This window comes from Borostomias antarcticus (genome assembly GCF_949987555.1).
Source record: "Borostomias antarcticus genome assembly, chromosome: 6".
NCBI lineage: Eukaryota > Metazoa > Chordata > Actinopteri > Stomiiformes > Stomiidae > Borostomias > Borostomias antarcticus.
Genome location: NC_140239.1, coordinates 19,385,213 through 19,457,301, shown reverse-complemented (window position 1 = coordinate 19,457,301; position 72,089 = coordinate 19,385,213). Strand labels below are relative to the sequence as shown.

The window sequence follows — 72,089 nt, the reverse complement described above, 5'->3', positions numbered from 1 at the left end:
AAAAAATCACTCGCAGCGCGGCACCGCCAGTTGCCATGACGACTCAGGGTTGTGTTGCTGTCCGGGAAAATACATTCTCCAAACCAAACCCAGATAGCTGGGCCATTGTCTGTCTGTCTGTCTGTCTGTCTGTCTGTCTGTCTGTCTGTCTGTCTGTCAGCCTGTCTGTCCTCCTGCCAGTCTATATGTCAGCCTGCCTCCCCGTCTGTTTGTCTGTCTGTTTGCCTTTCAGTCTCCTTCCCTCCCTGCCTCCCTGTGAAAAAGGGAAATGCCTGTCGAAATAAAACAAACAGACCCAGATCAAACCCTGCTTTCTTTCTTTCACTCTTTCTCTCCCTCCCTCCCTCCCTCCCTCCCTCCACCAGTGAGCGTGGCAGCAGGCCTAGCCTGCCGAGGGCGAGAGGAAACCCAGACTGATCTATACCCTGATTCATGACCCTCCATGCTTTTTTTAAGGCCAATCCGATACCGATTTTGGGGATCGTTGCAGTAGCCGATACCGATACGACACCGATATTTTGGGCCGATATTTGTGGCCGATATCCCAATATTTGGTGGCCGATATTCTGGTGGTGGAGGACAATATTAAATTCACTCGCATCCCTCATAGCCAAACGTTGTATATTGCTACATTGGAAAAGTCCTAACCCCCCTGGCACAACTTCTTGGTTGAAAGATTTAATGTATTTTCTGCATCTAGAACAAATCAAACACAGTCAGAGGATCTTTACAAAGATTCCACAGAACTTGGGACCCCTTTCTCTCCTATGTTACCTCTCTAACTTCAATAGACACTTAATTCTGACCAATACCTCTATTTATTTCTCTGTCCTTTAGCTATTTACTTAGTTATTGTAAATTTATTTCGTTTTTGTTATTTTTGTCATTTAAGGAAAAGTGCTTTGTACCTCCTGGGACATGCGGGTGGGTGGGTTAGTTTAGCGCGGTTCATTGAGCGCTGTTCATGTTTGTTTTTGCTTTCGTCTTATTGATATGCTAAAACTGTCAAACTTCCAATTTACTGCTGACTTGTACTGTTTGTTACATGTCTTGGAGTTTGCACAATAAATACGTAAAAAAAAAATATATATATATTTATTTATTTATTTATTTTTACCGATAGCCAATATATGTAAAAGTGTGAATATCGGCCCGATATATCGGTTAACCGATTAATCGGTCGGACTCTATACAATCTATACCCTGATCCATGCCCCTCCCTGGGACTGCCACTAGACTGATCTATACCCTGATCCATGCCCCTCCCTGGGACTGCCACTAGACTGATCTATACCCTGATCAATGCCCCTCCCTGGGACTGCCACTAGACTGATCTATACCCTGATCCATGCCCCTCCCTGGGACTGCCACTAAACTGCAACACCCCCAATTCCAACTGCCTACTACACCGCTGCTCTGGCATGAAGGTGAAGGCCAATACATTTGCTAAATAGCTAAAAAGGCTACTAGAGATCACCCCTCCAGTTTGCAGATGTTTGTATTGTTTTGTGAGCTAGATTAGATTTCTCCGCTAGACCCAACGTTAGCCGGTTAGGCAAACATCACTCAGACAAGATGACTTAACTGCTGTTATTCAACGATCACTCAACACTCGCACACTTGCTAAGAAATTGAATGATCCTACCTTAAGAAATTGAATGATCCTACCTTATCAATGCATCAGCTGTTATCTGCTCTAATGGGATGACAATATCATATGATATTGTAGACTTAACTCCTGCTTAAGACTACATCTGTCCCTGATCACCAGGAAGCCGTTCTAAGCCACTCATAACTATCAACCAATTTCTATTCTACCATGTTTTTTTTAATCCTAGAAAAGCTGGTATACAAAAGAATGTCTCATTTCAAAAATGGCTAGCTAGTTATCAAGAACAATTTATCATGTGGTGTCCCTCAATGATCTATACTTGGACCGCTGTTATTTCTCATTTATATTAATGACCTTGCTACTGTGTCATCTACCTTACTTTCAATTATTTTTGCTGATGATACCAATTTGATTCTAACTCACGAAACTTTGATTCGCTAATTAATGTCAAGCCAATACTGGCATAACCAAAACTTCAGAATGGGTTCCAGACAAAGAAGTTATCGTTAAATATTTTTAAATGGAATTGTATTGTGTTCACAGGTAAAAACAAAAACTATTTTAGATCTAACGCTAATTTCTCAATTGGTGAGAAGGACATGATCTAGGTTTCATCCACTATTTTTTTTCCCGGAAATCGCAGAAAAACTTCAAATGGCAAACATTTCCAGTGACATGTTTTCCCTTTGAAGTTGTTCTGCGATTCCATCTTCCGTGTAGGGAAACACTACACGCTACATTGACAGTGATTTTAAAAAGGCCTACACCCAGAATTTATGAGTAAGAGTAACTTAAGAGAGAGAACGAGCTCCCGGAGCTTTAGAGCCTTCCATGTCTGAATCTGTAACACGTGTTACTGAATCTGTCACTGTGCATAGTTACAGGCTCAATGCTTCGGTACAGAGCAAGGCCAAAGCAAATTAATCAAATTGCTTTCAAAGAGTTGTCAATAGAGGCCTATACTTCATAACAGGTGGTTTATCATTACACAATAGAATGGCTATAGTCCACAACAGCAGCTTGATCAGGACTTGATTAATAGAAACCATTTGCTTGGACATGGAGGACTTCAAAACACTTTAGAGTCACTGTACGCTAAAAGCAACACGTATACCTTTGTTTACTTAGAAACACACACACACACACACACACACACACACACACACCGCCAGTCTCTCCCAGATTTACCCAGGGATCGGGAGTTTCATCTGTCTTACGGCGGGGCTATGCTCATTGTGACACAGCACACCTCCTTTAACACACTCGTTCAGACAAAGACCTTACAGTGAGCTATATGACTTTGCTATCAAAATATACCAGCAGGGCCCAAAACAGCAATGGTTGCTATGGAAAGGTGTGGCGCAGGCCTGTTTGTAATGCCTCAAACACGACTCTCCAGCCGGCTGCTGCTGACTGGCTCACTTTGTCTCCAGGGGGGTTCACAAGAGCTCTCACAGGGCTGCAATGTTCGCCCATATTTGAGTGAGACAACGTGTCACGCACCCAGGAGAGAAGGAACGAGTGTTTCTAATGTAGAAACCCAATTGCTCACATAGAAACACACACTGTGTACTAAGGCCTATCAGTGCAACTGGAAAAACATGAGCAGGGCCAGCTAATTCACAGCCAGACTGGTTTGGGCCAAATCCTTATGCTTATCAGTCAGATCTCTGGCTGCCTGCAGTCTCTTCAGGGCCACTTACTACGGAAACTCCACACTGTCAACTGGGCTCACTCTCAGCTGAGGCAGCAACACTGGCTGTCAATACTCACACTGCTGGGCCTCTGTCAGTGGTTCCATGCGTGCGTGCGTGCGTGCGTGCGTGCGTGTGAGCGTGTGCGTGCGTGTCTATGTGTGCATATTATGTGCGATCACGACAAGTTGCACCTCAAAATGTGCACTACATGTGTGTGTATATTTGTTTTAGCCTCGCTACTTGAAACAGAAACGAGTAGAGAGGGAGGGGGAGAGAGAGAGGGAAGGGAGAGACAGAGAAAGAGAGAGAGCGTGAGAGAGAGAGAGAGAGAGAAAGCAGAGAGAATCCCAGTCTCTACGTCTCCCATCCCACACATCCCTCCAGCACCAGCAGCCGTGTAGTAGCGGAGTAGCAGCAGAGTAGCGTCAGAGTAGCAGCGGAGTAGCAGAGGGCCGGGGACATCTGGAAGCCATAACAGGGATGATTTACCACCACAGTGAGGTAACGACACAAAAATGCCGCTTAGAGAGAAGAGGAGAGGAGGAGGGGATGAGAGGAGAAGAGAGGAGGGAAGGAGAGGAGGGCAGGAGAGGAGGGGAGAGGAGTAGAGTAGGAGGGCAGAGGGGAGAAGAGCAGAGGAGGGGAAGAGAGGAGAAGAGAGAGGAGGAGAGGAGAAGGGGGGAGAGGAGTTGACGAGGAGGGGAGGAAAGAAGGGGAGAGGAGATGAGAGGAGGGAGGATGAGAGAAGAGGTGGGGAGAGGAGGGGAGTCTGAGTGAGTCAGTAGTGGGCTAGCCCTGAGCGACCCACCCTCTGGGAAAGGTCTCCCTTTCATTGGACAGTCATTATATCCCTGGGACATCCTGGTTAAATAGAGACTAGATAAATACAAGCTAATGGTGGAAGGGAAACCTACAGCAAAGCTCTGCGTTATCAACCAAAAAACATTGGAAAATTCTGTTAAAAAAATGTTTAGGAAGATAGTGACCGAACAGTGTCGTGAACAACACGTTCAGAAATACTCTTTTAGCATTTAATTGCAAGTAGCTTAAAAGATCCAGTAAATTACCCAAATTACAGATAGAAATGGAACCAGGCGCTTCCAGTGCAGGGGCTTGACAACCCTGACGTCTGGGAGACTTGGCCGACACTCAGACATGGAGCTACAGCTAGGACGGATGTTTCCCCTGAGGGCATGCCAAGCGGAGTAACATAGCGTGTATTTTGTCATGTGTGATGTATGCGAGACATCGAGGAGAGGAGGGTACACGTTAAATCATTAATAACTACCGAAATGTACCAGAAGCATTCTGGGAATCACTTACATACCAAGTAAACATGCATCAGAGCATTAAATTGAGTTTAACGCTACACTGCACACAACAGTGACACCAGAATTCCCTCAGAAATGTTGGTCCTTATCCGACCCTCAACAAACACACACGCACGCACACATACACACACGGTGCAGTAATAAGAGGGCAAAGCTGGTCCGTCTCTAAACTAGATGATCTGTGCCTTAGTGTGGTAAACACACAAACAGGATGTTCCCAAAATATTAGTAAACCACAAGGAGGGAGAGAGAAAATGGACTAGACAAACAATAGATTAGATCTGGACTGTGTCGTGACTGGACTACTGTGAGAAAAGGCTACGCATCCGTAGAAAAATGCAAACATGGAAAAAACTCCACTAACTGCCGTTTCTTCTGTTGCAGACAAATTCCAGAAGTGTTTACGGACAAACTAATAGACATTAAACATTTATTTACAGTTTCACAAAACCCTTGAATCCAACAACTGCTCTCATAAGTATAACGTGTGTGTGTGTGTGTTGCAGTCCGATGTGAGCACCAACGCAGTAAGGAATGTGCCTCCACAGGTGTCTTTGCCCCCAGGACACCTCACATACCAGAAAGATGACGGCCTATCGCAACACCTCCATCACATGCAACTACCAATCACCACATAACAGTGGTGATCATGGTAAGTTCACGTTGGGGGGGGGGGTTCTCAGTCTGAAGAGGATCTCCGCCCCCCAGCAGACCAAACATGGGTCAAATAGGCCTGAACATAGCTCAAACCCCTGGAAGTAGCTGGAATTACCTCAGAGATCTTGTACTTTGTGGACATGGACTCTTCCATTGGTTTCACCAGACAGGGCTGCGGAATGGGCGGACAAATCAAATGCACCCCAATTATCTGACCCCTGGTCTGCTGTGGACCTGTAGACCAGGCCATCTCGGGCAAGAAACAACAGCTGTGTTCACCTGCTGGTTTAACTGTTCCCAACAGATGGAGAAACTAATGACTTTATTGGTCTCAGACGCCTCCAGAGCCAGGCTTCACATTTCAGAGAGCACTGGAGGGTGAGGGGCTGAGTCTTCACAACAGCCATCACAACAAGCCCCTCAACAGTAAGGAGAACTGGATCACACAAGAGACTTAGAACTGAGCCAGGAGAGGGCGATTCTGACCGTCTCTTGGGACTGACGGTTGATTTTGCTGTTCTAAACATTGATTACTTCAAGGCTTTTAACTTAATGACTTGCCTTAAAAGTATTCTCAAAGGTGTGTTCAGGTTGTTCAAAGGACAATGATATAACCGAGGGACTGCCTGTAAACCTGGAAAAGCAGGTGAGGCAACTCTATTCCTCATCAGAGGTTGGGACACAATAAGAGGCTAGGCTAGGCTAGGCTTGGTTAGCATCTAACACACCCTTCAGATCCCTCTGTCCAGTACAATGTCAGTAGAGGAGAGGAGACGAGGGAGTTATTAGAGACTATTGAGACACACCCTTCCATACTGTCTCAGTTTAGGATGACGGCTAGCAATCGAGAGCCTTGAGAGAGACACTCTCCAAATCACATATCCCCCTTACACACACACACACACACACACACACACACACACACACACACACACACACACACACACACAACCCCACCACTCCCTTCTTAAGCCGACCCTGTCACTGCGGAAAAATAGAGTGCCATTTGCTTAACAGATTATCCAGGTTCTCATTCAGCATTAAAATGTCCGTCCTTCCCCCCCTGTGGCGGCGTGGTGTCATGGTGGAGGTAACTCTAGAAGCTCTGGTTGCCTGGGAAACGGGAGTGCTGAGGTGTTCTCAGTCGGGGCCTCTCTGTCCGGGCTGACAGGAAGACCCAGAGGGACTGGAGGAGGCCGCGGCCATGTCTCAATACTGTGTCATACGCATCCCCCCCCCTCAACTCCTCCTTTTATGGTATGACATGACTTGACAGGTCAGAGCAAATGCACTGCAGCAGTACCAGTACATTGTATTGGAGTGCTTTCATGCGATAGGCCTAGCTTGTCCTACCTGTGTGTACAATGGGCTGTTGGGTTTCCTCCAGCAGGTGTTGGCCTCTGAGTGAGGATGCTATAATAGTATACACAGTGTCCTGCTGGATGATGAGAGGAAAGATCTGGCAGATCTGAGGAAAACCACCAAATTGCCGCTTTGTGCAGAAGATGAGAACAAATGGAGGGGGACGCAAAAGCTATTTATATATACTGCTCCTGCAGTCCTACAGAGCAGAGACACTTTCTAGGCCACAACCCATCCCCACACGACTGCACACACCGCTAATTATAACCTGGAGAAGAGAGGTAGGTGTCGATGCTGGGGCTTGTAACCTTAAGCATCTCGAAAATATGCATCTGGCTACAGAGGAACGTGTGCTGACGTGCAGGCCTAGTTCCTCCTTCAGAGGGAGGGAGAGAAGACGACACACATACTGTATACATGCAAGGAGCAGAGAGATGAATTACGCTTCAAAGGAAGATATTGCAAAATCGTTCTACGTTGGATGAAGGCCAGCGAGACAGAGTCCTTCCTTGTTCTGGGATTGGGGATGCCAGGTCCCTAGGGTTTGTTCTTTTTCAACTAAAAACAACATAGCTGCCAATCGAATAACATGCCCAGGTCAGGACTTGATGCATAATGGTGATGGTATTATAGCTACACACGAGAGGGAGCTCAACAGTTCTCTGTTCATTCACATCTGTCTGACAGTAGAACAGCTGTCGACCGTAGAACAACTAAGTAATACCAGGATCTATTTAAGTACAACCAGGATCGTACCCCATTGTATTATTTATATTTTGCCACTCATGCACTTTGGCTTTAGCACTAGACTATGCTCTTAGTCACTTGTTTAGAAAGGAGATGCACTTGTTAGCTCTGGCGAGTAGTAGACTAGTACACTGACTACCTACGTTAAATGCAATTATTGTAAGTCACTGTGAATAGAAGTGTCTGCTAAATTACGGTAATGTAATGGATCTACTTTATTGATGGTTTCCCTATCAAAGATCTAGATCTGCTAATCTTTGTGTTTAACAGCAACACAAGAATCAAGCCTATTGGGTTCAGGCTAAATGCTAGCCTACAACATTAGTCTACTGGCTAACTATAAAACACTAACAGGCTAAGTAAAGAAATTCTAACTGGCAACTGGCTAACTAAAGAAATGCTAACTGGCTGTGGGCTAACTAAATAAAGGCTAACTGGCTATTGGCTAACTAAAGACATGCTAACTGGCAACTGGCAAACTAAAAAAATGATAACTGGTTACTGGCTAACTAAAGAAACGCTGACAGGCAACTGGCTAACTAAAGAAACACTAACTGGCTATTAACTAACTAAAGAAATGCTAACTAGCTACTGGTTAAGTAAGGAGACGTTAGCAACTGCAACCAGATGTCCAGATAGGGGTCAGAGTGTGACCTCGTTGATAAGCAGATTTAAATGGCCGTGTACATGTGATTGTTTTGACTACTGCCGCAACATCTGTGTGATAGTCTAGACAGGTCCGCTCCAACCATCTACCTGGCTATTCAGAAACTCAAAATGATTCATTACAAGAGCATGACAAAGATAGGCCTATCTAGAATGAGTGATGTGCTATGATGAGTTAATACACTGTTTTTTTTTTTGTTTTTTTTTGTTTTAAATCACTGGTCCTCATCTTGTGCCCCAGTGTCCATCCCTATGGGCACAATTAAGAGAAAATGAGCATTTAAACAGATGGATATTTAGTAAAGCAATTAATGTAGCTAAAGGGGCTAAACCATCTTGAGCATAAAGGAAGGTAATTATCATAAAATATCTAAGTATTTATGGTTTGAAACACCCACACATTTTCAGCCACGACCTAAGGTTAACATTACAATTTTATTGAAGTGTGAAGCAATGTTCCAATCTGTAGCCAGAAGGGTTAGGGGCTTTAAGTGGGAATGGGGGGGGGGGGTTGTCCAGCAGTGCTTGGCTAATGGGGAAAACACACACTAGCCCAACGGCAGATGAGCAGTGTCACTCACACACACACACACTCTCTCTCTCTCTCTCTCTCTCTCTCTCTCTCTCTCTCTCTCAGACACACACACGCACACACGTCACACACTCTGCGTTCCAATTTTCGTTCCTTTCCCCTGCGGTGTGCAATTGGTGCTTAGTTACCCCACATGGATTCAAAGGTATTGTTCAGATATTTTGGATTTCAATACTGCTTCCTGAAAAGCGTTGCATCGGTATACGCTTGTCACAAGATGGAGAGTTGCTGTCAATTATTTTTCTTTCACCAATCCCAGGCTTTTTAAATCCATCCTGGGGAGTGAATGAGAGAAAGCACTTGAGGGAGAAAAACCGAGAATCGGATCTCAGACTGACAGTCCTCCTGAGACACTAATATATGATATATTGGGGCTGGGTAATCGCAAGGAAGGACCACATGATTCGATACGTATCACAAGTCACAAAGAGCGTTTCCCCCTGACAAGGCGTTGGGCCCGGTGGCCTCCTGCCGGGAGGTTCCTCGGTGTCTGCCAGCTCCAGAAGGGCTCAGGAGGCCTGAGTAATGATACAGTACATCTGTGCACAGTGATGAGCAGGGAAAATCTGTCTAGCTTACATATGAGATCCTTTTTCCCAGAATTAAATTCAATCATCACACTGTTGTACTATTAAATTAATGTAATGACATTCTTAATGATAAAATAACTTGCATTTAAGTTAAGGGAATCCTATCTAAATAATATGTAGTTAACGTTAATATCTGTGAGGGAATCTGTCAGCTGTCTTTGAGATTAACAGCTTCTGCGTCACAGTGGCCCTTGTGCATAGAAGAAAACAGTCATGTGGAATACCTAGTATCTTTGCAGCGAGATGGATCTTCCAAATGTTGTTTATTTCACAGATAAGAGTTTTGTTGCGTACTGCTATCAAATGATTGCATTTGCTGTGATGTTACTGTGCGATACCCATGTGAAGTTGCAGGCAAATAATAATCCTGAATCCATGATCAGCCATTGCTTGCTTGATTTTTGATCTACAGTGTACCTCGTTGCTTGTTGTTACCTCCACCCAGAGCGCGAACTATCAGAAAAAAATACCAGACCGATTTTCATTAAACTCGTTGGAGGGATGTAGCACGGGCCAAGGAAGAACCATAAAATGGTCCCTGAATGGGCAGTTAGGCGCTTTGTTCGATAATTGATAAGTTGATATGCTGCATAGCAAATACTTTTTTTCCCTGAATGATTTTTGTAACTTCTTTATTTTTCCTTGCGAGTACATAGGTGTTATAATACTGTACTGCCCAACGACTGACCTCCACTGCTCACAGATGTACAGTATGTTGTTGACACAAATAATAGTGTATTTACCTGCATCCACATGGGATATATCAATTTATTACAATTGGGCGAGAAGAGATCAGAGCTGAGATCAACAGAAAGTATAGCTCCTTCGGTTGGGTGAGTGCCTTCAAACCAGCAGGTTTGGAGTTCGAGGTCAGGGAACAGTTGAAATAAATTAATTTTCTTGTATAATATTATAGTGCTAATGTTTTTTTTGTATTTTGTAAATTATGCATATAGATTAATACAAGTGTCAATGTATATATGTCATTGAGGTGTTATTGTACCCTAGACCTACTGAATGGACTCTGATAGCCTAGGGAAAAAGAGAGCTCTCTCCAGTTAGGACAGGGAGATGGAGGAGGATGAGTCAACAGAGATGTACCACAGACAATTGAGATGACAATCAGAGACCACAGGATTTCCCCATGTCGTGTCACAAGAGGCAGCAACACTGTATAGCTCTAGACATCACTTCCTGTATGGCTCTAGACATCACTTCCTGTATGGCTCTAGACATCACTTCCTGTGACCCCTCACTGAGGAAGAGGTGAGGGGAGCACCACCACATCAGGATCCTTAAACACACGCTCACACACACACACACACACACAAACCTAAGAAAGTAAAACCACTGAAAACCTGTGCTTAACCCACAAACTATCACTATTTTCTATCTCTAGTCTGGTTTACCACTGAGTGGAGAGAGAGAGAGAGAGAGAGAGAGAGAGAGAGAGAGAGAGAGAGAGAGAGAGAGAGAGAGAGAAGGAGAGAGGGGGGATGGAGAGGCAGAGGGAGGGAGGAGGAGGGAGGGGAGAGAGAATGTGAGAAAGGAGAGAGAAGGAGAGAGAGAGAGAGAGAGAGAGAGAGAAAGAGAGAGAGAGAGACAAGGAGAGAAACATGCAGACAAACAGGTAATCAGATTAGCCGGCACAGGACAGACGAACAGCTTCATTTTAGTAGTGAAAAAATCAGGCCTGACAACCTGGTGATTCGGCTCTGAGGGGCTCCGGCTTCCCCACCACAGGCCCATGTGAGGCCTGTGAGCTGGGACAGCAGCCTGGACGAAAGGCTGTCATTTACTGCTCCATATATCAGACAGGAGGCAGGGGGACCAGCCCAGCTAGCGGTTGTTATTAGAGTCTGGGGAAAAAATGAGCCACGCACCCCGGGAACACTGCGCACACCAGGAACACCACACACAGTCAGTCAGTCAGCCAGCAGCACCGGCCTAAAAATAGCCCATCAGGAGTCGAGGGCACACAGCCACTCTCTCTCACTCTCTCTGTCTCTCTCTCTCTTTCTCACACACACACATACACACACTCTCTCTCTGTCTCTCTTTCTCACTGTCTCTCTCTCTCTCTCTCTCTCTCTCTCTCACATATCCTTAGATGGACTCCCTGATCCTAGACTCTAGACTAGTACACTGTCTCCCTGGTTCTAGACTGGGTCTAGTACACTGTCTCCCTGGTCCTAGACTGGGTCTAGTACACTGTCTCCCTGGTCCTAGACTGGGTCTAGTACACTGTCTCCCTGGTCCTAGACCGGGTCTAGTACACTGTCTCCCTGGTTCTAGACTGGGTCTAGTACACTGTCTCCCTGGTCCTAGACTCTAGACTAGTACACTGTCTCCCTGGTCCTAGACTGGGTCTAGTACACTGTCTCCCTGGTCCTAGACTGGGTCTAGTACACTGTCTCCCTGGTCCTAGACTGGGTCTAGTACACTGGCTCCCCGGTCCTAGACTGGGTCTAGTAAGCTGGCTCCCGGGTCCTAGATTGGGGCTAGTAAGCTGTCTCCCTGGTCCTAGACTGGGGCTAGTAAGCTGTCTCCCTGGTCCTAGACTGGGTCTAGTATACTGGCTCCCTGGTCCTAGACTAGGTCTAGTACACTGTCTCCCTGGTCCTAGACTGGGGCTAGTACACTGTCTCCCTGGTCCTAGACATGACTGTATAGGGATGAAGCAGAGATGCAACTCAGCAGCTCTACCATAGAGGACACATCGTGCTGCTGGCCCCACCACCCTGTCACACTACCTCAGTCTCTGTCATCACACACGGCCACTAGCAACACACACACTGTCAATAGCCAAACACCCTGCACACACACACACACTGGCATCAGAATAACACACACACTGTAACGAAATGAACACACACACTGTCCCTGGGCAGACAGAAAGAGAGAGAAAGAGAGAGAGAGAAAGAGAGAGAGAAAGAGAGAGAGAGAGAAAGAGAGAGAGAGAGAGAGAGAGAGAGAGAGAGAGAGAGAGAGAGGGTGTGGACAAAGAATGTGGCCTTAACAGCTGCTGTAGTCCTAACATTGCACCTCCACTCCAAATTCCACAGCAGAGCACTGAGGGCCTGAATCAGCGCTTTCACACACAGCTGAGCCCCAACAAAATGCAGAGATGCTCAGGCTACGGCAAGCACGCGGGGCCAAAAAGCACTTGCTCTTACTCTGAATAATTTACTGCAGGCTTACGCCACCTCTGCTGGGCCTCCTGTTCAAACCACCTTGTTTTCACCCATCACACCTTCCAGTAAACCATATGTAAATTGAACAGAGACAGAGATAGAAGGAGTATGAGAGAGAGAAGACGAGAGAGTGATGGGGAGAGACAGAGATAGATAGACAAAGACAGATAGAGAGAAAGAGAGAGAGAGAGAGAGAGAGAGAGAGAGAGAGAGAGAGAGAGAAAGAGATGTCCTAGTGTTTCTTCATATCACTGATAAACACCTGGCCTGGCTGCTCGGTCGTATTTTAAGAGCAGCTAATCATCAAGAGGTCAAGAGCAGCCCGTCTGGACACAGGCTCGCAGAGTGCTCTCTGACAGACAGTACGCTCTGTTTACACTACACCGATTGTTCCACAACACAGAACCACCATTCATCCAGGCGGCGGATGGCCGGGATCTGCCACTGCGGGATAAAATTGCCTCATTCAATTTGACAACCCCTGGATGCTAAATGACTGGATGCTGGATAGCTTTTAAACAGCTGAAGGAAATACCTGTACACACACACTGTCTCTCTCTCTCTCTCTCTCTCTCTCTCTCTCTCCATCCTGCAGGGAGCAGTGTGGATCCTCTCTCTGGCTTGGCGACCACAGAAACCCCAGTTCAGTCGCCCCAGTGAGGGGAGAGACCGAAATATGCACACCAGTGTCTCTGCCAGATGGCAGCGGAGGCATTTCAACCAAACAGGCAGCCCAGGCAGGCTGCAGCAATTCACATACTAAACTCATCTGAGGACACAGCGCTGCTCTGTCTGTCCGTCCGATTGGTCCAGAGAAGACTGGCGGGCAGGGAAAGGGAAGACGAAGAGTGGTTGATTACTCCTCCTGGTTTTACTCACTGAGGAGGAGGAGGAGGACATTCCTTTTCCGATCTGAGAGAGAGAGCTTAGCTAGACACCATCACATTAGTCTCAGTGTTTTCCTCCCGCCATGCCAAGTAGTATAAGAGCAGAGCGAGACTCTCTTGGCTAGAACCGCCTATGGATTATAATAATGAAACCTGTGACTGTTCTAGGCCTAGAGTTGACAATACAATGTGCAGGGGTAGCTAACAAGCCTATATAATAACTATATAACTGGTGTATTATTATAACTGATAAAGTGGAATTGATGTGCTCCCCTCAAATGATTCATTATAGGCTAACTATACAATTGATTTATTATTACAACTAGGCCTATACAGTATAACTGAATTATTACTGTAACTATGGATTTCATGTATTACTGTCTGTCTTGTTTTTATAAGATATCAGGGACTATGTTGGAAACAAGTGTTTACACTTTTACATGTTATCCCTTGGATTCAATATCCATAAAATCAATCAATTAATAAATCAATCAATCAACTATAACTGCCATTATGATAGCAAGTAGGGAAACACACAATCAAGTAATTAGACGTTTATTAAAGGCCTAAAACACTCACTGTATTTACCATAGCAGGTAAGAGCTGGTCTATGTAAGGCAACCTATTCCTTTCTAACTGCAGTGTTCACATCCTGGTCTGTTGACAGGGGTCACCCAGGGAGAGAACCCGGGGCCCTGGGAGAGGAGAGAAGAGGAGAGGCGAGAAGAGGAGAGGCGAGAAGAGGAGAGGAGAGAAGAGGAGAGGCGAGAAGAGAAGCCATTTGCAGGATCCCTCGTTCCTGAGCTCTGGCTATTAAACAGTTTTTTGTGGTGCATCTGTGGACTAAGCAGACTCCAGATGTAAACTGGGTTATCTATACTCTCTCTTTCCTGCTCTGCTGGATGGGGAACCCCTGGCTACTCGCTATATCATCTCATCCATTGTTTTTCATTCGTACTGTATGTTAAGGCCTGTTTCCAGGTTTATCAAGGGTGCAGTGCCATTTTACGGTCTGGGTCAATACTGCACACACCACTTCTGTTCTGTGTCCTGTATGTCACCTGCCAAGCATGGAGGCAGGCCAATTTCCGATGGTAGATAACATGTACTGTATCCCAGCCACACTCCCAGGGCTGAGCTGAGAGCTGGAGATATGCAACTCATAAAAATGTGACTGAATGATGGTCCACTGCATTTATGGCACTTAGCTGTCTGATGGGAAGAGAGGAGAGGACAGGGTAAGAGAGGTGAGGAGGGGAAAGGAGAGTGGATGGCAGGGGAGGAGAGAAGAGGGGAGACGAAACAAAAGGAGAGGAAAGAGATGGGAATGAGTGGGTGAGTTCTGAGTGAGTGAGTGAGTGAGTGAGTGAGTGAGTGAGTGAGTGAGTGAGTGAGTGAGTGAGTGAGTGAGTGAGTGAGTGAGTGGGTTCTGAGTGAGTGAGTGAGTGAGTGAGTGAGTGAGTGAGTGAGTGAGTGAGTGAGTGAGTGAGTGAGTGAGTGAGTGAGTGAGTGGTTCTGAGCACAAGAACTGTTTATTTATCTGAGTATCTTGATTAAAAGTAGCTGACCTCGTCACTGATTATGTGTCCTTATATAGACTAGTCAGCTGCACACAGGAGTGACCAACCAAGTACACAACACAAAGAGCAGCACTTCCTGGTATGACATCATGTGCCCAAAAGCGCCCCCACCCTCCCAATTCTCTCCTGCTCTTCCTGTCCCTGCCCTGCGGAATCTCCAGACAGGAAACAGTATAACATAACAGCGTCATGACAAGGATGTCCTGACCCTACTGCAGTACAATCAAACCCAGTCGCCATCATCACCGTCCAGTAGTCCTGCTATCCGTGTCGCCGGTCCGAGCCATGCCCAGCTGCACCTGGTCAGGCCTCGCAGTCACTACGAACTCAAACACATCCTGGTTCTACCTCGCCACAATAATCACTGAACAACAGAGGCTGAAGTGGGCCAATAGCAGCCCAGGCAGGGTGGGGTATATCAGAGGCTGGAGTGGGCCAATAGCAGCCCAGGCAGGGTGGGGTATATCAGAGGCTGGAGTGGGCCAATAGCAGCCCAGGCAGGGTGGGGTATATCAGAGGCTGGAGTGGGCCAATAGCAGCCCAGGCAGGGTGGGGTATATGAACTTAGCTGCTGAGCAGCTGGCCACCGCAGACTGACTTCATACAGGACTGATGAAGGCCTCAAGCTCATTGGTGGTTCACCTTTGATGTGAGGGACTGGTCTTTATTTCAGAATGACAGAAGACAAAGCAGGCTAACAGCGATATAAAGCACTGGCTTGCTATGGCCAGTTGAGACTTCCAGACCGTGTGAAAGAGCCGTTCGCTGGGTTAATTCTGATATGTGCTGAGCCAGCAGTCGGCCTCAGAGAGAATAGTTTTTCCATCTTGCTTGTGTCTGGGATAGATAGATAGAGGGATATATAGGGTTGGCCCTCATATCATGCGTTAAAGATGACATGGTTATGATTAATAAACATCACAATATAATAAATGATATGGGCTGGCAAGTAAATCAGGTAGGCTATACTAGACCAGTACAGGATGAACCAGACCTCATGGCTGCAGGTCATGCAGGGGTCTCCATTTCAACTGGAATGAGGTCACCAAACAAGAAGAAAAGCAAACTCCACACTAATGTTTGTCTCCCGGTGAGGGGCACAGCATGGAGGAGGTAGACTAGGCTATTACAAGTCAGATCAAATAGCCAACTCATTATAACATAGCTAGCTAGCTAGCTAGTACACGAGCTTATGTTACATTAAACAAAATAAGCCTGTACTTGGGCGTGCTTTTTGGTGTATGAGCATTACATTTCTGATCAAATGCGATAGCTACAAATATAGGTGTTCGTCCATATTTAAGCATGGTGTTGGGCAGGTGTATAAACTGTTTATTACCCCTACATGAAATGGGAATGACTCCAGGATAAATAAATAAAAAGCACTCGCATGTTTTTCGACTGTGCTTGCCGATTGCAGTGTTTGAGCTCGATTCCCATCAAGTTTTTCTGTCTGTAGTGTCCCGTGTCAACACGGGAAATGTCAAAATGAAGTCACACTTGGCAGCGAGTCCCGACGGGGCACCACTATCCGAAAAGACAGGCAGCTAGGACAGACATGCCCCGGCCCGGCTACAGTGCTCGCCACCAGATAAAAAGGTGAGTTGTTCGCATTCCACGTTCATGCACGAACCAAACCCCAGAATGTCGTCACAGTTCGGCTTTTCCATAGATGATGGAGTTGTTTGTGTGTGGTCCTGTTTGCTTTCTCTGGGAGGAGTGGGGAGGAGGTTACAAAATTGCAAACGTTCCATAACATTTTAGCGGCCTGCCCTTCACTCGCTACCACGTCTACAACAAATGGCACAATATAAATAACAGCAGCGTTCTTGTTCTTGTTGTGGTGACCAATCAACCTGCATTGAACGTATCTCAAAAGCAATCGTGTGTCAATACAAAAACACAATGGCATAGGCCTACTAACTAGCTTGTTGTTAAGAACTGAAGTGTACTAAGGTGGCCTTGCTCGGGAGAGGGCCTAGTGTGAGAGAAGGCCACTGCACCAACATTATCGTTTTACAAATAAGAGAAATCATATCTTACCCCAATCCAGAAACTCCAAAATGTTTTTTTCTCTCCTTAGGGGCGAGTTGTTGCACTCGTCGTAAAGACAGATCAGGATATCCAATAGCGTTTCCACACTAAGGCATTGGCCATTCGACTGAGCTGGGCCGTCCAGCACCAATTTCTCCAGTTTCTTCAAACGAACCTCTCCCGACATGATTCAAACTTATCTTTGAGGTGATGTTTGGAGGAAATAGGGACTAAAAATTCCCTTTGCTGGATAATACGACCCGCCTATTCAGATAGATAGTGGGCTATGTAGTCGACAGAAGTTATTCTCACCTTGTTGAGAGGAAAAAAACTTGAATGCTCTCAAGTAGCCTAAGCAAAAGCTATTGGCGGTTTAAGATAAATCTATCATGATCCCCCTCTCAGAAATGTATCGATACTGTATCTGGGAGGTTGGTTAAATGTGGAAAGTGTCTTCATATTCAACCTATTCCCCAAACACACAGGAGGGAGAACTCAAACCCTGCCCAGGCCGGCAGATTTTGACGTAGCTAATGAAAGCCCTGGGACTATTTTAACAAAATTCTTCTCCAGCAAATCCTTCTTCAAAGAAGATAATGCCCGTGTTCATGCAGTTACAGCAATCCCGAGTTGTTGATATTTGTGATTATCCATTATGCAGCAACAAAAATGCATCAACACACTCACTAGCTAGCCAGATCTGCAATGCTACAAAGCCCCAATGCCCCTCCTCTGATGGTCTGTGAGAATGGAAGGGCGAACGGCTTAGCTAGGAGTCTACTAGCTAGCTAGTTTTTTCCCCCATTAATTCCCATTCTACTTAAAACACGTTGAAGGTCTCTTCACAGTTTAAAGCGATGGTTTGAATAAAAGTCCATATCCGTAAACCGTCGAAAATGCGGGTTCGTCTTGAAGGGGTAGGGCTCGTCTCTCGTCAAGAAGAATGCTGTATTCTCTGCTCTATACCAATCCGGGACGCAGCCTCCCCCCTCGCCTCGCCTGCCTCCCCGGTCGCTCGGCGTCTCTCCGCTAGCTGGAGCTGGAGCTGGCCTCGCTGCTGCTGCAGGCACAATCCCAGATCATCATGGCGCCCGTCACAGCGCCGTCACGGCATCTGCTGCGGGGACTACCGACAGAGAGGGGACACTGGACAGGATAGTCAATATTGTGAATTGAAACTGCAGGCGGCGGTATGGAATCACAATGAATGAAGAGCTGGCCCTTTAATGGTCCCAGGACGTTATTATTTTGTAATGAGCAGAGGGGCCTATAGTTTATGAACATGGACATATTTCCAAATAGTCAAATGCCTATCTAATTTTCCCACTGACAAATAGGTTTGACATGACTGACAGTCTCATACATTTCTCAATGATATTTTACTCATAGGTTATTAGATTACAGTGAATGTAATTTGAAACATATTTTATCATCCCCAGAAAATAAGATATACACTGAAATGTACTTCAGCCTATCTTTGTAGCCTGAAGGCTTTTTGGTCTGTTTAGGGGTAAATAAATCACAAGCGCTGGGCCTCAGCTTTCTGTTCACATTACGTCGAGCCAGCATTAATAACATTGAACACGTGAGCTCTAAGAAATCTGTACAAAAGAGCTATGGGTTTCAAAGTGAGAATCATCTTTGTCTGAAAATGCCACACCGCCCATTTGATCAAGATCAAATAACATTATATTCATCTGTTCTTATATGTCGTAAAACAAACATCAGGTAGGTAATTAATGACAAATGACGCAAAAGAACGCAATGACGCAAAAAACTGTAATAACTCAAACATTAGGCCGAGTGGTGCAAAGTGCCATATCATTACAGCTAGAGTGGTCCAGCGTAGCACAACTCTGCCCCCTAGTGAATTAGACTGCTTACTACAACCCAGATGTGGAATCTACCGTTCCCAACAGCATTGTACCTACTATTCTATTTTCTGGAAACCATCCGCGTCAGCTGCAATGACTGTCAAACAATCGTCTTAGTCTGTTTTAGTCATGTAGATATAAATTAATGGCTTAGGACGTGAGAGAGTTCTCTTCTTTTCACAGATATATGGTGATTGTTTCGTGTAGCTTTATTTCCAATAAACTTTTATTTTTAGCCCACATTTGATTCAATTAGCCTAGAGCTTCACGATAACAGTCGGAAATAAAGGATGAAACACCGTCTGATCTTGATGATCAGGTATTATTGGTTCCTAAAGAAATTCAACTAGGCTATGCTTAAATTCAATGACATTCGATTGAACCGTACTTGTCCTTGCACATGTCTAGCGCTCCTTAAAGCGCTACAGATTTTCTCAATGATCGTTGTCCTCGGCGCCCCTGAGAATAGACCATTGCCATTAAGGCACAAAGCTGGTGCCATTAAGGCACAAAGCATTCCATGTCTACAAATATTGGATGTTAAGATAAGGCAAGGCAGGATCTAGCATAATTAGGAAGTTTGTGACAATATAATACAACATGTAAATAATTGGTTGGCTACAGCTTCAATATTTACTTTTTAACAGATTCCTGTGTCTAAGATAAGCCCTCTGCCCAGCAGCTGTTGAAATGTACAGACCACGTGCAAAACGTGTACCCCACGATTTCGTGACAAGACAAAATGTATTGTAGTGTATTTTAGAAATAAGGCTCATTCTCGCAATATTTGTGTAGGCTACATTTTTGTTGATCATATTATTATATTGTATTGCATCAGTTCGTTCTTTATTTATTTAGGCTATTTATTTTTCACTGTCCAGTCTTGTTCTTGCACTAGCCTATGTTGTCATGCACCAACAGAACAAGGACAATTCCTCGCAGTGTAGCCTATGCCTTCTTGGCGAAAAAAAATCTGATTCTGATTCTGGTTATAAATGTAGTCTACTGGCCCATTTCATCTCATGAGAACAAAGACTGAGTTATCCATTCTGTGCATCACTGCACCATCTTTTGAATGTTTGGGTCAAGAGGGATTTCATGTTTCACAAATGGGAGGGAATGGCCTATAAATTGTGCCCGCTTTCTAATGCAAATAGTGCATGTTAATTAACACCTGTGTTGTTGATTGTAGGAGCTTGTCAGCCTTTGATTGAAAAGAAATGGCACCTGTGAGAATCAAATGTACCTTTGAACTGAACCCACTATCTTTGATAGGCATGGGAAGAGGGAAAGACTGAGAAATATCACACAAAGAGTATCTTCATTTACCACATTAGGAGGCTATAATGAGGATAAGTTTAATGTGTATTTTAGTCTGTGACTAAACAGGCTAGACTGGACAATGGGTTTGGTCTGGATCTACATAAACATACCAACTCTCTCATCTCCTTTGTCCAACCAAATTTTATGATTCAATTAAAGTCAGCCTAATCTATGACCTTGGGTCAATTGACAGAAGCATTTCCATATCACAGTGTCCTCAGCATAGCAAAGCAAAGCCAACCATTGACATTAGGTGGCTTTGCCCCCCAGTTCACCAGTGCCTCCTTAAATAGCCTACATGTTTATTGTATTAATTGCATGCAGAATTGCACAACCAAGTGAAGTTTAATACTGATGGGATAAAAGAGGGTCTACAGGTGAGAACGCATGGTTTTGCACTCTGCGAAAGGGCTCACAGGATTAGTGTATTCATTTTAGTCTACACTGCAAATTTAGCTTAGTGTAAATCAGCAATACTTATTTAATTTAATGGATAACATTCATATCTATGTACTTAGCATGTATTACTGAACTGCTAAACTGCTAGATAAAAAAGAGATATAGGCTAATTGCACTTCATGATCCCCAGTAGCTCTGCAGCCCAGAGTGTGCTCCTGTGAGCCGGCTGCAGACATGGCTCTCCTGACAGTCATCTGTCATCTGCTCTTCCTGTGTGCTCCTTCGGTCTGTCTGACATCTCAGAGCAAACAAGGCCCAATACACAACCGCAGACACGGCCCCGGCCTCGGCCCGCGGGAGCCTCTTCTAATGTTTGTGTGACAAAACAAGGCTAGGCAGATCCTGCAATGGAATCAGATAATCACCAACATGTGAAGGGCCTCCCAATCCACATCCTCCAACAGCTCTGGATTAGCTGTCTGTTTGGCTAATAATTTTAATCCTCTGGAGGAGGCAGAAGGAGTGACCAGTTTGGAATAAACATCTAATCCCCCCTCCTCCACAAACACACATGCACGTCCGGTGATTGGCCAGCCGTATGTGGAACCCCCAGATCAACTAAAATGGCTGCCAGACAGATTGAGAGGGCCAGAAATAAGCAGAGTGACTGTGTGACAGACTGTTGCCAGACTGGTCTGGCTTTGCATTGTCCGGTGGAATGTACACATCAGGGAGTAAGCAGGCAGACAGGGGTGCTAGCGGGCAGAGGGTCACCAGGCCAGACCAGGTTCACAGAGAGAATGTCTGGGGCACATATGCATCATGTAGACATCAAGAGGAATCCACAGTAAAAAAAAAACAAAGGCATGTTGTTATAGAGGTTTTGTTAGAATTTTGTAACCTTTGTTATTGGAACAAAAATACATCACTTAATTATTATATGTTATTCAATCTACAACCAGTGTTATTGTTTGATAAATAAAATAAGAACTGCACCAAACGCATAGGCTATAGGCCTACTGTAAGTCCCCTTAAATCCCTCTTTAAACCATACATGAAAATAACTAAGCTTTTTTTCCTTCCCCATAACAAAATTAAACCTCTGTAGAATAACACATTTGTAACAGTCAACATTGGGCTCATGGGGACTATCGTGTGAGATTAAAAAAATACCATATGCTTTCAGAGTAGTAGAATTACACCATACATGAAACGGATGCTGTACTTCACTGGGGATAATTGTTGCTGTTTGAAGTATGGCACTTCAAGATGCCCTGTCCAGGACGCGGCTTTAATGTCGCACCTTTGTTCTGATATCGGTCCCCACCCCCCTCGTCAAAGTGCGAACGACGGGGAGTGTCACAAACATATATAAAGGCCGACCGAGTGTCACAGCTGCACTGTCTCTCCCACTCTCTGAGCAACAAGACTACTGCTATACTGTACTGTTCTGTCTCTACTACCTGGGCGATCTAAGGATGGATTCTCTCCGTGCTTGTGTTCTGTGCGCCGCCTTTCTCACCATCGTCAAGGCTTTTACGCACCAGGACATGAAGGAGGCACTTCTTCAGAAACTTGGTCTGGATGAAGTTCCAAGGATTCATAAAAGGGATTTGGAGAATCTGGTCATCCCGGCGCACGTCAAAAACAAGTACCTCTCCATGCTGAAGTTGCACCACAGCAGGCGGCGCAGATCTCTGCCCAGTTTGGCGGGTATTCTCAGGGGCATTCCTGGAAATGCAGGTAAACTTTTTGATGCATAAATACGAGCATTCAACATTGTTGAATATAACGCCAGCTTAATATCGTAATGACATCTCGTGGCTGTGACGCACTCCGTATTTGCCTATGCCTCACTTTACTGAAGTTGCACATTCACAATTTGTCTTAATGTTCAATGTCTAATCATTTGAATGGTATGTTTTTAGACATATCGGGGGAGTATGTGTACTCAGACACGACTCGGCAACGGATGGTCTTCGACATGAACACGAGAATTCCGGATAACAGCGAGGTGACTATGGCTGAACTGAAACTGTACCAGAAAGCTCCCCATTACAAGCGATCCATGCCCGAGAAGAAGAACCACCGGCCGGTCAACAACGCACGGGTCAGCATCTACTGGGTCCAGATGCAAGAAAACGGATCCAACAGAACTTCGCTGGTGGACTCTCGGTAAGATTCGAACACTTAACACCATGTCAAGAAACCGAATCCCCATTCAATCACTCCAGTCAAATTAGATGTGCAATGTGTTTAATCAGTCACACCCTTTCTCTCTTTCACGCGTACAGGTTGGTTCCCATTCATGAGTCTGGATGGAAAAGCTTTGATGTGACCCAGGCCGTGCACTATTGGTCGAAGACGCGGCAGGAAACACCTATGCACATCGAGGTGTGGATAGAGGGCGAGAGACCCGGCAGTTACGCGGCAGAGATGGCCAAGCGTGTCCACTTTACCACCCAGGACCAGACCGACAACACCCTGGGAAACCCGGAGCTTGTCCTCTACACACTAAACCTCGAAGAGTTTGGGTAAGCAGCGAGCTTTGATATACAGGATGGAGACATGTTGTAATAGAGTGACAATTACGCTGTCCTATTCATTTGCATAATTATCTGTTCAGTGTCAGTTAACTAACGGTTTCCTTTTCACCTTTCTCTCATCGCAGATCTCAAGGCGACTGTGAATCCAATCCAAACAAGGACGCGTGCTGCAGAGAGAAACACTTCATTAACTTCCGCGCGCTGACGTGGACCCAGTATTGGATCATCGAACCGGCGGGCTACCAGGCTTACCGGTGCGCCGGTGGATGCAAGCAACCCAGGCGCAACTATGGCTACGGCGAGCGGAAGTGCACAATCGCAGAGAGCGCTCCACTGCCGATGATGTACTTGGTCAAGAAAGGCGACTATACAGAGATCGAAGTGGCCGAATTCCCCAACATGATTGTCGAGAAGTGTGCGTGTACTATGGACAATGTCTCAATTGGTTAAACTCAAATCTCTAGAATCCTAAAAAGGACTTCCAGTACTTTTATATTTAAATGGGTTATTTTAAGGGAGAGTTGATGCTGTTTTGCTCTGTCCAAATGAACTATACCCACAAGCACTTTGTAATTTTCATGTAAATAATGTACTATTGAGTTGTGGTCAGATCTTTAGATTTTTTTTAGTTTTATATTATGAGGCTGCTTGACCCAGAACCTGAATTTCTGAAATGTTGTAGCCTATTCCGAGCTGTAAATAGTATGGTTGAATTACATATTTTATGTTTGGAAAATAAAATATTTTTTTCACTTAAAAAATAACTTTCGCTTCTATGACCCGTTGAGGCAATATAAACGGTGCCATCCTCTTCTACGAGCTTAAGCTCCTAGCAACATGTTAAAGCACCATATAACTATTGCACATTTGAAACTATGTGCAAACTTGTTCATGGAAACGTTGGTCATTGTATTCAAAGTTTCCTTAGCAAATTTTCAGGATAAAACCCATTGAAATGTACCATCTCAATACAGTAGGAATAAGCACTCCCAGAATATGAATATTGAGCATAGGCTTGCATCATGTGTATCTTATGTTGGCAAATACCTTAGCCATGGGATGAACTAGCCTGACACATTTTAAACCATATTTGTGTTTCTATTTTCCCACACATCACTATAAATATTGCAGACTTCATAAACAATAGCAAACATATGTCTGGTCATAGCTCCTCCTTCACAAGTTAATTTAAATCAAATAGGCCAACACAGTGTATATTCTGTGCCTCTATTTGCACTGTATTCAATAGGAAATGGTAATTCTATGTAAATACAGCTGATTAGCCTAATGAGTTCTAACTTGTCACAGTGAGGGGTCTCTGTCATGGGCCAGGACGGTCAACAGGCTTGTTGGAGGACATTAGCACCCTGCCTGCTTCCTGGGTGCGCTGGTTGTTTGCAAGGGGATGAGCCTACGGGCCCCCTAGGGAGCAGACAGGCACACAGACCCCGAACGGCTGTGTTTACATCCCTCTTTAGCAGATATACACACAGACACAACATTGTTAAGCAGGGAGCCACTCCACAGGCCATATCACAAGCTCAGTTTGCTGTCTGTTTGGGGGGTCTTGTACCCAGAGCTGTAGGTACATGTTGCTGCGTCAAAGTTCAGAACTGTCTGGTGGGAAAGCACTAGCCCCAACCACACACACGCAGGCTGCAAACAGAACACAGGCGATGGAACGTTCTCATCACTGAAGCCAATGATCAGAACATGTAGAATGTGAAAACATGTAGAATGTGGTTTATAATCCCTTTAGAAAAGTGAACCAATTAACATGAAGAGGGAATCTGTGGAAGAATTACTTGGGGAAAATTACCAAAGCAGATGGTATTGGACTATGGGAGGAAGCAGGAGAGGATCTACAACCCACCTATAAACATCAATGGGACCCCTGTGGAGAGGGTGGAGAACCTCAAGTACCTTGGTGTCCAGATCACGGACCTGACATGGACAAAACACACAGGTTTTGGTGAGGAAGGTACAGCTGAGGCTGTTCTGCCTCAGAAATCGGAGGAAATTCAGTGCATCTCCCCAGATACTTAGGAGCTTCAACACATGCACAATTGAGAGCATTTTGCCTGCCTGGTATGGGGGCAGCGCCATGCAAGACCGAGAGGCACTGCCGAGAGTGGTATGGCCAGCGGAATGTATCACAGGGGAGACCCTCTCACACCTCAAATACATCTACACAAGCCGGTGCAGGACCAGGGCCAGGAGAATCTTGAAGGACCCCAGCCACGCGGACAACGGCCTCTTCTCCCTGCTCAGGTCAAGAAGGAGGTGCCGCAAACTAAAACCAACATGGAGAGGCTCAGAAGATCCTGAATGAGGAGACTCATTGAACTCTGGACTAAACTCTGTAGCTACACTCAGCACAACAACACTTTATATTTGTACTCCGTAGAATATACATATCCACATTCTGTAAATAGACATGTAAATATACATATCAAAACATATCCCATACCTATACTTCTACACGACCCATACATACACTTGACTACTGACTTAAGTGCTCAGTAGTCTCCTTTCACCTTCTCCACGTTTTATTACGTTACAGACTTATTCTACAATAGATTGAGTAAATTCTTCACAATTCTACACAAAATAGCCCATAATGACAAAGTGAAAACAGGGTTTTAGACATTTGTGCTAATTTATAAAAATAAAAATAAATAAAAGTAAAATATCATATGTACACAAGTGTGCACACCCTTTGATATGACACCCAAAAGTGACCTGAGGTGCATTTTGTTTCCACTGATACTGCTAGAGATGTTTCCGCAACTTAATTGGAGTCCACCTGTGGTAAATTAAATTGATTGGACATGATTGGGGATTGCCAACACCTGCCTATATAAGGTCCCACATTTGACAGCACATGTCAGAGCAAACTCCAAGCCATGGGGTCAAAGGAATTATCTGCAGATCTCAGAAACAGGATTGTGTCAAAGTATAGATCTGGAGAATGGTATGGAAACATTTCTGCAGCTTTACAGATCCCAAAGAGCACAGTGGCCACCATAATCCGTAAATGGAAGAAGTTTGGACCATCAAGACTCTTCCTAGACCTGGCTGCCCGGCCAAACTGAGCAATCAGGGAAGATGAGCCTTGGCCAGGGAGGTGAGCAGGAACCCGAAGGTCACTCTGACTCAAGGGTCCCATCTTGACTCAAGGGTCCCATCTCTCCAGTGTATCCTTGTAGAGATGGGAAAACCTTTCAGAAGATCAACCATCCATGCTCTGAAAATGTTTTTAATGTAATTTATTGCTCTATAAATGTTCTTAGCTGTTAGACAAATATATTCCAGGAGCTTGCTCCGGGTTGCCTGTTTTAATATCTGTTGCTTTTATGGCTCTGTGCTACTAACCCTGTTCTGTCTTCCCTCTCCCTAGTGCCTCTCCCTCCTATCTTCTAACCAGGTCCAGTGGATGCCCCACTGTCACCAGCAGACCACCCTGAGTCTGATAGATACCCCTGTGTCTGCTGTGAATGTCGTAGCATTTTAGTTAAAACACACACACACACACACACACCAGCCCGCTTTAGGCCTGGGCCACGGCAAACACACACCAGTATTTGTCATATCTCTCCTATGATGTTTTTAGCCTCTCTTACTCAAAGTAATTTATTGCTTTATAAATGTTCTTAGCCGGTAGACAAACATACTCCAGGAGCTTGCTCGATCGCGTTGTTGAGTGGGGTCAGGAAGAATTTTTACAGCTCACTTATCTGGCCCCCGGGTGATACTGTTTTTTTGCTTCCCTCTGGAATATGTAGGGGTGGGTCGTATGCCCACCTCCCTTGTTCTCTGTAAAGCGCATTGTGTTGCCTCTGGGTATGAAATGTGCTATACAAATAAAGCATTGATTGATTCATGCAGCACTCCAATCAGGCCTTTATGGTAGAGTGGCCAGACGGAAGCCACTTCTTGGTAAAAGGCGCATGACAGCCTGCTTGGAGTTTGCTAAAAGGACAAAGGAGTGCCTTCGGTACAAGTCTGTGAATGTCCTTGAGTGGCCCAGCCAGAGCCCAGACTTAAACCCGATTGAACATCTCTGGAGAGACCTAAAAATGGCTGTGCACCGATGCTCCACATCCAGCTTGATGGAGCCTGAGAGGATTTGCAAAGAATGGGAGAAACTGTCCCAAAACGGGTGTGCCGAGCTTGTAGTGTAATATCCAAGAAGACTTGTGGCAGTAAAGGTGCTGCCAAAGGTGCTTCAACAAAGCACTGAGTAAAGGGTGTGAAAACATATGTACATGTAATATTTCAGTGTTTTATTTTGGATACATTTGCAAACATTTCAAATCTTTTTCACCTTGTCATTATGGGGTATTGTGTGTAGATTTCTGAGGAAAAAAGTGATGGTGTGCAGACTTTCTGGCTTGACTGTATATAAAATAAATGGTAAATGGACTGCATTTGTATATTGTTTTTATCCAAAGTGCTTTACAATGGCCTCTCATTCACCCATTCACGCACATCCACACACCAATGGCGGCAGCTGCCATGCAAGGTGCTAGCCTGCTCATTGGGAGCAATTTGGGGTTGTTCAGTGTCTTGCCTAAGGACACTGACATGTGGACAGGACGAGCCAGAATTCAAACCGCCAACCCTACAATCATTGGATGACCCACTATCTCCTGAGCCACAGCTGCATGATAATTCGTATCATGTATTTGAATAGCTATATTGTTTTTTAACCTCTCTACATTGCTTGGCGTGCTTAGCGTGTGCACAATCTAGCAGCTAATGGAAAACCTTTCACTGCTCTTTGTACTCATATGATGTAGCCATATGACCATTAAACTTGTTTTGACTTGACTTGGTGGGAGGAACACACTACCATAGAATCTGCCCATACTATATGTATACTTTCTCAGCTTCAATATTAATTTATTACATAATGTTGTGATAGAAAATACATAAAAATAACAAAGCAAAGATCAACACAAATATCAAAACATTCTTATACAAAAGACAAATCTCTGTGGGATTCTATGCTTGGTTGGAGCTGCAGGGTCATTAGTAAGAGACACTCAATTTTAACCTACAAATAAAAGCATGAGTTCAAAACATTGTACACCAACACATTTGCTGCTGACACAATTAATATGTATTTAGGATAACCAACTCTTGCATTGGAATATACCAGAAATGAGTAGATGGGTTTTCATGCAACTAGCACAGAGGAAACAGCTGAACTACATAGAATGCGTTCATAGTATAATATTGTACATTTAGAAATAACTAATGGAAACATGAAGAGGCCATCTTGTGGCTGGTTGGTTGCAATAGTCTAGCAACACAACTCACTGTGGATCTTCAACACAGAGCCATGCCATGTAACACATTTGGTTCAGGAAGAGCTGCCATAATTGTTAGGCCATGTCACCTGTATTCAGTAAGAATACTAGACATACACTTGTGGCCAGTTTCCACAGACCCTGATTCAGCCTAGTCTAGAACCAACCAAGAGGTACTATCGGCAGGCTCTCGTTGGTTTGTCAGACCTGGACTAGGTCGCCTCTGCGTCTGGGAAGCAGACCCCTGACGTCCCAGTAGGGTATGTTTCCACTTCTCAACTTTCTTCTTTTATAGGCTAGAACGATATTGCTGGGAGAACGCCGCGACATCGTGTAGCCCTTTTATTTGCTGGTAAAAAATAAGTGCCACTGTAGTTTTTACTATCACAGACGGAAAATACTTTCTTGAATTTCTAATACACCACACTGAGACTAAACATGTGTGCTAAACTAACCACAGAATGCATCCCCTTCCATGTAAAACAGTGGTTGTAAAAAAAAATATAAAAAATAAATAAAACATAGCTGGGACATTACATATAAACACTGGAAACGTGTTATGTGTCATGCTGAAGTTTTGTGCACCACTCAAAGCTGACCGCATTGCAAAATGCCAATCCATCAAATAACTTTAATGGTGAAATTAAAAAAGGAACCATATTCTCTTCACCCAACACCTGAGAATTACACCTCACCAGGGTCATCAGTTAAGTGCTCTCTGTTTAGAAACGTATACTGTGATAAAACAATACTTAATATTGGAGTATAACTATATGGGGTGCGAAAATGGCTTCCAGTACCGTGCTTAAATAGCTTGGGAAAAAGTCCTCAAATCATCACTTTACAGAAATCAGATATTCATGTATCAAATATGGATCTGCTAACTCTTAGGAAGATGAGAGGGGCTGATATCCTTGCTGTTTGAAGAAGCAAACCAGGCAATAGCCCATTCAAAGGCCCTTTACGCACCTTTGAGCTCAATCAAAAGTCACGAGCCATAGAAGGTGTAAAAAAGCAAACGCGTTGTTTATTGTAAATCTATGGAGTTAAGAATACATGGCTGATGTTTGGGACAAAAGACAAAACCCAGAAGTTTTGAATGCTTGCTGTTTCAACTACTCAATATTGTTTGTTGCTGCTCGACTACACATACAATTTACTAACAATACTATTATCTACCATGCCCTCTGTTCAGAAGCACTGGTTTCTCTCAATCTTTTAAGTGTTTCTTTAAGCTTTTCATACAAATAAATGAAACTAAGCAAAACAATATTTACAATTCCTTAAAAAAGAAAAATCACAGCACAGATAAAATGCACAACCCTGAAAATCTTCCCAACATCAGCTGCAGGAGCAAAACGTTGTGGTTCCTGATATTCAAAAAACATTTTGAACTTTTAAAAGAATGTGATTTAAAAGTAGTGGAAAATATCATGAAATGTACAAAAAAGAAAAAAAAGAAGTTGAACCCATAAAGCAGGAAAGAGACTCTCTCCTCAGATGTGGAATGTTTCTCCCTCGCTTTGTCATCATTGGTGTTTATTTCAGTTGGTTTTTAAAAAGTGGGTTCTAGAAAAACGCTGGATGTCCGTGGCAGATGTGCGCTCTGTGTCGGCCACCTGTCCGTCAACACAGTCTCTCAGTAATAACCTCCTGGCTGGTACTGCTGGCTCCATGGCTTCTGGTTCCAGAACTACACAGGACAGGACACGCATATGACAGGTTAGACATAACAGCACACCATTCCTGCTTCCCAGATAATACACTTTATTCACCAAGTGTGCACTTCTCCACTCTCATTCATGGATTACTAAACAAGTTAAAAACCAATGACCAGTCATAACACTTCAGAAAACTAACTTGTAGGGCCTCATAACCCAATCATGTGTGGTTATCCCTCTGTCTTAGGCTTTAAACCACATGTTATTGGTAGATGACATCCATCTATATTAGATCCTAGCTAGTGAGCTAACAAGCCAGCATCCTGAATGGTGATGGTGGTGTTATCTGAATGGAGGTACTGCATGTTAACTCACCCCTTGTTGCCAGCTCTGGTTGAAGGCCTGGGCCTTGTCCATGCCGAAGTTGCCGTTCCTGTTACCGAAGCCGCCGCCGCCTCCACCACCACCACCACCACCACCACCACCGCTGCCACCGCCGCCACCGCTCCTGTTGTTCCCAAAGTTGCCGTTCTTATGGCCAAAGTTGCCACGGTTACTGCCTCCCCTGGGCTGGAACTTTTTCAGGAAACGAAAAAAAAAGAATGAATTAGAAAAAGAACAGTCGTCCACACTTTAACCTTTCACCAGGAGTTGCATCAACAGCTGCAACTGATAAGTCTCAATTATAGCCAGACCATCTATGAAGGTCTATTTCCCGACCGGCACTCCTGAACCCACCTGGCTGAAGTTGCCTCTGTTTCCACCACCGCCACGGCTCATGCTGGGGGCTCCGCCTCCTCGGCTCATGTTCCCTCTGTTCATTTGACCGCCTCTGTTCATGGGGGCTCCTCCGCCCCTGTGGGCCATGTTGCCTCTCATTGGTCCACCTCTGGGGGCTCCGCCCAGGCTGGGTATCAGGCCGCCTCCTCTGTTGAAGTTTCTACGGTTGGGGAAGCCTCCTCTGAAGGCTGGGGGGGGCAGGAAGCCCCTGGGGGGGCGGCTAAACCCTCCACGAGGTCCTGGAACTGCACAGTAGAGAACACAGCCTGACCGGTTAGACTGGAATATGTTCGAATCTGAACTCAGCAGAGCTGTTATGTCAGCAGAAGCCATGGAAACATTTTTGAACTGTGATATCAACCCATCATAACTGATGTACTACACACACATACACACACACGCAAGCACGCGCACACGCACGCCTCTGAAGCTGATGAAATGATGTTGAACACACCTCAACTGTTCTGTTATCAGCATAAGGGATGGAGATATATTTGAGATTGTTATCTACCTCCCATGATTGACACTGATACTATACACACCTCCTCTGAAGTTGCCTCTGTTCTGGAACCCTCCGCGGCCTCCTCCTCCCCCTCCTCCTCTCTGCCCGGGGGCTCCCCCTCCGCGATTGAACTGGCCCTTGCCCCCCCGGCCGCCACCCCCGCGCACGCCACCTCCGCCCCCCCTCTTGGGGACCATGCCCCCCTGGTTGGGCCTCTTCTCTGCGGGCAGCGCCGTCTTGCTCTCCTCTTTGTACTGCTCCAGCAGCTTAGCTGCCTCCTCCTTCTGCAGCTCCGTGAACGTCACCTCGCTGAAGCTCTCGCCGACCTCAGGCAGGGAGAAGAACCCTGGAGGCGGGCGCGACGGAGGGAAGGCGTGGTTAGCACCAAGATCGCACAAAGGTCACTTCCTAATCTAGTCACTTTCAGGATCGGAGCAAAATTCCGGAGAACAATTCAACCCGCGTCACAGATCGGTCACCAGAGTTTGATTAGCCGAGTGGCTGCTCATTAGGGCTGCACGATTATGACAAAAAATAATATTTGCGATTATTTGCTTCAAAATGGTAATTGCGATTAATAATTGCGATTAATATTTAATATATAATATTAATATATAATAACCAAAATGCTCCCAAATCACGTTGATCCCTTTCTTGCTACAAACTCACTGACCTCGTTTTCGCTCATTTTTTCACTACTCACAGCTGCGGGTACACTTGTCTTGACCTACTGCTATCTAAATTGTTGCGCACAGTGCACTCAGCGGGAACTCATGTGATTGGTCAGACAGCATAAGAGCCTGTGATTCGTCCGTGTAGTCCTAGCACACTCAATTCAAAGCAAAATTATTAATCACATTAATTGCGGCCTTTTGCGATTAGTTAATCGTAGGTGTCATAATTGCGATTTTGATTAATTCACGATTTATTGTGCAGCCCTACCGCTCACGGGTCGTTTCCAGCCTAGAGGTCCATAAACAACAGACAGGAATCTTTGACTGACTCCAGACCAACAAGAGGCACGTTACCTTTCATCTTGAAGAGGGCGTGTTCGGGCACCTCCTTGCCTTCACTCTCCGCTTTCTTCTGGGCCCTCTCTTTGTAGTCCTCATCAGAGGGACACACGACCACGGCCTTCCGCTGGTACCCTGCAAACAGACACATCTTCCTCTTCTGGCCTGGGGCCGACAGGTTGGTCTGAGAGAGAAAAGCAGAGAGAGAGAGAGGCGGAGAGAAAGAGTGTGAGAGAGAGAGGGAAAGAGAGGGGGGAATGGGATTAGTATTTACTTTATGGGAGGCCTGTAGAAGAAATGTAAAATCCAGCGCGAGCCAGTATATCCATGTAATGGCGGTGGTCGGGGCACCGAGAATGCAGTTTCTAAAATTCTATTTTCTGCCGCGAAACGGTAGTTTTAATCAATCTGTCTTTATGAATCGCTAGTTGTGCTTACATAGAGCGTAGGCCTGTTCTGGTTTTTCACATGCCTCTGTAATATGATCTTTAGAAATGTCTTTAGACACGAAATAGCTTCCTCACTTGCTCCAGCACGCATGCGCACATCGTGCTGGAGCAACGATTGCGCGCTGTGCGCATTAGTGCTGGAGCAAATGGGGCAGCTATTTCGTTTCAAAAGACGTTTCTAAAGATCATATTACAGAGGCATGTAGGCATGTAGGATTAATGAAAACAACCGTTTCGCGGCAGAAAATAGATTTTTAGAAACCGCATTCTCGGTGCCCCGACCACCGCCATTACATGGATATACTGGCTCGCGCTGGATTTTACATTTCTTCGACAGGCCTCCGAATTACACCAAAGTTATCTCGGTGAGTGAAACGTCTTATAATATGCCGTAAATAAGGTCCAGGTTGTCAAAAACGATTTCCCTAGTATGTGAGTGTTTTATGCATCTGTTCTTTAAAAAAAAAAAAAAAAGGGCTTTTCAGCTTTAATGGTATAGGACAGTGTAGAGAGACAGGAAACGTGGGAGAGAGGGGAGGACATGCGGCACAGGACCCGAGCCGGGAATCGAACCCGGGTCCGCCGCGCGAAGGACTAGCCTTCATATGGTGCGCGCCTTACCCGGTGAGCCACCGGGGCGCCCCTATGCATCTGTTCTATGGTTATGTCAATGTCCGAGACCTCCGTCATAGTGGAGGGTTACTGCATCGAATCCATCTAGACTCACATGGTCCAGGATGTAGTTTCTCTTCTTGCGTGCGGCAATCTCAATGAACTTGCCCAGGAAGAGTGGTGCGCGCTGGGAAATGGCTGTGAGCTTAGTGGTGTCCTTCGCCTGGCGCTTCAGACTGCCGATCTGCACAAACAGGGGGGTGAATGCATTAATGTCAGCACACGTACGTGCAGAATATACACTAGGTAAAATTACAAAAGGGGGAGAAAATTGCAGTCTGCACTGGATACAATAGTCAACATTATAATCACTTAACACACGGTCCACATAGTAGGCCCCTTGTAAGTTCCACTAAGGTCCTGTTCTGATACACAGCTTGAACTACGCTCTCTCCGAGTCTCAGACTGACCATCATCTTCTCCACGATAGTGTCGCTGCCCAGGATGTAGTACTTCCCAGGGTTCTCTTCCATGTGGTTCTTCACCCAGGTGGTCTTCCCCGAGCCCGGCAGGCCCACCATGACGATCATCTAGGAATACACACACACGCGCGCGCGCACACACACACACAAACACACAGCCAATGAGCGCCAAGCATAGCTGACATTCTGAGATGCAGTTGTGAGACTCGAAGTGATGAAGGCAAATGTTCTAAAAATCTGCCTTCTTTTGGTTGTTCAGATGTAGTTCTACCAGTAACCCCACAGGCGAACCAAAGGATGGATCTTTTTGATAACAAAGCACTGTAAAGAGTAATCTGCAGCTGACCACACAACTGCTGGGGATGTGAAGAGTCTAGAAAGCCGTGTTTACCTCGCAGTCCTTCTTGGTCTCGGGTCCCTTGGGTCCACGGACGCGCTCGTCCACGGGGATCTCCTGCAGGAAGGAGAAGCCCTCTGGCTTGGGAAAGTAGGGCGGCTCCATCTGCCCAAAGTTGAAGTCCACTGCACAGTTGTGGCAGATGACGTGGGGGAAGAGGGCCTTGCCACCCAGGGCCTCCTTATCCACCTGGAAGGCCACCACGGGATCCTTTCCGTTCTTGGAGAAGGACATCTCCACCTGCTGGCCCTCAAAGTCCTGACATTGACAAGTTCTTAAGTTAAGATTTGTTTATGAATACAGATCTGTTTACACTCAGCATGACTGTCATAGTTTGTAGTAGTACTTAACAGGTTTACACAGACACAATAGATGTGCTAAACATAAGACAAAACCATCTGTTGCCAAATATGCATTTTGCGAGTTGCGTATTTCAATACATGCATAAAAAGACTCACGATAAGGCAGCAGATAACGTCGTTCTCATCAAAGGTCTCTCCGAAGTCCTCTGTGACGCAGTTTGTGGTCTTCTTGCCCTTCCCAGAGTAGGCATAGGAGTGCTCCTCCTCCCCTGCAATGAGACGTTTTCACCAACATTAAACCCAAAAGGCATGTTAGCTGGCAAGGAGACATGTGGAGAGGATGCAAGGTATCAAACACAGACTTGACCTTGAAATGAAAGGAGACTGAATAAGATTTCAGTTTTTCACCTTTAAGGGGCACTGTAGTCACAGGATGAATGAGTGTTTCACTATAAACCCTACAGTGAAACCGAGATGCTTGTGGTCCATTTACTAACTACAACTCCCATAATACATTGGAAGTACTACTGACCCAGGAGCAGACTGCCATTGGCCAGGGACCAGCCGACCTGCACCTCGTGGATGTCCATGTTCTTACTGGAGATGTGCTTCACCGGAATCTTCTCAGTGATCTGCTCATGGAAAACACCAGATTATCAGGAACAAGACCGTCTACACAAAAAAGCTACACAAGTTAATGAATGAAAACAATACAACGTTACGGAGGTTTAGGTCAATGGCACAGTGTCAATTATAATCACAACCACTTAACATATGATCTCATCCAAGAGCATCTCCAGAGAACTGTGTTTGCTATCCTCCATACCTTCATCTCGAAGCAGGCCTTGCCCTGCGTGACCCCGTATGAGGCCTTGCCCCCAGACCACAGGTAGGCAAAGCTCTCCATGGTGAGGGAAGAAGCACTGTAGCGGTCCCGGGAAACCTTGAAGTGCAGGTCGCAGTTATCTGGGGAGCAGAGGGAGAACGAATGATAAACACCACTCTCATTAAATAAAGCAGAACATTCACATATTCACTGGCTAGTTTCACCTTTCCCCACAAGCCTTATTGCACTTTATATATACATACATTTATTTTTACACATTTTTGTCTACTCATTAGAGGCATTTAAAGGCGTTTATATTTTCCAGCTCAGCCACTCACAGGTATCCAGGCAGACTTTAGTGTCATCAAACTCCTCGTCTTCTTCTTCCAGGGGAGGCAGAGGGGACTTGAAGGAGGCCCTGAAAAAGAGAACAGGGCCAGTCAGACAGAGGCCACAGAGAGAGAGGCCGTCGCACGGAGCCTCAATGCACCTTGATCAGGGACAGACCCTGCTTAGCCTGTCATCCCTGCAGGGTATGGAGAGGGAGAGCAGTGGAAAGATACATTTGATGAGAATAGGAAAAAATACAAATCTGGCAGGCTTGAGTGCTGTGCCTCCAGTGTTTGGGTGACAGGTTCAAACAGCACTTACCTGGTGACGTCCTGAAGCAGTCTAGAGCTAAAGAGAAGGTAAAACCTTGACTAGGCATCGGCTACTTTTAAATTGGCAAAGAATCCAACTGCCTTGGTCCAAGCCTCGTTTATGGCTTTTGGATTCCTGCGGGGTCACATGGCGTTAAGGGCCGTGCTGGGTATATTTAACTGTATGCAGATCTCATATGAAAAGGTCAAGAGCAGATGGAGCTGCCTGCCTGGCAGACCATAGAAGCTGTAGTAGAAGTGGCAGGCCTAGCAGCTGTGTGGCCAATAAGGGACTTTAACCGACTATGAAATCAAACCGGTAAAGTGGAACAGAGTGGTAAAACAATAATTTTGAAAAGATCAAATGTTTAGACTGTGTGCAGTACAACTGTCCCTTAAGTCCCTGGAGTTACATTTATGAAACAAACCCTCCAAATATTTACAGAGAGGATTATACAGTAGGATTTTCCACCTGAATGTAGGTACAAATGTGCCTCAGGCTAAGAAATGCCATACTGCAGTGGAATTAAAAGTGTTATAGTCTTATGAGAATCAATCTGGCACACATCCTTGAGGGAAAATGCAGTGTGTATAATTTGTAGTACACTAACTCTGCTGGTTTTCTTGTGCTTTTGTCCTTAAAACCCTCTGGGCTTTTTGCTTTTATAAATCAAGATCAGTCACGACTTGTCAAACCAAGGAGCAGAGGGCCAATAGTCAGTTGGGGCAGGAGCGCCCACGATTGGGTCATCAGTGGTAATCTGCTCTCTAGCTCCAGTATGATTGGTTACCAGTGGTAATCTGCTCTCTAGTTCCAGTATGATTGGTTACAAGTGGTAATCTGCCATCTAGCTCCAGTTGATCAGCCTGGTGACAAGCCTACTAACATCCCACAGTCACATGTACAATGAAAACAACAGAAACATGCATGGTGTAACCTGTATGGAAAATATACCTGTAAACACACAAATGCACACACATCATGATAGAGGAGACAAAAATTGAAATCTAGCACAGGTCAAAACATCACAGTGCGAGAGAGAACAATGAACGGTCAATGAGGATCAACGAGGATCCATCTCCTTGGATGTCAAAATCTGTTTGGGAAATGGCTACATCCTGGTGTGCTACACTGTCAGTAGTGGCTCCGCTCTCCCTCCGTCCGTCCGCCTCCGCCCGCCCGCCCACCCACCAACCAACCCCCCCCCCACCCCCGCAAAGCTGCTACACTTCTTTCAGATCATTCTGAGCATTCTTGCATCACCTTGAGTGTAGACAATGGGCTATCGAAACAATGAAAGTGAATGGGGAAAAATATTGCAATTCATGAACTGTTCATTCATTTCTCCTACTACATGTGCAGTCCATTTAAGAGTGTGTGTTGGCACTGCAGGTTAAATGGTAAGGCTCTTTAAAAGCAAGGGATGACCCTCAAAAACATTTACAAATGGCAATAAATGATATATAGTAATTAAGTGAGGGTTTTGGGCTAGTTAGTGCATTGGCGCTTAAAGCCAATACAGTTCACATAGCTATCGTGGCGCTTCAGGGATGCCGAAGGCCATCTTGTCTTGCCATCCTTACCAGCTGTATTTGTTTTCTTCAATAAATTCAAAGTAGCCCCTTCCATGCTCCTCCCGGCGTCTCTTAACACCCTTCTTATTCTTCTGATCGGCATTCGAGTCTTTGTCCGCATCCCCTTTGGAAATAAAACAAAGATATATAATGAGGTGCTCCTTTTGAGGAAGGTCGAACTGGTTGTGGTTGGTGGTGATAGTAGTGACCCACAGTACCTGTTCATTAGTTACAATGTGCCGACCAGTGATATACACCCCAGTGGAATGCAGTATAGTAGTTATAGCCATTCCTCTGACCAGAGAGAATAGTTACATTGGTATGGCCAGGAAGCTAAGCAATATGAATGACAATCAGATAGGCAGGGGGAGGTGATGGGGAAAACAATCACTGCAACAGGGTCAAATGTAGAGAATTCCCATGGGAGTAATCAGGAGTTTACAAAATGGAATATAATCTTAACTAGCACTAGCTATCTTAGCTAGTGATAGAAGAAGCGGGTTATTTCAGCGAACTAGCTGGTTTGATGCTTGGTAGCCAACGTACGATAAACATGCAAGAAACCGAAACGGTCTGCTAGCCCCACTCCCAATTAGCTCCCTAGCTACGTTAGCATGGTCGCTTGTCCGTGATAGAAATGGCGTATAGAACCTGATACTATAGCGTATCTACCTTTGTGCGTAGAACCTAATACTATAAATAAATTATTCGGCTTCGTCGCGTACTTGGCTAAGGATTTCTACATGCCCACCTAGCTAACGATTGCTAGCTAACTTTAGCTAGCATTAGCCTCGTGCAGCAAACGCAAGTCAACACCTGCCGGGGTTTGTCTCCATTTACGTACTAGCTACTAGCTAGCTAGCAGCTAACTACGAACAACACACCAACACAAAGGAGTGTGGCATGCTAGCTAATTAGCTAGCTCTGCTAAACACCCGAACAACAGATGTTGACCAGACATATAATCACGATTTCACAGCGCGGGTCCTCTAATGTAGCGTATAACGTTAGCTATATATTTCATTAACGTTCGGATTAGCTTAATATTGCCAATTGCTACAAATGGTTGCTAACGTTAGCTAAATTGAACACTAACGTTATGTGACAAACGTCCTCAAAGACCCAGCCAGCAGCATTTTGAAGCCGACTCACCCTCCTCGATAGTCTGGTCTCCAGGCTCACCGCCCTCCGTATCTATCTTCTCCATATCGTCCACATCTCCTTTGAGCATTGGATCCATCTCCTCCTCGCATTCTTCTCCCTCACCCATCTCATCATCTTCGGCGCACTCATCCACGACGGCGTCGGTGTCCCCATCGCCCCCGTCTCCATTCTCTTCCTCCTCCTCCTCCTCGTCGTTGGCCTCCATGCTCTCCTCGACCGGGCCGTCCTCCTCTTCATCTTCCCCCATGCCTTCTTGCTCGCCGGCCTCGGCGTTGCCTTCCTCGGCTAACGGTACGCTTTCCTCCGCGCCATCTTGCCCTAGCGGAGGATCTCCGGCCTGGGCCTCTTCGTCCAGCGCGGCCTGCAGTCGGTCCATGAGCTCGGCCTTCAGACCTTTGTCGGACAACTGACGCTTCTTAAGCTCGTCCTTCAGCTCGTTTACTTTCAGTTTTTTTACGCTTATCGAGCTCATGGTGATCTTTAAATTAACAAAACACTACGCAAACACTACTGTTAAATTAAATAAAAAGCAAAAAGACGAAAATGTAAATGCGGGACGCTTTAAAAGCTAGTATAATTAGAACTGCGCCAAACGACACTGGCTTCTCTTGCCTTTCTCACCGGCAAAAGGATTGTCGTGCAGCAAGCAATGTGTGGGGGAGGACAGGGCGGCGGTTACCGTAATTACCCCAGAAAAGGCTCAATATAATTTTTCCAAAGGCCATTAGATGGCATATTCTTTATTAAACTGTATTTTGTTCTCCCACCGCTGCTAGCTTTTCCCACTGCTGAAACACCCATATCTATTCTCTATCTATCTATCGTATATCTACCATTGATAGTTATAAGGTGGCTCCTGGTAAAGGTTCTAGAATAAGGGGGCAGTTCAGAGGGATGTTGCAATAATGTGTATAATTCTTATGATGCTTATAGGCGATAAATTGTATGTGAGGAATCGAAATATTTTTTATTGTATGGTAGCCTACCATGAATTTGCTTGTGTTGTACCGTATGTCATTTTGTGTACTGTACATCTAAGGACCACAATGGAAATAGGTCTGCGACTTTATTGTGCATTCCTTGATTTGAGAATTCATGTACAAGGTATAGTGGGCTCCAAAATTACTGGCACCCCTGACAGGCAATGCAGAAACAAAATGTTTAAAAAAAATCTAAACAATATAATTATAGAGAAACTCCAAATACCAACCTGTGATAAATACTGCACTATATTAATGTTCTAATGGAACCAATAAAAAACATTTACTGATTTAATTAAAAATAAATTTCCTCCAAATCAAGGTTTCACAATTCATAATAATCTTACAGATTATTGTAAATAACATCCACCATGCATCTGGAAAGTACTCACACCCCTTAGCTTTTTCCACATTTTGTACAGCATACTCCAAAATGGATTAAATCCATTTCCCCCCTCAAAACTACATAATACCCCATTTTGACAAAGAAAAAAAGTTTAAGAATTTTTGGCAAATGTATATACAAAAGGGGTAAATATCACATGCACATACATATTCAGACCTTGTACATACATATTCAGACCTTTGGCAGCAATTATAGCCTGAAGTCTTCTTGTTGGTATGATGCTACAAGTTTGGCACACCTGTATTTGGGGTATTTCTCCCATTCTTTTTTGCAGATCCTCTCAAGCTCTACCAGGTTAGATGGGGAGTGTCGCTGCACAGCTATTTTCAGGTCATTCCAGAGATGTTCAATCAGGTTCAAGTCGGGGCTCTGACTGGGCCACTCAAGGACATTCACAGATTTGTCCTGAAGCCACTCCTTCATTGTCTTGGCTGTATGCTTAGGGTCATTGTCCTACTGGAAGGTAAACCTTCGCCCCAGTCTGAGGTCCTGAGCACTCTGGAGCAGGTTTTCATCAAGGATCTCTCTGTACTTTGTTCCATTCATCTTTCCCTCGATCCTAACTAGTCTCCTAGTTCCTGCTTCTGAAAAAGATCCCCACAGCATGATGCTGCGACCAACATGCTTCACCAGGTAATGAGTGGTGCCTGGTTTCCTCCAGACGTGATGCTTGGCATTCAGGCCAAGGAGTTCAATCTTGGTTTCATCAGACCAGGGAATCTTGTTTCTCATGGTCTGAGAGTCGTTTAGTTTTTTTTTTTTAAGCTTTTGGCAAACTTCAAGCAGGCTGTCGATAGCCTTTTACTGAGGAGAGGCTTCTGTCTGGCCACTCTAAAGGCTTGATGGGTAGATTAGATTGCTATTCTTGCACTTTGCCTTCAGCTCTAGATTATGCTCTTAGTCTCTTGTTTTAAAACAGTGATGCAGTTCTGGTAAGTAGTAGTACATTGGCTCTTCCTACATTAAATGCAATTATTGTAAGTTGCTTTGGATAAAAGCGTCAGCCAGATGACAAATTTAATATAAAGTAATGTAATGGGTGGGGTGCTGCAGAGATGGTTGTCCTTCTGGAAGGTTCTCCCATCTCCACAGAGGAACGCTGGAGCTCTGTCAGTGTGATCATCGGGTTCTTCGTCACCTCCCTGACCAAGGCCCTTCTCAGATCGGATCTGACCTAATCAGGCCGATTACTCAGTTTGGCCGGGTGGCCAGCTCTAGGAAGGGTCCTGGTAATTTTCTTCCATTTACGAATGATGGAGACCACTGTGCTCTTCTGGACCTTCAATGCTGCAGATTTTATTTACCCTTCCCGGGATCTGTGCCTCGATTCAATCCTGTGTCTGAGGTCTACCGACAATTCCTTTAACTTCATGGCTTGGTTTCTGCTCTGACATGCACTGTCAACTGTGGGACCTTATATAGTGAGTGTGTGTGCCTTTCCAAATCATATCCAATCAATTGAATTTACCACAGGTGGACTCCAATCAAGTTGTAGAAACATCTCAAGGATGATCAGTGGAAACAGGATGCACCTGAGCTCAATTTTGAGTGTCATAGCAAAGGGAGTGATTACTAATGTACATGTGCATTTTTTATTTATTTTTTTACATACATTTGCAAACATGTCTAAAACGTTTTTCACTTTGTCATTATGGGATATTGTATGTAGATTGATGAGATGAAAATTAAATTTTATCCATTTTGGAATAAGGCTGTAACATAACAAAATGTGGAAAAAGTGAATGGGTGTGAGTAGCCTACTTTCCGGATGCACGGTAGATAATAGGCTGACCCTTGTTTGTGGATGTACCAGGAAGTGCAATGACTCTATGCCTTTATTCAGCAAAAACTATTTTGAGGTAAATTGCTTTTTATAGGTTATAGGTAGCCTAATCGATTTGTTTGATAGATTTAGCTGATTTTGATTTTTAGTAATGAATGAAAATGTAAAACGTAACCCAGGGATGCAAGACGACTCCCCTAGTGTGGTGTAAAAGGCCCCCCTTAGACACCTTAAATGCCCCACTCTCTAGGCCTAACTAGCTTCAACCTAACTTTAGATGGCTTGTCTGAGGTAAAACATTGGGTTAAAGGAATATATACTGTATATGAGTATTAAAGTTAATATATGATACACTTAATAGCAAGACATAATAGCATTTGATAGCAAGAGATCTATAGACTCTAGATAGTTAGCTGCATGCTAAGCTAACAATAGGCTAGTGAGAGTGGGAGAGAATGGATGTGCATTTATGTGTGTGTGTGTGTGTGTGTGTCTGTTGATTGTGATTCAGCATTTGTGACGTTGGAACGGTAAACACGATATGCACCATTTGCATTAAATTTGTTGTTGTTATTCTCATTGTTGTCGACTTATAAAATGTCTTCAATTAAATTGTATTTTTGTTATTTTCCACAGTTGTTTGTAACAGTAAATTTGTTGTTCCTGTTGTTGTGGACTTATTGTCTCAAATTGCTTAAAAATGAATGAATAAACATGGCTTTTTATTATTTTCACTGAAGGCCAATTTGTCTGATACAAAATAAATCACATTGCTTAAGTCTAATACTATTTGAATGGGGATGTAGGCTATACAAATGGATACTATTTTAAGTATTAATGACATTTTAAAATATTAATAACTATATATATACTGATGATGATGATGATGATGATATATACTGTATATAAACTATGTATATATATATACATATATATATATATATATATATATATATACATAAGATTGATATTCATTTTACACTATATGACACATTATTTAAGAATAAAATGACAAGTGGGAAAATATTCCCAGGGAGGCATCTTGCACTCCGGGTGGTGGAAGACGAAGACGTCTCCCACCGTAGTGTTGAGACACCGTAGTGGCTTGCACTTGACTGCCCCACTGTGGACAACAAGGGTATAGCGAGAACTAGGAAAGCTAGGTGGGTACCTATGCGCTCCCCTCCCTTGCACACTTTCATTCACACCACTCCTGGTTCAATGTGACGGGTTCAAAGATGCTTAAGTGTTCAGCTGTTCTTCTTACACTTGAAGTAACGTTTCAAACATTTAAAATACTTGTTAGAAAAATGTACTGAAGTAGCCTAGCCTAGATATCACGTCACTGCGCTTTGTTCGGATTTTCTTGGTAAACAACTACAGTAGGCTATGTCTTCACTCACACGGCGAGAGACGGAGAGATACTGGGTAAGAGACAAAAGCTCTTTTCTTTCAACGAGTAGTCTACATTAATTTGTAAATTTTACACAGCCTATTTCAAGTTGACAATTAGGCTTGACATGACGATTATCTAATTTCTCATTATACTGGTATTTAACTTGTATCTTCTGATGATAGCCTACTTGTTGTTAGCCTGAATACTTGATTCAAATTCATATCATTTCACAGACTGCAGAGACACCTCGCAGTACTCCCAGGATTTACTCTAGAGCGATCGGCGCCGCGCATGACGACCATCAGTCGACAGACCGACCCTCTCCCGAAGGTGCTCGATCTCACAGCGACCCGCACAGGTCCTGGTGCCAGAAAACGGACGTCTCTGGCTTGGGGTTTCTGAAGGGAAAGTGTCCGGCTGGTCTCCTTAGCGACTCTGGATTAACTGGCACGCCTGAACCTTCAGCATCAGAGAATTGGAGCGTTAGGACCGACCGAAAAGTTTATTGTGATAATTGTGCCTTGATTTTGGCTGCGCTGAAGAGACAAGCGCTGAGTATGTCCCTCCCGAACACCTTATTATGCAAGGTAATCCACTCTCCGGGCCAGCTTCACATACACACGCATGCAAGAACCACTCAATACAGGTCTATTGGGATCAGCAGTGCTCGAATCAGAACTGCGACTTTGAACGAGTTTATCATATATGGTCAATTAATGTAATGTAGGTTACATTGATTACATGTAGGGTCTAAATGTGTAAAGAATAGGCTATGCATTTTTGTATAAACTGCATCTGTGTTTGTCACACGAGTCGCATCACATCTGCTCATTCATCTGACCAGGGCCATCTCTTTGAGTGAGCAGAATTAATATTTCAGGAAGCCCTCTGTCTCCAGCAGAGCGGAAGGACAAGTTATGCCTGAGAGGGATATGACAGAACATGATGTCTAGGGTCAGGGGGGCCACCCTACCCTGTATGGAGAGAATATGTCATTGCTCCAGAACCGGCTCTAGGCTATGTGGGGCCATGAGTGAGATTTGTGGGGGTTGGTTGCCCTGTCACTCCGAGGCCTGATCGACATGGTCACCTCTCTTCGAAGTGGTGGAAAGAACTGCCCACGGACGTCAGGACAGCTGCCCATCTCTTTCGCCGCTGCAGGCTCAAAACTCACCTCTTCAAAAAATACAACCAGGATCCTTCCTATTAAACATAGTTTGCTACTCTTGCACTTTGGCATTAGCACTAGTCTTCATCTGCTTATAAAGGAGATGCACTTGTGAGTTCTGGCGAGTAGTAGTACACTGACTACCTACACTGAGGACAGACATTTTTGTCATTTTTCCCCCCTTGTGCGTGATTCAATCAGACTTCATGGATGGACATTGTGGGTGGTCAGTGGTTGGCGGGCCCCCTGGCCCTGGCAGCCACAGGGCCCCACAAGCAGGTCTTGCTCTGCTCCCAGGCAGAGCCGGAGTCGCCTATCTCAGACTCCCCCAGTAGAAACCTGATACGAGCCTCCCTACAGTTTTATTGATTTCCGAGGCGGGTGAGATGATGTGGTTTGTCTTATCAGTTCTGCTTCTCCAAATCCAGCCGTGTTTCCAGGCAGTAACAAGTCACTGTTGGCACAGAACCCTTAGAGTTTGGGGAGTTTTGGTTATATCTGTGTTTTGGTTGACTGGTTGATATCTGGTTTACTTTGTTTTAGGTGACAGTGAGTCATTGTCTCTGTGAGTCATTGTTTTCAGAGAAAACGGGATTTTTTTTTTTTTTTTCTGTTTGATTTACAGTTCTGTGGCATCCATCTTCAGAGATGCACACTGTCAAACCATCAATGGTTATCCCACCATGGGCCCGTGACCATGACATGAACTCTACACTAGTTGGCATGCAATATCATGTTAACATTATGTATGTTGCTTTTTTACGTCGCCTTCTCTCACCTACTCTCAACCCAGCAGGACTCCAGCCTGTCTGCATTCCTCCACGCTCACCTCCAAGCCCCCGGCGGCGCCCTGGGGCCCGGGGACGGCTGTAGGGTTTGCGGCGCCCGCCTGAGCCAGCTGCGCCGGCAGGTCGTCCACCACATCCTCGCCGCTGAGCGAGGCAAGCGGGGTGGTCTCTCTGCCACTGAGCCCCCCCCCGGCTCCGCCCCGACCTCCTCCAACTCCTCCTCGGCGCCCCCCGGCCCCCGCCTCTCCACCAGGACCCACAGCCCCCGCAGCAGGCGCTCAGCCCGGGCCCCCAAGACCCCCAACCCAGAGATGGACCGCTGGGTGGAGGAGCAGCAGCAGCTGGCTGTGACCATGCCCCTCTCCATGCCCAGCAGCGATGGCGGTGGTGGAGTCCCTATCTTCCCTTATCAGGTAGAGTAAAAAGCCTGTCTAGCCTGCGTACATCACGTCTGTACAGCTATGCTCGGTAGACCGATACAAATTGATCATAAAATGGCTCTTTATTACCTTAAAGGGATGTGTCTTGGCCACAGGCCCTCGTCAGGCTGTAGATCATGACACTTCCCCCTTGGCCAGGCTCATCCCTTTAAGGGCTCTCAAAGGTAGGAGCATGTTCTTGCGTCTGGACGTGCCGGACCGACCGGTGATTCATTGCAACCAATCAGGTCCATTTAGACGGCGAGGAGAGAGGGTGTGCACAGGGACCGCTAATGGAGGGGAATCGGCTGATGGTTTATGTCAGTCATAAAGCAGACGGTCAGACAGCAGAATGATCAATAGAGCTACTCATGTTTAATAGCTGGTGAAATATTCGTTGTAGAAACTGGTAACCCCATAGGAGCAGGCTGTAAATACAGACAGGAGTAGAGTGCAGTGGAGAGGGAGAGAGAGAGAGAGAGAGAGAGAGAGAGAGAGAGAGAAAGAGAAATAAATAAATGTAATTGAGAGAGACAAGAGAAAGAGAGAGAGAGAGAGAGAGAGAGAGAGAGAGCCTGTGTGTGTGTGTGTGAGAGAGAGAGTGAGAGTGTTATTCAGACATCTAAAGAGGTTGAGAACTCTCCATCAGTGCTTTGGTCTCAAGGTGTGACAAAGTGTTTGCTCTCTATGAGCCTCCGGCTGACTGGTTTTATTACACAATACAGTTTGTTTATGCAGTATTTTGGTTGACATATTTGACACACTGTTGTTTGGATTTTTGGAAATATGGAATTGCGATTTTTCACTGGGAGGAAACTAAGCAAATGTACCATTACTATGAAGGTCACTGAATGTTTGCACAATGGCAGTTTTAGAGAGATTGAGAGAGGGATGAGAGAGGAGGAGAGGATAGGAGAGGAGGGGTATTTTAAAGGAAATTAGACGAGTGGGAGAACGTACTCTACTCGGCCCCTCTCAGGCCAGATGTCAGCCCAGCCCCAAGGTCCCCTGCTGCACTAATTGGCTTTACATGGCTGGATGTTTTCTGTGGTGGTACTGGGACAACAGGGTTGTTACATGGCCAGATTTTTCTTTGGTGGTACTGGGAGGACAGCAGGGTTGTTATCTTGCCCTACAAAGCTGAAAAATTGATGAGACGCACACACACACACATACACACACACACACACACACACACATGCACACATGCACACTCACACACACACACACACACACACACACACACACACACACACACACACACACACACACACACACACACACACACACACAGTCAGACTTGGGCTAGAGGGGGAGGGACTCAAGGTTGGGCTGGTTCAGAGTCATCTCGTCAGCCCCAGGGAGCTGTGGTGTGATGTTGTACGGCAGACAGACATGGAGAGAGCACCTAGCCGGTCTCTCAGTGTCTGAGTCATGACGGCAGTCATCATGTACTACCGCTCTTATAATGCTCTATTTATGACCGTGATTTCATCCAAATGCCTTACATAGTTCCACAGAGATGGCATGCAGTAATTTCCTGTCTAGAATTGCCATTAAAATTGCCCTTTTGATGAGGATTAAAAGAATGAGGATTAAAAGGATGAATTATGTTTATCAAGTGCTACTCTTGTTCCCAAAGTATAAGAAAGTGACATGAACAACAGACTTTGTTGGCTAACGTAAGGCTTGTTTCCCCTACAAATCAACATCATTTTCTAAACCGTTCTTGCAGTGTTATGTGAACTATACCGAGCTTTCACACATAGATCTTGTGACATTGCCCTTCCCAGTGCAATCCCAGCATGGCAACCAGTCCATAGCAACTCATCTTTAACTGGGTTTGCTTGGGCGTAGCTCTGTCGAATGACCTGGCCTGCGTTCTCTCCCCAGAGCACAGAGGACTTCATGAATGGACAGAGAGAGACGGCATCCAGCCAGTCTGGCACCAAGACCTCCCACATCTCCAGAGTGACCTCCACCGTGGCCAGCTGTGCTGCCATGTCCTTCCTGGTCAGGTAGGTGTGAATGCGGGCCTACCCGCAGGGGATCGAACCCCGGCGTCCAACAGGAAATCCACATGGTCTGATGGCAACATACTGGGTAACAGGTCTGAGGGCAACGCAGCGCTATTTCATCATGACACCGGTCACATCCGTTGACACATACAGTTAAAAGTCCTGATATAAAGGGATGCTTCAAGGTGAGAATGTCAGCGTTCTCTCCGCAGGGTGGCTCAGAAACTCAACCTGTCGTCGAGGAAGAAGAGCCCAAGCCTTTGCCCCTCCCCGGCGTGTCCCCTTCCCCGTTCGCTCACTTGCTTCAGGGGCCTCATCCAGACGTCCCCGCCCCCTGTCCCCGCCTGTCTCCTCCAGGCCGCAGCCAGCGGCAGAGTGAAAGACTCGCCCACTGCTAGCAAGGTAAGCCTCTGCCTCAACCACCAGAGTGTCCAGGATGTGAAGGGAGGTCTGGTGTCAGCTTCTCTATATGATCTGCTGTAATGTGGCGTTAATGCCCAGTTCTTGTTTCTGCCTTGGCCTCTCCTGGGCATAACAAAATCAATATCGTTGGCAAAATCGGCCGTGGTGTCTGGTAGATCTGCTGATCGGCCCCGTACTACAGTTACAGATAGCAGCACCAGACTGTTGGCCTACAGCCAGATGCAGCTACTCAGCCTAGAGCACTCAGAACCCAACACAGGGAGGGAGGCAGGGAGGGAGAGAGGGAGGGAGGCAGGGAGAGAGAGGGGGGTGGGGGGATGGGGGTGGGGGGTGGGGGTAGAGAATCTCTCCCCTGTAAAAGGGTTCTTGAATAAATAATTAAAGCTCAATAAATAGAGGTTGGCACATGCTCAATAGAGTTAGGGAATGATTGCAAGTGTCGCTGGTTTATCAGACAGACAGACAGACAGACAGACAGACAGACAGACAGACAGACAGACACCACAGGCTTTTAGAATTCCTAATAATTTGTGATAGATTAGCTCATGCAAAGTTCCTGAAGAGTTATGACCACATTTAAGGGCTTAAAAATTCTATCAGGTAATGATGGTTGATTGTTTGAGACTTGGTGGTGTTGTGAGTTATTAAGATTGTGCTAATTAGATTGCGCTGAGTCAGATAGATTGGATAAGTGAATGCTCAGTGTGAGTATCTTCACTACACACTAGAACCCTACAGCCTGCAAATCCTCCTTGTCTCCTGTAGAAAGCTGGATCAATGTCTGGATCTGCAGCGAAGCATCTCCCACAGGAGGATGCTGCTGACTTTATTTAATCAATACTGAAATTATATCTGGAATTTAAGTATAGGAATCTGATATGATATTTTTTACTCACTGTACACCAGTGTAGAGAGCATTGCTTGAGGTGTGTAGTAGCGCTAGCTATGTCAGTATTTTAAAATTCATTATATTGGACTAGATCATACAGGTGCCTGGATCCTACTAGTTGGAGACATTGAGAATAGCAACAGCCTATTTGCTGACAATTGGACAACAAAACATACGGTCCAGGCTCACAGTCCGGTATCGCTACAAGCAGTGCAACTAAAATGTAATTGCAAGGAACTGTTGCTTTGGCAGATTGTATCAAGGCTATAGCTGGTGATGTTAGTAGTTGCTAGCATATCTAGCTATCTGATGGTGACAGGCTCGAGCTAATGACATATACTGTTATGCTGCGTGACATATGTATCGGAATTTGTTTTTTTCTGAGTTTGATGTCAAAATCATCAAATACTGTACGTCACCTGAACTCAGATTTCTGCCATTTTACTCGTCACCTCATCGACATCATCAAGATAGCTGCTCTGCGAATGAACAATAAGTGAAACCTGTAATAAGACGGTTTATTAGTGCTTCTGTCTTATTCGTACAGTCTGGTGACAACCCATGGTTCAAAGCACTGTTGAGTTGTAGGAGACCACTCACAATTGGAACCTTCAATGCTTGCACAGTGAGGGAGGATGCAAGGTTGGCGGAACTTGCACACTGTGCCGAGGAGTGTGGATCGGAGATTCTGGGTGTCCAGGAGCACTGGAGAGTACATTGGAACTCAGACCCAATCATATACAGCAGAGTGGGAATGAGCTCGTTCATCACCTCGACTGCATGGCGCAATGAGGCCCAGGCAGCGACAGGTGGTGTGAACATTAGTTCCTGGGTGCGTAAGACTTTCCTTTGGGTTGAAAAGCACACCGAAAGGATCCTTATAGCAGAGTTTGACGGCAACCCGGTCATTACCATCATGGCTGTGTCACCCACCAACGTGGCTCCAGTCGAGGAAGTGGAGAGGCTCTACGAGGACCAGCAATCTGTGCTGTTCCAGTGCACAACTTCCTTTCAATTCTGGGAGATTTCAACTTGAGGCTTGGACCAGAGGACGCGCGCTTCACGTACCACAATTCAACAAACCGAAACTGCAAACTTCTTGCGACCCTTCTGATGGAACCTTCCAGGACTTGGTTTCCGTTATGTCTAGACAGCTAGACTACACCCTGGTAAGGTACAAGTGGAGGAACTCAGTCACAAATGCAGAACCTTACAGCATGTCCAGCACTATGGGCTCAGACCACCGAATGGTTTCCATGAGGGTGAGGCTGAGCTTGAGGGACTCCAAGCCAAACCTGAAGACCCGGCATGACTGGAAGACTTTCTCAGTAAGACCAGTGGAGGTAAGAAATCACTTCCAACTGCTGTATGTGGAGGAAGGTCCTAATGCAATGTACGATTGGTTTGTAGCAGCACATGTGGAGGCAGTCAGGGAGTGTGTGCCAGTGATGGAGAGGACTAGGGCCCTGTACTACGAAACAGGATTATCGGGTTAGTGCAATAACTTCTGGTTCAAGCCTGGTTTATCCGTATCACGAAGATCACTGTTCACCGTGCTATATCGCCATGGTAACTAATGCTGCTGAGCTAACCTGCTCCGGGGCAGGTTAAATCCCAGATTACGGATCAAAACGTATGAAGCGCTGCCTGCTGACTGATCAATTCACTTGGAAAATGGCATTGGATGTTAAGATCCCATATGGAACTTCATTGTGCAAATTAAAAAAGAATCTGTGTGTGAATAATGAGAGGTTCTTTTTGGAAGACTTTTTACAGACTGACAAAACCCTCACTGGCTTGCGGAATGGCTTTGTCAGCTGCTTGAACCATATTTTGCCAGAACTTGTGCATTTACAGTCCCGCAGACTGTAGGCTATGCACTGGCTTGCGTTTTATTAGCCTACCATTTCATGTAGGCTTTGGGTAATGCGAAGAACAAAGTAAAAACACTCCTTTTTTAATTAAATTTTCAAGTCTTTATTATTGATTTATTACACTAGCCTCCCGTTCCTAGAAACAAAGAGAAGTAGGCTACATTTTAGTTGAATTGTTAGCACCAATGCCTGGCAATCAATGAAGTTATAGGCCTACTGAAATACCTTTTTTCGGTAGGCTTATAGTCTACTTCTCCACCTCGAGCTTCACTTTTTCCATCTTAATATGTTTTATCTTAATCTCAAGTTCTAAATTCCTCTTGTATAGAGACATCACATTGTCTACTCCAACCTGAAACTATTAAAAATCATAGCCTACATTTGCTTTATTTAAGCGTCCCTTGCAAGGCTCACAGGGTTGCAGCTGAAAGAATATGATATATAGGCATAGGCTACAATTGCTCTACGCACCATAAGAATACACATAGCCCAATGATCTATTCTACTCGTGTTCATGAGGATATTGATAAAACGTAGGCAGTCGGCAATATTTTTCCAGCTTTTCTTCTTGCCTTTGGCAGTAGCGACTGTGTTGTGCCTGGATTATATACAGTAGTTCATATTTCTATAATATTGCTCCTCTTGTGTAAAATGTGGTGAACGGAACTTGGTCATGCGTATTGTTTGCCTTGTCCATGGCTGCGTCCGTATGTGATTAGTCATTTCGTGCAAATACCTTCCCTTTTACCGCAAACACGCTCATAACTAGATTGTACCAACTGGGTAGACTTAACAAGTTGATAGCCACCGTCATGGTACCATTTATCCATGATTGCGGTTCTTTGGTTTACTTTAGCTGTATATGTTGAACTAGCTTCATTGTACAAGGCCCAGAGCACCCCCAAGATCCAGGCGTCCGGAGGTTGGAGGATAGTCTTTCTCCAACATCATCCCAGTACCTAAAAAACCTAAAAGCCGGACAACTACCGTGGCATCAGCCTGACCCGTATCATTGCAAAGATGTACAACCACATGATACTTAACGGGCTGCAGAATGTCATCGACCCACACTTGAGAGAAAACCAGAATGGCTTTCGAGAGAGAAGGTCCACAGTAACTCAGATCTTGGCCCTAAGGAGGATCATCAAGGAGGTGAAGAAGAAGAACATGACAGCAGTGCTAATTGATTTCAAATATGACAGCGGTGTTTTATTGATTTGAAAAAGGCATTTGACTCAATACACAGAGGCGTCATGATGAAAATCCTTAAGGCCTATGGTATTCCCTCCAATTTACTTCGGTCATAGGGACCATGTATTCGAACACAAGGGCAAGGGTTGTGACGCCAGACGGCAACAGCAAGGACATCATGGTGGGAGTGTTACAAGGGGACACCCTTGCACCCTTCCTCTTTATAATAGTCCTACACTACGCACTGAGGCAGGCAATCCAGGGAAGGGAGGAAGATCTCGGCTTCATTATAACACCGACAAGGTCGAGAAGGTATCCTAACAGACCTGGACTACACCGACAACATCAGCCTGATAACTAACCAAGCACCAAGAGCTCCCGACCAGAGTGGAAAAGGAATGTGCCAAGGTGGGTCTTGGACTGAATGCCAAGAAAACTGAGGTCATCACTTATGGTGACAGCTGAAGGTACTGCTCTGAAGGAGGTTTAGGACTTCAAATACCTGGGCTCTTGGGTCAACTCAACGGAACATGACCTCAAAGTGAAGAAGGCACTCACATGTAGAGTTCTGAATGGCATGAGCAACGTGTGGAAATCCAAACTCCCCTGTGAAACCAAGCTCCACTTCTTCTATGCCATGTTAACACATCTGTTATCTCAAGTTCTCTTTAAAGGATAGACAGCCCATTCTGTCCTCTTCATGGCTTCATGACATCCACTATCATTTTTTCCTTATTTTATTGTTTTTCTTTGACTCTGAGCACAACAGCTTGCGCCAAATTCCAACCCCCTGGCAGAATCCCACTGTCCTTCGTGTTTAGTTCGATCTGCACTCTTATTCTGACAAAATTAGTGTTGACAGTTTCTACCACTCTGCAAAAAACAGAACATCACAAGAGGAGCAACTTGTCACAAAAAAGGCTATTTTTGGTTTTAAGATGACCACATCACAATATGAACCTATGGCTAGCTATTGCTGTAAGATCCACAATAAAAAACTACGAGAGCTCTTGGAACAGGAACCTACATAATCTTTTACAAGTAATAGGCTTCATTCATGTATTATATTATTTATCCCTCCTCACATTTATTGTGGTTAGCCTGCATATTTAGGTTACTGGATGGTAGCCTACAGTCGGTAGATAAAAAGGGATGAATCCCAGACGAAAACGTAATACTTAAAGTGTATCAATTTTAGTTTTAATGAGGCCTTGTTTAATAGCCTTGTTGTGGTACATATGGTTTCAGGAGTCAAAAGATAACTCAAAACTCAAAGATAGTGAAAGGAAGTCAGATTCTGCTGAGGAGTTGGAATTCAGCACAACACCCCACCGCCATAATTTCACGTATAAAATAAAGCTTGAATACAGGGCTTCTTCCATGACTGACAATTTCTTGACCAGACTACCTGAACTCATGCAGCGACACGTTTGGTTGTGAAAGACAGCATGCGACGATTGGTCACGGTCATTCATGTAGTGTTGCCAGTGTCCCGACCACGACATGGCAAGAATTTGTGGAACTGTGATCGCCTCATCTGACATGGTGACCATCGTGAAAGACAAAAATATTGTGCAGTGTCTGAATGGGATATTACAGATCCTTGGCAACATAGTTGCGAGATAGTTCATCCTGCAACAGACACAAATGTTACATTGTAGCTTGCTAGATAGATAATGCAAACATTGGAGGAAATAGGCCTACAGTAGTTAGCTGACTTGTTAAGAAAAGGTGTAGACCTACTAAATGTCTTCAGTAGCGTTTCTCTTCGGGTGAAAGTAAAAGGCAGGTGGGTTGGAGGGTATAAGAGACAGTTAATTCTCCAAGGAGGCGACAAGACAGCAAAGATTTCTTGGTAGTGAGTACATATACCCATGCCGTCTGTCCTTCTTGCGCTCTTGGGGATCTTTATGAAGTTAAAGACTAAAGAAGTGACAGACAGATGTGTCTGTGTAAGTGCAAGAGGGTGGAATTCAAACCTGTGCAGGGGACAGATACTGTGCACTGTGTGCTTTAAAAACATTTATGGGATGAATACCAACTATTTCAGTGTCTTAATATCGATTTTACTGAACTCCACCTAGAAAGTTCATAAAACTATCACGTTGCTATGGAGTTTCAAAGCGATGAACAATGAGCCCTAGCAACCAAACTAATACTCCTGATCAACCTAGTTAGCCATGAACGAAGTGTAGTCTACCTTTGATGTGCAACTGTGAATTGCAAAAGTGGTGACGATAAACCACAGTGGTAGGGTACAGGACAAATAGAACAACTCAAAATTGACATTGAATGTTTCAATTTTTCTTGAGGAGAAACAGTAATATAACCAACAGACTGTTACGCAGTGGAACTAATGTTTTTACAGGCAGTAATAATTGGCACAGTAATATTTCACATAGAACGATAAAGAGGCTTGGCCCATGGTATATTGTGGCATATACAACGGCTCTTAACCAATCAGATTGTGAGGTCGGAACTACCCGTTGTATAACATGCTTTATACCATGGCCTGTGTGAATACTCGATTCTGATTGGCTGGTGGGGTGTGTATTATTTCTCGACAAATGCACGGCTAGAGCCTCATCACAGTTTTCACAAATCACAAATGAATGCGCTTGCTTCACATTTGTAATCTTGGCTATACAACTGTCAATATGTCACTTTAGTATGTTTGAATATTTTTTCAGCCGAGAAAGTAACCATGTAGATTTCCAGTATGTGGTCAGTTTCCAATTACAGTTTATACCGCAACTTTTTTGGAGTTCCTTGTGTGCAGAGTCTGAGCCTGTTTGGCCCACTTCAGCTGAGTGTGCTTGCATCAAACACCATGTTTTGCACTTGACTGAAGCACATATTCTCCTGCGATTACGCATTCAATATTATTCTTTTGGCTATGCTTTTTCTAAGACAGAGATAGAAATGTATACTGTATATGTATGTAAAAGGACAATTGCCGGATTCTAATACCTGGTTCCTTCACTTATAATGACACGTCCCATCCTTGCACTTCAACTCGCAATGAACTTAACATTACTTGTAGCTACGACTGACAGTGATATACCACGACCTGAAAAAAAAGTTTTGGATTTGGGGACAATGAGAAGTCTGGCTATCATAAATAGTTTGTTGGCAACTAGATCTGACAACTGGACGATTGATTTGTTGCACAGCAAATATGCAGTAGCCTATATTTCGCTCATGGCTAGCTAGCAATATCAGGTACAGTAGGCTATGGGATTAGCTAGTTTGGGTTACTAGGCTCATTGTGTGGGTTGCTAGGTCGTATACAGGGGGAGGTGACATTGCTGGAAGAAAATGTAACGGACACTTTCCATTTCACTAACGGTTCAAAACCCATGTTAACTATTGGATGTCATCGCTGTTCCTCCAGGGAATATGATATACCATTTGTAATTCCATAGCAAGGCTCCGCCTCATGGAGTTATTAGCCTCCACATCATGCATCATTTTTCGATATCAGCACACCTCGTCGTGTATTATCCCTTACATATAGCATGGCTTCTAATGTCTCTCAACCAATCAGATTGCTTGATTTTACCTACCCGTTTTATAATTTAAAATGATTTTGTAGGGTTTTGTAGCTTGCTTGATACTATAGATAATGATTTTACTAACCGCTAGATCAACAAGAAAATGACCAATTTCATTCAACAACTATACATGATGATAACATGCATCGTGGGTGGGGGACGACAGGTTACTGTGCACTTGTTTTTTCATCAGGTTTTTAGGGTTAGGGTTGGAGGCAGCTGTTTAGGGTTAGAGGCAGGTGTTCCTGTCATCTCCAGCTGTTTGAAAACCTTATTTATGTGACGCATAGGCCTATTGATATAGATCTCATCCATACATACCATATCATCTTTACTAGCATGTTTAGCATGTTTTGGGTGTTTTGGGAACATTTTATTCTGCTTCAGGTGAATTTGCAGGAAGGTTCCTGCTGTAACAAATTGCTATTTTAATCACCGTCTCTATGTATAGGTCAAAGTGGTGCTTCGAGTTTGTCCCTCCCAGTTGACTGACCCTGCCCAGCCCCCCATCGTCAGAGTGGACCTCTCCAGGAGGAGGGTGACGGTGATGGAGCCAGCCACACAATGCCTCGCACAGATGCAGGCACTGTTCAATGGAGCCACGGTCCTTCCCAAGACCTACACCCTGGACGCTGCCTATACCCAGGAGTCAGCACAGGTCAGTGGTTTGGGGTTACGGTTAGGAGGTCAGTGGGTGAGAGTGAGGTCAGTGGGTTTGGGTTAGATAGCTTTGGTATCTCTACCTGATGACCTGAAAACGGATGCCCTGCCCTGCTAGATACACTTCTACGGCTACAGGACAGTAGCTGCATCAATGACTCCTACCTATGCCCTTTTCCTGGGCTTTGTGTGTGTGTGTGTGTGTGTATTCCTGGTCACATGCCAGAGCATTTCATTAATTCCTTCTCATATCTCCCATGATGTAGATCAGTAACAGTATGATGCATGGGGCTGGACTCCTGTGTGCGTGTGTGTGTGTGCGTGTGTGTGTGCGCGTGTACGTGTACATGTCTAAGTGTGCGCGCTTGGCTGCATGTGTGTATTTGAGTACCTTGGTCCATTAACAGAACAGTGAGTATTGATCAGTTATGCGTCAGAGCATCCATCAGTCAAGTCCCAGCCAAGTGTGTATGAGATGACTCCTGTGAGTGTGTGTGTGCGTGCGTGTGTGCTTCCTTCCTTTGTTCCTCGCCAGGTCGAGCTGTGCGGAGGCATCCTGCCTGACATCATCCGCTCTGTGGTCAACGGGGCTGACGGCTGCGTTCTGTCCCTGGGACATGATGGACAGGGTGAGTTACAGACCCTGACTGGGGTAATGGCGACCGCCGCTCCTGCATCTCACACAGTGCACAGTATCGGTGTCCCCTTCACAGGTTTGACTTCCACCCTCTTGCACTTACACAGACACATCTGTCTCTTGTCTCTGTCACTTGCCTGTGCATTAAATAGAAAAACATGGAATTGCCCCTCTCCTTTTTATAAGTGGTTTCGTAAGTGGCCAGGGGTCAGGCCTCAAGACGAGAGTGGCTTTTACCACAATAGGACATTTTTATCAGGGACATATAGTACATCCATCTATCTCTTCCTCTTCCGCCCCCCCCCCCACTCTCCCCCTCTCTCTCTCTCTCTCTCTCTCTCTCTCTCTCTCTCTCTCTCTCCCTTCTATGGATGTTTTGTGTCCTCCCTCTCCTCCATTTATCTTTCTTGTACTTTGTTAATAAGAGCAGTGATCATCAATTATACAGCAAGTGTAAAACAAATAAAATCTCATCCCGTGAAACTCCACACCCTAATATTCTTTTACCAGCTGCGGGGACTGCAAACTAGCCGGACTGTGGCGACGGTGCTATTAGAAAGATGGATCCACTTAGCTTCTCTAAAGGCTTTTATTAGATGGCCTGACACAAATTTAAAAAACACAGGCAGTATAAGGACAGTCTCCCCTTGGAGCAGCCTCCACAAAAATGACGCCACTCGTCGTAAATCTGATTGAATTAGCCTGGTCTTGTAGATGGCGAGCGGTCGGCTGCCAAGCGATATCAATCTTCTGACTGGAATTACATTCTCAGTGAATAATGGCAGGCAGGCTCGCCTTTAATTGGAGAAAACCAATTCCCTTATCCTCATCCAATTAGCATTTGTATTAGAGTGAGTAAACCTGGGGCATGGCCCCCCTTTCTCCCCATATTTCTGGCTTTCTTTTCTCCCTCCCTCCTTCTCTCTCTCTTTTCTCTCTCTCTCCTCTCTCTCTCTTCTCTCTCCATCTCTCTCGCTCTCAGTCTCTTTCCTCTCTCTCTCTTCTCTCTCTCGCTCCGTCCTGCTTGACGTTACTGTGTGCTGTACATTATCAGATGAACAAGCTGAATTTCCCTCGAAAAACACTGAGCGCTTTCAGTACTACTTAATGCACTTTTTATTGCATTTAAATTCAGTCCATTAGAGGGAGGCTATAGTGAACTGCAGACATGTCTATTTCAAACTGCCCTCTTTGTGGTTTGTAAAAATTTGATCAGGTTCTTCTTCTTTAGTTGTGCAATGTTCAGTGTTCTGAAAAGCTATTTTGTCTTATTCATCCAGTAATCGGGTGCTTTGGTACTGGTAGGCAAGGCACTTTTCCACAATTTTGTTTCCTCCAGACCTAGCACCCAAACTGCCTGAGTGCTGACATCATACTGTAGACATAGAATGACAGCAGCGTTACTTATCGTCTCTGTGGCTGTACTGTACGTTATGTTGCCCAGGGAGGTCCTACACCATGCTGGGGAGTGATGAGAGCAGAGAGAGGCTGGGTGTCATCCCCTGCGCCATCGCCTGGCTTTACAGACACTTGGAGCAGAGGAAGGAGAGGGCCCGGGCTGGGGCCAGTCTGGCTGTATCAGTGTCTGCCATCGAGGTCTGTGAGGAAGATGAGACGCTGAGGGATTTGCTGTCTGCATCAGGCAATATCCAAAACAGCCTGTCGACAGACATTCATCTCTATCAGGACCCTATCCATGGAATGCAGGTAGGATAAGGCTGTCCTATTGAAAGATGTGGAGGAGCATGCTAATTACAGTATTCATTATTTTCTACTTTACATTACCCCTAAACATTCATCTTATATAATTATCTATTCCATCACTGACTATTAGCTTCACTTCATACCTCATTCAAACAGCATGAGTCATACCAGGGACATACGACTTAGTCACAATACATTGGCAGCATTGTCACGTTGAACATGTTATATTCATGTGATGGCTGATGGCAATGCTCCACCCCTCCAGCTTCGTAACCAGCGCGTGATTGGTTCCCCCTCTGCTGTGCACGCCGCTGCCCTCCTGGATGCAGCCGTCGCATCACGGCACCGCGGCGCCGGAGAAACGCGCGCTAACGTCACGTCCTATATGTTCTTCAACCTCCACCTCCGCCAGGGTCAGGCTGGTGACAGCAGCAGAGGCAAAGGTAGCATCCTGTTTATTTATGCATAACTAAGGTATATGGCCAATGAACACACTGTGTTTACTGAAAGAGAGGGATAGTGTACATACTGCATAATGAGGTGAATGCATGTATATCAGCTCATTTGTTCATGCACCCAGTATTGTTTTTGTTTATCGTAACAATAAGTTGAATATCAACCATAAAATATATAATTTTCATTTTTGTTTATTGTAACAATAAGTTGAATATCAAATATAATATATAATTTGCATTTTTCTTATTTGTGTACCTCTAACTCCCTCTGAAGTATAATTGCATTTTCTCTGCTTTTGTCTTATTTTCAACCATTCTGTCAGATGGCATCAGTCGCTCTTCCTTCACTGGCTGTAATTTCAATTTCTCTCTCTTCTCTTCCCATTTCTGTTCTTTTCTTATCCTCTCTTCACTTATTCTCTTCTCTTCTCTTCTCTTCTCTTCTCTTCTCTTCTCTTCTCTTCTCTTCTCTTCTCTTCTCTTCTCTTCTCTTCTCTTCTCTTCTCTTCTCTTCTCTTCTCTTTTCCTCTCCTCTCTTCTCTTTTCCTCTCCTCTCCTCTCCCCGCCCCGCCCCGCCCCGCCCCGCCCCGCCCCGCCCCGCCCCGCCCCGCCCCGCCCCGCCCCGCCCCCTCTCCTCTCCTCTCCTCTCCTCTCCTCTCCTCTCCTCTCCTCTCCTCTCCTCTCCTCTCCTCTCCTCTCCTCTCCTCTCCTCTCCTCTCCTCTCCTCTCCTCTCCTCTCCTCTCCTCTCCTCTTCTCTCCTCTCCTATCAGTGTCTGGGATGTACAGCAGGTTAACCCTGATAGATCTGTCCGGTGGTGTGAAGAGGTCAGGTTCAGCCCGGGACAGCAGAGCTGCACCTCCCTCCTCTGAGCTGGGGAACCGCCTCCTGGCTCTTCTCAGTGGAAACAAACACGTCCCCAGCAGGTCAGACTCTGGACCGGATTTCAGGACATTTGTAGCTCGAATGCTTGAATGATTTCAGCTTTTAGAGTTGGAGATTTCATTACATTGCAATGTACAAAATGGAAAAGGAGGGTTGTGATTGATGCAGTAGGAAATAAAATGATGTAATGAGTGAGGTTTTCCTGTTCTCTCTCCAGGGACAGCAGACTGACCATGCTCCTCCAGGATGCCCTGGGGAATGTGACCTGTCATACGACTGTGGTCGCTCACATCTCTGAGTCACCCACACACCTCCTGGAGACTCTCTCCACACTCCAGACCGCCGCACGTATCCGCAGGACTCAGAAGAAGGCCAAGGTCTGTCTGAATAACATTATTCCTATCCTGATTGTTGGCGTTTACCTGAATATTTAATGACAAATCAATTCATATTAGATTACTTTCTTTTTATATGGAATTCTATACACAGAGAAAGAGAACAATTTTATTGATTAATTCAGCAATGTGCTTCTCCTCTCACACAGCAGTCTACGTCTTACTCCCCTAATGGGCGGAGCCTGAGCCGCGAGAGGCGGGGTTTATCGCTCCGAGCGTTCCACTCCACCAGTGCGGTGGACACGGACGCGCCCATCCTCCGTCTCCGCGGCGACCTGGACGACCGCTCCAGCAGCGACCAATCCTGTGACACCGTCATCCACATGAACCCCGACGGCTCGGCCCGGCCCGGCCCAGACAAGACCCAGGGCCGGCGAGAGTTCGTCCCCATCATCCCGTCCCTCTATCGGGGCAAGACTGACGTGGAAGACCCCGAGCTGGCTTCCCTGCTGCAGGACCTCCTCAACTTCACCAGGCCCGGCGGCGGTGGGGAGAAGAAGAAGAAGAAGGAACAGCAGGAAGTGAGCCAACAGGAAGTCATCCAGCCTCAGAGAGGGGGAGAGGCGGGCCAGCCGGAGAGGGACTGTCTGAAGTGCGACACGTTCGCCGAGCTGCAGGAGAGACTGGGCTGCATTGACGGGAGCGAGATGGACGCCTCCAAAGACGCCTCCGTGAAGGAGCCTTCCGCCGACGTCGCGCCCGAGCCTCGGAGCGACCCGAACCGGACGGAAACGGCGTCAGAGAAAACCTTCTCCTCCCCGCGGGTGGACGTGGAAGCGGGGCGTGGTGACGTCCGTACCGGGGTTTCAGTCGGGGAGAAAGTGGCAGAGGTCGGCTTCCCGGGCGACTGTTTCCAGCGGGAGGATTCGGGCCTGTATGACTGCGAAGAAGGCAGCGCGGCCAGCTCCAGTGAGGACCAGGCCAACCCTTCCCATCCCTCCTACCCCTCGCTCTGCCAGAACCGGCCCCCCGTCTCCAGCCCTCCGTCCCAGCTCTGTGAGGCCTATACCCCCGCGAGCGCAGCTGTCCCCAGCTCATTCCCCCTCGCCCTGGAGCCCACGGAGAGCCGTGGGAGCTACGAAGGCGCCGATTGGTCGGAACCTGAGGCGAGGACCTCGCCGGCTGGCAAGAGCTCACCCATGTCCCCGACCGCCTCCTCCACCACCAACACCACCACCACCACCACCACCTCGCTGCACACCAGCGTTCTCCTGGGGGAGATCTTACCCCGGCTTCCCTCTGAGCATCTGGGGGAGATGAAGGCCACCATCACGGTCACGGTGCAGCAGCCACTGGACGCCAGCGGTCAGGACGAGCTGGTGTACACCATGGTGGAGGAGGTGACCCTCAGCGGGGGGCTGGAGAGAGGGGGCCGGGGGGCTAGCATCATCCGGATCCGAGACGCCCAGTCTTCGGCCCGGACCGAGGGATCCTCCGGCTCTCGACCCATCAGGATCATCAGCAACGTCAGCGACGACGTCGGCGGCGCGGGCCCGGCGGCGAAGGCGGCGGGGGCAGAGCCCGCCGTCCAGGAGGTTGCCGCGGGTGGCGGCGGCGGTGCTCAGTGCAGGGCGGAGCGAGCCCTGCCGTCCTTCATCAACCCCATGCTCCTGGACCCGGGCCGGGAAGAGGACGGAGGCGGCGACCGGCCCGGCCGCAGGGGGAAGCCCAGCGTCAGCTTCGCGGGAGTGGAGCCCGTGTCCGGACCGCAGCGGCGCTGCCCCGAGCCGAAGGGCTGCAGAGAGGAAAGGTCCGCGGGCGTCTCCGTGGCCGCGGCTGCTCCCGGCTCAGCGAGAGGTCACAGGAAGAGGTCTGGAAGCAGGGGCGCGTCCCCTCCGGGTCGAACCGCAGTCGAAAGCGCGTACGAAACGCTGGAATGGGAGGACGCCGTTTTCCACTATGGCACCAGCGAAGCCGCGCGGAAGAGACACGCCCCAGACAGGAGCCGGTCCGGAGGGAGGGGACCCGCCCGCTCCCCCGGCGTCCCACGGAGGCTCGGGGACAGCTGCTGCGACATCGCCGCGAGGAGCCCCTCCGGGACCCGTTCACCCGGTTACCAGGTTGCCATGCCGACGGCTCTCCAGACGGCTAGTCTGCCGAGGGGCTGGCATAACGTCAGCCGACACGCGACCGAAGACCTCAGGGAGCCCCGGAGGATGACATCATCCAGCCTCTGTAGCAGCCCCAGGATGAGCCTGGAGAGACACGCCTCTGGCCCCAGACAGGGCCTCCTCCACCGGGCTCAGGAGAGCCTCGCCCGCCCCTCCGCCGGAAGGAAACCCAGGCAGAGATCCAGCAGCAGCTCTGCCAACGTGGCTAGCGGCTCGCCGGTGGACCCGAACCTCCCGTCCAGGAGGGTGAGGCGCGACGACTCGAGCGGCGCCGGGAGGGAGAGGTCCCCCGCGGGGGAGAGCGGCGCGCTGTTCAGCGCCAAGCTCGAGCAGTTGGCCAGCAGGGCCGACTGGCTGGGCGGAGCCCCCGCGGAGTTCGACACTCGGGACGGGGGCAGCGGCAGCGGCAGCGGCGCCTCTGTCAGCTCAAAGGGGAGCTCAAAGGGGGAGGAGTCCTCCTTAACCCGGGCTAGCGGGAGCCCGCGGAGGACCGCCAGCGCCTCCGCCGCCGGCTCCGCTTCCAGCACCCCGGCCCAGTCTCCCAGACCCGGCCGCTCTAGGCTCTCGGATGTGGGCAAGCTGATGATGTCCGGCCCCAAGGTACGCAGAGTCTCCGCCCCGAGCGCCAAGACCCTGAGCTCCTCCTCCCCCAGAGCTCTGAGGCAGAGCGACGACCGCGGCGCCGGCCTCTCCCCGGACGCCGCGACCCCGGATCGGACCCGTCCCTCCTCGCCGTGGTCCACCCAAACCCTGAGCCGGACCCAGTCCCAGATGCCGCACTATCGCGTCGCTAACGGACGCATCTCCGAGCTTCTCCACCGGGGCGGAGACCCCGCCTCTGGAGGGAGGGACCTGGACAAGATGGCCGCTTCTGCCTCCAGGTCTAATACTACTTACTTTACCTGCTTTATTTAGTAAGGGAGATGATGGCTTTGTGCTTTGTTATATTATTAACTTAAATATCCTATTATAGATGATAGGGATAGCTAACATAATGGCCTACCATGTAGACAATATCTTTGTAACTATTTACCTACTCTACTGATAGTCATGTCTCCCCTATGAAGTATTTAGCCCATGTTTATTGCTCTGTAAATGTTTTTAGCCAATAGACAAACATTTTCCAGGAGCTTGTTGATCGTGTCGTTTAGAGATGTCAGGGAAGAATTTTTACAGCTCACTTTTTTGGCCCATGGGTGAACTTTTTTTTTTTCTTCCCTCTGGAATATGTAGGGGCGCGACCTACTCCCCCCCCATTGCTCTCTGTAAACGCATTGTGTTGCCTCTGTGTAAGAAATGCGCTATACAAATACAGTTTGATTTGATTTATGACTATGTAGCCTCATCATGCGGACTAAGACAGGTACAGTAACGCCTGTTGGCGGCAGGTCTGTGACTAGGCGACCACGTTGGTCCATTCTGGAAAAAGCAGCGAGTCATTTGGCCGTCATTTCACTGAAACGTGACGCTTTCGTTTTCTGTCAGGTCCCCGGGAGAGGAGAGGCTGGTCCTCCCCGCCCACCCCCAGCACTGCCCCCCGGCCCACCCGGTGCCCTCCCCCTACACCCGGGTGACGGCCCCCCGCCGGCCCGACCACCTGAGCGGCCACGCCAGCGACGCCACCAGCGTGCTGAGCGGAGAGCTGCCGCCCGCCATGGGTCGGACCGCCCTGCTGTGCAACCGCGGCAGCGTGGTGAGCAGTGGCTACGAGAGCCTGGTGAGGGACAGCGAGGCCACGGGCAGCGGCGCCTCCCACAGGGACTCCCTCGGCAGCGACAGGAGCCGCCCTCCGCCCAGCGCATCGGGACGCAGCGGACGCATTGCCAGGAGGCGGAGCAACGCCAGTGAGAACAGGAATTGGGGTTTGGGTTCAGTTTTGGGGTGTATTCGGGATCTATTTTATTCTGCTCCACTGGAGTAGAGCTGACAGTAGAGTAGAGTAGAGTAAAGTAGAGTAGAGTAGAGTAGAGTAGAGTAGAGTAGAGTAGAGTAGAGTAGAATAGGACAAAATAGAATAGCGTAGAATAGAACTAATTTGTAATCAGTCTGAACAATCTGGGTTAGGGGGCACACATGTAGTGAACAAGCTGTCCGTGTTCGTGAACACCAGACAGCATGAATGTGAAATGACGTGAGCAAAAACAAAATTATTCCTGCTGTTGACACACTCAAACACCGACACACAAACACGGCAAAATCGGTCATCACTGTGTCTACCCCCCCCCCCCCAACTAACACACACACAAACACCTACAGGCTCCCACCAGCGGCGCTTGTCCCACGACACGTCTCTGTCGCTGCGGAGGTCCACCGGGGGGCCGCGGGGCGCGCAGCGGGGGGAACAGGGCGTCGCCGAGGCCTACGAGATCCGGGTGTATGAGATAGACGCCGCGGAGAAGCTGCAGAGACGAGGGCCGCCGGGCAAACAGGTGAGACCGGATCAGAGGGTGACCTGGCTGAACCTGGGGACTTTGCCACAACAGACGGGCACGTTCTCCCCCGTGTGCCCGTGCGCCGGCTTCCCGAGTGCGTCCGCTAGAGCGCGCTCTTGAGACTGTGCGAGTGTTTGTGCGAGTGTTTGAAGCACAGATTAAGAAGCCCTCCCGCTCCCACGCAGGCTGCAGAAAAACCTGAACTTTCACCGAACCACATGAATTACATTCAGCTTAAGTACTATTGTAGAAAACATTGTGATATTGCGTAAACCATTTCCTCCATTCAGAGGTTAATACAGTACATCAGTCACATTAACTGTTAACATTAACTTGTTTTATTGTAACAGAGATTATATCATAGCACAGTAGCTGTCGGTCAACACTCCTTGTCCTTACATGGCTTTGTGTGTGTGTGTGTGTGTGTGTGTGTGTGTGTGTGTGTGCGTGTGTGTGTGTGTGTGTGTGAGTGAGTGAGTGTGTGTGAGTGAGTGAGTGAGTGAGTGAGTGAGTGAGTGAGTGAGTGAGTGAGTGTGTGAGAGTGTGTGTGTGTGTGTGTACATATGTGCGAGTGTGTGCTTGTGTGTGCGTGCATGTGTGTGTTGACAGGGGACGGCCTGCTTCAGTGCCAAGCTGAAGTTCCTGGAGCACCGGCAGGGGCGTATCACAGAGGTTCGGGCCAAGTACAGCAGCCTGCACAGGGAGATGGAGCTGGCCAAACTCAACCTGATGCTGGAGCCTGGGAAATGGAACCAAGAGTGTGAGGAGTGAATTCAATAGTATATGTGGAGTTGCGTGTTATTTGCCATTTTCATTTCAATAGAACATCATTGATCCCTCTAAATTCCAGTGTTCTCTGTTGTGCGCTGATTGTGTCGTGTTGTGTTGTGTTGTGCGGTGTGGTGCAGTCGACATGTGGCAGACGTTCGAGGTGGACTCTCTGGAGCACCTGGAGGCCCTGGAGCTGGTCACAGCCCGTCTGGAGAGCAGGCTCAACCGCTGCAAGGCCAGCGTCATGATGGTCACCTGCTTCGACGCTGCCAGCAGGCGCCGCCAGAGGAAGAGGCGGCGCCGGGCTCTGCCGGATCAGCCAGTCTTCCTGGGAATTTAACGAAAGGTCGTGTTTTGATGTTTTTGTGAGTAAATACATACAGAGAGGAGGCCGAGGCCCACAGGCCTCACCGACAGGAGAGACGATCATAGAAGAGAAAGTGACAGAAGATCACGTTTTTAACGTATAATAGTAATAATAATAATAATAATAACAATAATAATAATAATCAAAATCATAACAATCATAATTATTATTATTATTATTATTATTATCATTGTTGTTGTTCATTAGCCTGACAGACTGAATTGCCATTTTGTTTCACTTCTTTATTCAGTCTGAACAGGCTGCAGCCGTTTTACAAGATGGGCGTTGGCAAAGGAGTCCTCAGCGATTAGTTCATCCCCTGACCGATCATGTCGCGCAGTTTAATTCCATCATCGTATTCAAAGGACACTGATTGATATGGTTGGAATTCCAACCGCGAAATCACTCTGGACGAGAGCCTTCCAGGCGCTGAATCACAATTTTAAAATTCTGATTCCGGGGCTGGAGCTTGTTCATCTGACATTGTCCTGAAACCTGTTTGTAATGTGAGTTCCCACAGCTGAGAGTGCTCTCTCTGGGAGGAAGGAATGACATCACCTCTAGAATCACACAGAGAACACTCACTGGGCTTGGACTTGAATGATGGATGCTCTGATGGATAACTGATCAATACTCACTGTTCTGTTAATGGACCAAGGTACTCAAATACACACATGCAGCCAAGTGTGCACACAGACACACACATGTACACGTACACACAGACACAGATACACACACGCACACACTCACACACACATACACACACACACACACACAAACAAATAGAAACACAGTGAATCACTGTGATGCTCCCCTGAGCTCTAAACCGTTTGTAATACTATCAGACAGACAGACAGACAGACACACACACACACAAACACACACACACAGGATGGTTATTAGTGAATCCAATTTATAGCATGTTTTTTTGTGAAGTCATTAACCACACTTCCTCCTCATATCTCTGTATACAACATGTATTGCTGTGCATTCTTCAACTTAATAAAAAACAAAGGATAAACCTCACATCTAGTCCTTGTGTTCGCTTCTTGAAGACTCGAGAGGCAGCCAATAAAATAAAAATACACATGCATTGTAAGTCTGTATGATAAGTCTGTAGGGTAGAGCACCACAGCTACAATATTGCCTGATTATGATGCAGCAGATTAGCCTTCCACTGTCGCTGTGAATGTCGTCTCATGTGGAGAAAGTGCAGTCAGGCAGAGGTCAGCTCTAAACGTAGACCATTACCGAGACAGACCATCTATGATTCAGGCTTGATGCACACTCATAAGCAAGCAGGCAGACACACACGCACACACACACACACACACACACACACACACACACACACACACACACACACACACACACACACAGAACAAAGAGCACTTGTCCAACGCCCTCTTTGTTTTCTCTGCTTGATTTCCCCATCGTTAAGACTCTTCTGAAATCCCATTAAAAGAGAACTACAGGGCGGATGTTAAAAGTATTTACATTTTGCACAGAGCAAATGGTTCCAGAGACTGAGTGTCTTTGAGGAATGAAGATGAGATTGTGCATTCAAATAAGAGGACTTGGAAAGTTCACTCAGAGTAAAGTAGGCTACATACACCTTAATTACCTCCGCCCCAGTGAGAGCGCAGGGCGAGAGGTAATGTTTTCGGTGGTGTGTTTTGGTTGGTTGGTTTGTTTGTTTGTTAGCAGGATTATGCAAAAACTACCAGACCGATTTTCATCAAACTCGGTGTGTAGCATGGGCCAACTTAGAATGCATTAAATCTTGGAATGGATCCGTATCACAGGGCGGGTCCACGAGCCGCCCAAACACGGGCCGGCCATTCACCTCCATTCATTTTTTGGACCAGGTTCACGCAAAAAACTACCAGACCGATTATCATGACACTCAGTGGAAGGGTGTAGCACGAGCCAACTTAGAACCCCTAAAATGTTGTCGTAATCTGAATCAAGGGGATCAGTATGTGTTAGCAGTAACTCACTGGAGATACACCTGTGCTCACCCTCCTTTTTGCCTTTGTGCGTCTTAACGTTTATAGCATCAATTTACCTACATTGCTGGGATTGGTCCTGTAGCGCAGCGGTCCAACCACCAGCCCGCGGACACTAGCCATTTGCTACTGGGCCGCAGAAGGATTAGGATAAAATAGTGCAGTCTGTCATCACACTGTGACGATTCCGCCCACTCCAGCGTACGTGGCCTGGTAGGCTAATATCTCTGTCACGTCCACAACAGGTAGAGATTTGTTGCTCATTGTTTACTTAGCTACTAGTAGCTAGCAGCATGGCTGAAAAAACAAGCGCAAATTCGCAATAGCTGAGACCACATAGTGCATGTGCAGCTCAGTGCGCATGTGCAGCCAGGCCCAATTTTTGTGGACCAATCAACCGATAACCAACCAATTAAAGTGAGCTATAAAGCTGTGAGTCGTAGTAAGCTGCTAGCAGTGCTAAATTCGCTTTTGCATTAGTTTCCCAATTTGCTAATATGGTCACATTTCAAATGACTGCCATTTCCTAGTTTTTTAAAAAAAGTTTTATTTTTTTTTAGATATCTGCAAATGTTTTCACATGGTAGAACATGCCAGGCTATCTGCACAGTCAGTTTCCTAGATCATTGTTGTAAAAAGTTATAAGCATTTGTTTTTTGTCTTTTAAATGCCAATTTCTCCTCCATCTTGGATTGGATCTCTCAGCTTTTAACATCTTATAGGGAGACATGCACCGTACCGTACATGTATATGTGAAACTTCAGACCAATCGGACTTATGGTTTATGAAGAAAAACCTTTTGGCTAAACCTTTTATAGGTTTTGTCAAATTTTCAACCTGCAGAAAAATCCATTATGGCAGACCTTATGGGTTCTTGAGAAAAAATTGTTCCCCACAAGAAAAGACATGTGTTCCAAGTTTCATACATTTTTGTCAAACAGCTTGGAAATGCCAGCATTTCCGGTTACTATAGCACCACCTATTTACGAATCATGGTAATTCTTTTTGGCATAGTTACTCATGGTCTCTATTGCAGCATGCAAATTTAGAGCATTTTTGGTCAAAGCCTTTTTGAGTTATCCAGGAAAAGCTGTGTGACCAACCAACCAAGAGCGAGCTATAGAGCTATTGGTCACAGCTAAAAACCTTCACTGGAGAGAGCTTCTACAGAAAGGCTAGGGGAGAGAAAAGGCCCTATGAAAATGTTGATAATGCAGAGACAGCAGAGCCAGAGACTGCAAAAACCAGGCCACGTACAGCCTGGCTTATGTGCATGGCTGGCTTGTTTCAGTTCAGGACTGGTAGGACGGAATCTAGTCATGCCACTGAAATAGCTGTAAATTGAAATGACATGAAATAATGTCTGATACAATAAGATAGGTCTTGTCACCTGGACACATCAGTTCCAATGCTAATCCAGCACAATAAGAGCGAGATAGCCAGTTAGCTCATGAGCTCACAACAACTAGCAGCAGATTCCATAACATTAACGGTAGCTGTCAGTGGCTAAAGCAGTTACACTGATGATTCCTGTAACGTTAGCTATTTTTCTGCAATTGGTTCAACTTCTGTTTCTGGACAAAGGTAAGGGATAAACCCAGATAACACAAGGCTAGCGGACCTACAGCGGATCCCCGATGGATGCTCCACCACCATCCCACTGGTAGTTTATTGTCTATATACTAGGCCCATTGGCCATGGGGTCCTTGGTGTGGTGACGAGACTGCGCCCCCTAGTGTCATATTGGGTCGGGGGCAGTGGAGCCCTCTCCGGGCTACCCACCTGCCCCCAACGGTGAAGACCGTATTTCTCTAGCCCTCTCAGGGGCTGATTTGTGGGGTCCGTGGCATGGACAGTGGCGTGGTGGCAAGACTCCGCCCCCTCGCATCATATTGGGTCTATACTATAATAAACTAAATAGCCTAACTCAAATACTCATTGAATTGCTGAAACTGAACAAGGAACACAGTCTATCGAAGCCTTGTTCAGTCTATCCAAGCCTTGTTCAGTCTATCCAAGCCTCCTGTGGCCGAAAACGGTAAATGCAGTTACCAGTGTCTTACCCGTGTCTTACCAGCATCTTACCAGTGTCTTACCAGCATCTTACCAGCGTCTTACCAGTGTCTTACCCGTCTTACCCGTATCTTACCAGCATCTTACCAGTGTCTTACCAGCATCTTACCAGTGTCTTACCCGTATCTTACCAGCATCTTACCAGTGTCTTACCAGCATCTTACCAGCGTCTTACCAGTGTCTTACCAGAATCTTACTGTGTACATCTCTTAAATTACAATTTCCTAATAATTCCTGTCTTACAGGTAGGTACGGGGTACTTACGGTACAGAGGGGGACGTGTTATGTAGTGCACGACAGCGTAGCTATTTTTACTTCCAGGTAGGTACGGGGTACTTACCGGGTAGACCTACTTATGGTTCAGAGGGGAATGTGTTGAAGTTCACGGGAGTGTAGGTATTTGTAGCCTACTTACAGGTAGGTAGGGGGTAGGCTACTTGCAGTGCGGAGGGGGACGTGTTATGGAGTAGGCGACACGGGAGAGTAGGTATTTCTCGGCTATGTACCACCCAGGTTGGATTTTGCTGTTGATGCCACGTTATCTTCCATTCCTCCTCAGTTGTCCGGGTCTTGGCAGCGTGGATTGATTAGCATACATTTGATGTAACTTCAATAAAATCTTAAATTTAAAAATGTATGGGTTTTGTTTTTGAAAGCTTTGTCTCTGTATGCCAAAGCACTTAAAGGTGTCCTATTATGCTAATTTTCAACAATTTAATATAAGTCTTTGGGGTCCCCAAAATATGTCTTTGAGTAGCCTATGTTTGCTGAACATACCACTCAGAATAAGCGTTCTAGCATGCCTCTATACCCCTCAGTTGACCACAAGATCAGATTGAGCGCTTTTTTCATATGCAAAAAAACTCAGCTAGCAAGTCGGCAGGCTAGAGAAGGAGGGCTGTTGATGGCGTTATGCTACTGTACCTCAAATATAGTTAGCTAGCCTGGACCATCCACACTCGATGCCACTGTGCAGACCTGCAAACTCCCAAGAGTGAAAAAGGTGACAGTTTTTGGAGCGTTTTGAAACTAGAATTTCTGTGTGCGAGTAGGCATACATGGCTCTTGCGAGGCGCATAGTATATCCATCCCAATTACAACCCCAAATACAATTATGTAGATGTCCAGATTCACAGTTGAAACATTTTAATCAGAATTTCAATGTTTCTTTTTCCCTAAAAAGAGAGAACAGATATCTAATAAAAAGTTAGTTATTTACTTAAGTAACCAAACAATTACTTTTTTACACATTATTCTCCCTGTTGCCTCCCAAAAAAAGACAACCAATCTCCATTGCCTGAAAGGAAAGAGGCAGGAATGAGACAGGGAGACATGATAGCTTTTAGGGACACTCCGATCTGATTTTTTTGGGCCGATACCGATTATTTCCTTCAGGATCGGCCGATACCGATACATAAAAAAAACAACACAAAAAACGACTTCTCCTCTTAGAATGGTCTTACCCATATTATTGTATCGATATGATGACACTGTCTTTGCTTGCATATTTTTAGATTAAGGTTGCCCATTATTATCACTTATCAACTGATGAATAGGCCCTCCAAATATTATTCTGTATATATCAGATTCAGTAGACTTCATACTTCAGTATACAGTATACCATTCGGCATTGGCGATTTTATAGGGGGGACAGGGGGGGCAAGTGCCCCCCCTGATTGGACAGCCCAACTCTGCTCAGATTCTTAAAAAAAAAAAAAAAAACTTTTTTTTTTTTTTACTAATTAACACAATTATTAAATACATAATTGTGGATTGTACCAGTTTGTGTTAGATCATCATTCATTTTAAAAGTGTATTTATTACTTAAACTAGGCTACCTTTAAAAATATATATATATTCATAATCCACTAATGGCACAACTCGTCCGTCGA

At 46.1% G+C, this 72,089-nt stretch overlaps 4 protein-coding genes across 5 annotated transcripts in view; 2 read left to right on the top strand and 2 right to left on the bottom strand.

The window, feature by feature from the left end:
* Positions 1–17,136, bottom strand: part of cdc42bpab (CDC42 binding protein kinase alpha (DMPK-like) b) — a gene marked incomplete at its 5' end in the record, with an annotated part of 60,576 nt that extends 43,440 nt beyond the window's left edge. For both annotated transcript variants that reach the window (XM_084439704.1, XM_084439705.1), the window contains one exon: positions 16,959–17,136. In XM_084439704.1, coding sequence (XP_084295830.1) covers positions 16,959–17,136 — 178 coding nt within the window. The remainder of the gene's footprint in view (positions 1–16,958) is intronic.
* A 4,710-nt stretch (positions 17,137–21,846) lies between these two features.
* Positions 21,847–23,541, top strand: lft1 (lefty1; the record flags this gene model as incomplete). The annotated part of the gene is made up of 4 exons (XM_084440045.1): positions 21,847–22,288; positions 22,474–22,720; positions 22,840–23,079; positions 23,217–23,541. Exons 1-4 carry the CDS (start codon positions 22,024–22,026, stop codon positions 23,539–23,541), a joined length of 1,077 nt encoding a protein of 358 aa, XP_084296171.1. The 5' UTR covers positions 21,847–22,023.
* A 5,470-nt stretch (positions 23,542–29,011) lies between these two features.
* On the bottom strand, positions 29,012–39,421 carry LOC311310364 (heterogeneous nuclear ribonucleoprotein U-like). The gene is made up of 14 exons (XM_084439830.1): positions 38,799–39,421; positions 37,656–37,770; positions 35,769–35,848; positions 35,431–35,570; positions 35,137–35,236; positions 34,761–34,873; positions 34,297–34,560; positions 33,894–34,013; positions 33,539–33,667; positions 32,378–32,546; positions 31,390–31,695; positions 30,806–31,092; positions 30,443–30,643; positions 29,012–30,099 (listed from the first exon to the last, which is right to left on the bottom strand). The coding sequence occupies exons 1-14, from the start codon at positions 39,280–39,282 to the stop codon at positions 30,046–30,048; spliced, it is 2,562 nt and encodes an 853-aa protein (XP_084295956.1). The 5' UTR covers positions 39,283–39,421; the 3' UTR covers positions 29,012–30,045.
* A 5,870-nt stretch (positions 39,422–45,291) lies between these two features.
* Positions 45,292–66,088, top strand: LOC311310535 (kinesin-like protein KIF26B; the record flags this gene model as incomplete). The annotated part of the gene is made up of 15 exons (XM_084440044.1): positions 45,292–45,744; positions 47,644–47,768; positions 47,981–48,170; positions 49,943–50,065; positions 56,184–56,357; positions 56,895–56,988; positions 58,441–58,703; positions 58,966–59,143; positions 59,927–60,080; positions 60,257–60,416; positions 60,584–63,426; positions 64,031–64,389; positions 64,802–64,974; positions 65,587–65,737; positions 65,886–66,088. 15 exons carry the CDS (start codon positions 45,292–45,294, stop codon positions 66,086–66,088), a joined length of 5,643 nt encoding a protein of 1,880 aa, XP_084296170.1.
* Positions 66,089–72,089: the final 6,001 nt, after the last annotated feature.

Excerpts from the sequence above, each read along its gene's own strand:
- LOC311310364 (XM_084439830.1), bottom strand. The coding sequence starts at position 39,282 with ATGAGCTCGATAAGCGTAAAAAAACTGAAAGTAAACGAGCTGAAGGAC. Across the intron at positions 34,014-34,296 it reads AGACCAAGAAGGACTGCGAG|ATGATCGTCATGGTGGGCCT; the intron begins GTAAACACGGCT and ends GTGTATTCCTAG. Across the intron at positions 33,668-33,893 it reads CTATCGTGGAGAAGATGATG|ATCGGCAGTCTGAAGCGCCA; the intron begins GTCAGTCTGAGA and ends CTGTTTGTGCAG.